The sequence below is a fragment of the Apteryx mantelli genome, unplaced genomic scaffold (assembly GCF_036417845.1).
Source record: "Apteryx mantelli isolate bAptMan1 unplaced genomic scaffold, bAptMan1.hap1 HAP1_SCAFFOLD_34, whole genome shotgun sequence".
Classification (NCBI taxonomy): Eukaryota; Metazoa; Chordata; class Aves; order Apterygiformes; family Apterygidae; genus Apteryx; species Apteryx mantelli.
The window spans coordinates 4,854,154-4,926,040 of NW_027118693.1; the positions used below are offsets into that span (position 1 = coordinate 4,854,154).

Here is a 71,887-nt window from a genome sequence, read left to right on the forward strand (position 1 = left end):
GCCAGACTTCAGGCACATCACAGAGGAGATCCCCTTTTATTATAGAAATGTTGCTCTGGAGACCAGCTCTGGCATAAAGGTGCCCAAAGCCTGCTCCTGCCTGTCTTCACAGGAATGCACAGGGAAGCACAATGCTACCACCACCACGTTAGGAGAGCGCTTAGCCCATATAGCCACACTAGAGCACAGCAGGACCAGGTGGAAATAGGGAGACTAGCCCTGGAAGGAGAAAGTCCTGCTGGCTTTGCTGGATGTGTCTCCAGGAAAGCTGCTGGTCCCATGCAAAGGCTGCAACCCAGAAATTCCTGCTGTGGCAGTGGGGGGATGGTTGTGAGGAGCACAGGCTCTGTCCCCACAAGCTGTGTCCGGACTCTCCTCCCCTCCCCTCCTCTCCGCTCCTGCTCTGCTTTGAGTGTTGGAGCAGTGTAGAGGCAAGGGACCAACCCACAGTGACAGCTGGCTGCCAGCCTTGCAGAAGAGGACGGTGGAATCACAGTGTGACTGTGGCCAGGGGAGCTGAGCTCTCCTAATGGACATGGGACCCATGGTCTCAGCCCACCTGTGCTCATCCGAGCCTGACTCTCTTCCCCTGAACTCCCTTGGTGTCAGTGCCAAAAGCGACACTGCAAAGGGAAACTCCCCTCATTGCACTGGGGGCATCTGAGGGAGCTCAGACTAGCGGCCTCCGAGGTTCCCCCATCTCTGCTGATGAAGGGGGAAGCCTGGCTTCCTGCTTCAACACGGTCTCTGCGTCAGATTCAGATGAGAGTTTCCTGAGGAGAGGTGGCATGAAGCAAACAATTATTCTTTTAACAATGATGTAAAAGAGAAAAGTAGGAAAGAAAGACCAGAACACAGAGCCTTGATGTCAGATACCCTGCGAATGATGAGTGGATGCATGTGGGACAGTTATGGGTGCTGACATTGTCCCGGTTGAATCAGTTTCTTCAGTGCCTCCTTGAGCTCCTTGTTCCTCAAGCTGTAGATGAGAGGGTTCAGTGTTGGAGGCAGCACCACGTACAGAACTACAACCACCAGATCATGAGTTGGGGATAACATGGAAGGGGGCTTCAGATGGGCAAACACAACAGTGCTGACAAACAGGGAGATGACAGCCAGGTGAGGGAGGCACATGGAAAAGGCTTTGTGCCGTCCCTGCTCAGAGGGGATCCTCAGCACAACTGTGAGGATCTGCAGATAGGACAGAAGAATGAAAACAAAACATCCAAAGGTTAAACAAACACTAAACACAAGAAGTCCAATTTCCCTGAGGTAGGAGTCTGAGCAGGAGAGCTTGAGGATCTGGGGAATTTCACAGAAGAACTGCTCCACGACATTGCCTTGGCAGAGTGGTATGGAAAATGTGTTCCCAGTGTGTAGAACAGCAATGAGAAAACCACTGGCCCAGACAACTGCTATCATTTTGACACAAGCTCTGCTGCCCATGAGGGTCTCATAGTGCAGGGGTTTGCAGATGGCGACAAAGTGATCATAGGCCATGACTGTGAGAAGATAATTTTCTGCTGAGAACAAAAAGAGAAGCAGAAAGACCTGGGCAGCACATCCCAAGTAGGAAATGGCCCTGGTGTTCCTCAGGGAATTGGCCATGGATTTGGGGACAGTGGTGGAGATGGAGCAAAGGTCCAGAACAGAGAGGTTGAGGAGGAAGAAGTACATAGGGGTGTGGAGGTGGTGGTCACAGGCGACAGCAGTGATGATGAGTCTGTTGCCCATGAGGGCAGCCAGGTAGATGCCCAGGAAGAGCGAGAAGTGCAAGAGCTGCAGCTCCCATGTGTCCGCAAACGCCCGGAGCAGGAACTCAGTGGGGGAGCTGCTGTTGGGCATTTGCTCCCTCAGGGCCCATGGGGACTATTCAAGGAAGAGGAGACAGTGAGAAGACAGGAGACAGTTTTGTATGAGCAATAGTTTTGCACAGAACCCCCCAAACATACACATTATCTCTCCTCATCTTGCCAGGACCATCACTGAGCTCCATGGCTTGAGCTTCCCTTTGTGCTGCCTGAGTTTGCCATGAGGAGCAGGGGCCTCTTCCCATGGGCTCCAGAGGGGGCAGTCCTGACCCACAGCACTGGGGACATGGGAGCACGGGTGACTAAACTTTCAAAGTCACAGTTTTAGTCAGATTTCATCCACTCACAATGTTGAAGGGCTTTCCAGCATCTTCACTCTCCGTTCTAGACAATGTGTGCTCTTCAATAGCTTTAAGGATTCTTTTGTTTTCTTTTAGATTCCCCTGTCATCCCTGAGGAGGATTCTTGGAGACAGAGATCCTCAGCACTGCAGCTGCACTTAGAGTGAATAGCTGTGATTCCTGAGAGGCCAAAGGATTCACTCTGTCTTTAGTGCAGAGCGAGGAGAGCTGGCGTGTCCATCAGTCTTCTTCCCAGCTGCCCTGTGCTTGCACCTCTGAGGCGGAGGACTTCTGAACTCATGTTACCATAAAAAGAAAAGACTCTGCTGAGAGCAGAGGAATCTGGTTTCAAAATGCAGATCACCAAGCCCAGGAGCCTTTCTCAGAGTATCTGAGGAAGGTCTCAGTACTCCCCTTTTAGCCAGGAAGACATCGGGGTCATGCTAGTTGCCCACATGCAGCATTTTCACGGCCTTAGCATCTAGGTGGCTTCTGCATGGGGCACCTAGATAACACCCAGATGCAATGGGAGATCTGTGCCCTTCTGCAGGGCAGCTTGCAGGCCAGCTGGACACCCCCCACAAAACTGTCAGACATCCTAAAGATGGGATGTCCTGAGGAGAGAGTTGGCTCCTTCCCAGCCCCCAAACTGCATTGCCCAGAGCCCCACAGTTTAGAGGGGCACTTGGGCACTTCAATGCCAAGGACATGTCTGCATGGCAGCACCTGCAGGATTGGTGTCTGAATTGCGTCTGAAATGCCCCTGCCCAGAGAGCCCAAGGGGAAGGACAAGGGCAGCATGGACAGGTGGGGAAACACACAGCAATAGCATGATATTTCTTCTAAAGGAAGAAGGGACATGGAGAGACAGGGGACACTCAGGAGTTTCTCCTCTCCAGATGTCCATCTGCGAGGAAACAGCCCATGCCCTGGACCCCACAGCCTTGAGGGCTGTGCTGGGAGAGGAGATGAGACATTGGAGCTTGTAGTTTCCTCTCACTCTTTGACCGTGACTCTGCTGCCTGGAGCTGTGCCTGCAGGGAGCTCTTTCTCTGTCCCACATGGCATGTCAGTGCTCACAGACCCCATCCCACCCACTGGGTGCTCAGCTCTGCCCTGCAGACACCTCCCGGGGGCAGGGCACTGCCCAGGGGCACCTCGGTGTTTGCAGGGGCTAAGGAGCAGCTGAGAGAAACCTTGATGAAGCTGCAAAGGTGATGCTGGTTCTGTCTGTAGGCTGAGGGGTGCATGAAGGGATTTCTTGAGTTCCTCCCAGAACTGTTCCTCTCTCACTGTCACTATTTTGGAATCTCAAGCCCCTATTTAAACCTGACAGCTCCACTAACATTTCATCCCAACAAAGAGAATAACACTGAAAGCAGAGACTCATGACAGCTCCTTCCCTTTCAGGTATGCCTGTCTTGACCTTCCTTTTGGAAAGCCACCTCCAGAAATGTTCTCAGGGTGAGCCAGAGCTGAGAGCAGCCCTGACCCGTGCAGCACCCTCTCAACAGGAGAATGAACATGTCCTGCTGGCAGTCAATCATCCCACCCAGAGCTTCTCCCCACAGCACTGTGGGGAGTTCCCTGGGCAGGCTGAGTACTGACCTTCACAGGCGGCAGAGTCACTGTCCTGGACACACAGCACCCTGGGATGCAGAGACACTGCTCTGAGTTACAGCCCTGAGCAGACCTGTGTGCACACCCCTGCTTCACACCCCTGCAGCGTCCCTGGGAGAAGGTAGCAGGATGCCGTTTCCCTCTGACGGAGTGGCTGGGAATCCCTGCTCTAAAGCACCTCCTGCCCCACACAGGAGGGACTGGGATACCCATCCTGACAGACCCTATCAGCCATGGGATGTGCTAGCTTTAGAGAAAACCTCAGGATGCCTCAGCTGCATTGCCCTGCAGCCAGAGACTTACTGTGTTAGGGGCTGTGAAGATTTCTCCTCCAGTGAGCTCTCAGCCGTCTACCCACTCCTGATTGCCTTGAACTTCTGTCTCACTCATCTTGCTCATCTTCTTCATCTCATCTTGGCACTTGCAGGTAGTGCCTGGAGCCCTGCTGCCCTGCTGCCCAACTCCCTCCTCCGGGGAAATATTCACTGAGGTAGACTAAAATAATCTTCTTTTGTCTCTCTCTAAATGCTGAAGAGAGACCCATTCCAGCATTGCAATTTGTCACATCAGAGGGTGCTTTTCTAAGAGAGGTGGCAATGTCTCACTCTGGAAGACCCTATTCCCATCTCTTAACTAGGCAGGACACCTAGACAGGGACAAGAAGGCAGTTCATTTTCCCATGGTTCAAGTACTCTTCAGATGAGTCAATCCAGGCATCTCATGCTGGTTTAGAAGCCCCTGGCCTGCAGGGGGATTCAGATCCCTCCCGTGAACTCCACAACTCACAGGACGTGGGATTCCCCTTGCCCAAGCTGAAGTGTGAACAACAGAGATGTCTGCACGCGAGCTCCATGTCTAAGCTCCCATTATTATCAGTGGAGATGGAGGGTGGGAGTCAGTTGCTCACACACAAACACCTTGTGCTATTTGAAGAGACAGAGGTGGTCTGAGGCATGTGCCAGTGTCTGCTTGCTCTGATGGAGCAGCTGGGAGACCAGCATCCTTCTAGAGCATCAGGTGGAGGCCAGCTGGGGAATTTCCTTGGTCATCTGAAATGGCACTAGGTGCCTGCTATGAGGAGAGCTCCACTCACTAGGAAGCTGAGACACATGCAGATCCCTACGCTGTAGCCCACTGATATAATTCAGTGCAGACCCTTGATTTAATGACATAAAAATAGGCCATAGGCAGGGCCATGGCAGGTGCCTGGGGTGTGCAACACAACCACATGTCTCCAGGAGATACAGCATGGGACCTACAGGAAAACCACGCCCTTTTGGAGAGGTTGCTGGGCAAATGCCCCAGGGCATCTTAGCTTTCCTACCTGTGCCCAAAAAGCTAAATCCTACCACTGCCTTCAGGCAAAGTCCATCCAACCTACATCCAAGAGTGCTGCATAAATGGGAGGCACATCACACCAAGGTCTCCACTGTAAACCTACACTCTTGAACCCTGCTAATTCTCCTCTCCTGAAACGTCTTCTCACCCCCCAGATGATATGAACAGGGACTGTGCTATTGATGTCCAAGGGTGGCTGGATCACAGGCTCTGCAGGCCCAGGAACTTCTCAAAGCACCTTGTCCTTCCTGGACATTGGCTCACCTCTGTCAAAGGCTCCAAGATGCTGCAGAGTCAGCTCAGGCAGCAAACTTCTCTCCTCCCATTCCTGCACGGACCAGCTCTGTTTCTCCCTGGCTTAGGGTACTGCAGGGTTTGCTCCTTTAGTGGGAACCTTGTTTCACCATTACTACCTATGGCTACCTATGCCAGCATGTCTCTGCTCTGAATCAAAGTCTTTGCATACATGAGGTAACAGGTTTCCCCATGATAAATCTTGGGGCCTTGAGAAACTTGGAGATTTGGCCAACAAAAGCCTCATAAAGTTGTACAAGGAGAAGTGGCAAGTCCCGTATCGGGGGGCAGAACAACCCGCGCATCAGGCTGGGACCTGACCAGCAGAGGAGTGACCCTGAGGAGAAGGGCCTGGATGTTATGAGATATGCCATATGACCCAGTGGTGAGGACTCACCACAAATGGGACCAGCTGCATATGGGGCTGCATTAGGAAGAGAGTGGCCACCCACTTTTTCTTCTTTTTTTTTTTGGCTTACAGAATAATTGATATCAACATTCTCCAATTGATATTGATCTACAGGGTCTCTTAATGAAGTCTGGACATGTAGGAGAAACACTATTCTTCAAGTCAGACATGCATGGGCAATCTTCCTCCCCAGCTGCCCAACCCCATCTTTTCCCATCAGCCACCTGGCACTTAAATCATTCTTAGCTTTTTCCACTGAAGTCTGCAGCTGAATATTACAACTCATAGGCACCAATTCCCACCTGCTTTCCTTAGACAACTAGCTGCAAAGAGACATGGAAGGATTTCTCTTAATGACAATCAAACAAAAGTAGAATGTGATACAGCTGAAAAAAATAACAAAAAACACACTCCTCAACTCTATGTTAAGTCCAAGCTTCCTCCCGTGAAGTCTGCTTTCCATAAGGGATAACCTCCCTAGAAATGCTTTAGACAGAGGGATAGGAAAGGCTAGATGGAAACATAATTAAGCAGTTGGCTAAAAAGACAATTATACAGACTACTGGAAGACAGGGTAAGTTTTCAACTCCCTGAAGCTCAAAGCACAAATAAGGTAGCTGACAGGTATCTGAATGAACAAATAGTGACAGGTGGAGGAAAACTCTGCCAAGTGAATATGTCCAAATGGTGTGCTGAAAAGGCTACTTTGGAAAAGTACAAGTTAAGAAGGAGACGTGTAAATTTGTGAAATATTAATGAAATGAAATACACAATAGTACAGACCTCTGTAGCAGTGGTAATGCAAGTCCGGGGGAATATTTCTTCTCCTGAGATTCATACCCTTCCTGAAAACTTCTGGCATCACAGGAAAACACTCACATTTTATAGAAAGTATCCAATTATTGCAGCTGATGCAAATGTGCTCTTATGTTTTAAATGTTGAAAAAAGTTCTTTGGCTTTCCAGGCTCAGGTGTCTAAGCACAAGCATGCAGTGGCACTTGGAGAGGCCCCAGTGTATCATGTGAGGTACCTGCCAGGGCCTGGCAGCTCTCACAGGGGACCTGCGGGAGACCAGAGCCCCTCGGAGCTGCAGATGGAGGCTGGGCAGAGAGGACCGGGGCACCTGCAATGGCACCAGATGCCTGTGACCCTGTCACTGCATGACACCCCAATTCTAAACGTCACTTTCCTTTTCCAAAAAAAAAAAAAAAAAACAGATCGTACAAATTCCCCCCAAAAGACCAGTATATAAAAAGGAAACATAACCCAGAAGGGCAAAAAGATGTCAAAGTACTGAAAAAGTTGAAAAATACAACAAACAATTTTCTTTGCATGAGATCATGTTCTTAATTTCTTTCTTTTTCCTTTTGTATTGACATTTTCTAAAAATGTCTGTTATAATCAGGACTCCACCATTACACAGCTGTTCTGTCTCTCATTGTGACCGACCAATAACCCCTGCGATGGGAGAAGGCTCAGAGGGTGAGGTGCCCATGAAGTTCAGCAACAGTGTAGGATGCGGCTCGTTAATCCTTGCTGTTGCGCAGAGAACTGACTTTATCTCAACACAGAGGGGACCAGAGGGTGACCTTTGTTTTAGGTAAGTAGCCATAGCCATTAATTGGACCAGATGTAACTGTTTCTTCCTGAGCTGATCAAAAGCATGTGAACGTCTCCCTGAATTAGCCAGACCAGCATGGAGGAAGTGTATACGTGGCTCAGCCCAACATCGAGTATAAAACCTCAACAACTAACAAAGGAATTTCAAAGAGAGCAACGGGCTTGAGCTGGCTTCAATCCACGTATTCCTTCCCGGCAACTGGGGACACCCAGCGTCGTGACAGTGAGCATATTATAGAGACCGGTAATGGGAATCACATTGGTATTGTGATTGAACTGCATGAGTGTACTGTGATTTCAGTATATTGCTGGATCATTCTGCTAAATCAGGAATCCCGTGTAACATCAAATATCTTCAAAGGAAACTTTTAGATTAAACATTGCACTCCCCGTGTGGGGGGGATATCTAAAAGAACCTGGTCAGAGAGTACTGGACTCTGACACTCCTGCAAAGCCCGGTGCCTCTGCAAATACCCCCTGCCCAGGGCTGTCCACGCCACTCCTAACTCTTTGCACAGAGCAAGTCTCATCCTGGGCTGTCGAGCTTTCTCGACTGACAGAGGAAAGCAGGGTGACCAGCTTCAGTGAAACGCTCTCTTTTGGGATGGCCAAATTTGCACAAGTCTCAACAGACCCGTCTTGTTGTGATATCTTAAAGGTGTCCCAATAAATCTAGCCACACTCCCCTTTCAATCCCTGCATGGTAACTGAAGTGCGACGCCAGTTTAGACGACAACAGCGATGAGACTGATCTCACCCAGTGCCAGACCCCTTCAGTGCAGAGGCCTCTGTCCAGTCCAGCTGTCCAGACTTCCCTTTCTAGTCAAGGGAGAGAAAGAAGGTGTCTCCCTGAGAGGTCTTGAGAGACTTCTGGTGACAAGCTAATGCTCCTGAAAGCCTCCCATAACTCCTAGGTCACATTTCCCAGCACCATATGGGAACCACAGGGCACCTCGAGAAGCAATAGCCTCTATATGTTGGCAAATGAATGAAGGCCTAAATGCAAACATTTAGATATAAGGTGAAAGCTATTTTAAAGTAACTCTATGCAAGAACAGAAAAATATCCACATTTCCACAATTTCAATAATTTTTTATCAATCTATCTGAATTACTTTGTTCTTTCTTTTTTAGTGCCAAGCACTATGTGATGCACTGCAGCAATTACTTGCCCTATGTGAGTATACAGAGGCAGAAAGATAGAGAGACATGGATCTGTATATACAGTTTGTCATCAGAATGCATTTCCTACCGACACTCCAAATGGAGAAGATCTGAGAAACTGCTATGTCTATATAGGCAGATTTCCCATCTCTTCTTCTGCCTCTTCTTCCCTTACAGAGCTCTCCAGGGGCAGATTCATTGAATCACAGCACTTAGGGCTTTTTACATTCATGTAAAAGACAACATGAGGGCCTCTGTCCTCAAATTCACTGCCATGCCGTCATCATTGTACATGTGGTGCTATTCTGACTGCAGCTTTCAAGGTGTCCCTGAAAAGAACAGGATGTAGGAGGAAAAAGTGAGATGGAAGGGTCTAGAAGGGAGCGCTAGAGGCACCAGACGATTGCAGTAGGTCCATGAAAGTGCAAAGAAAGCTTTTACATGTCCTAAACCATAATCGCTTTCATTCTAATGAAGAAGAAAGTTGCAATATGTCATTGGCTATGTCCTTCTAAGACAAGACCTCAGGAGGCAATGGTGGCCAGGATTAAAATTCCCATTGGCTTCAACAGCATGGGGATTTTACTAATTCACAAGAGAGATGTAGTTTGTGGAAAAGGAAACTAAGCACAACAGAAAATGACGTGACTCTAGTGAAAGTCAGCTAGAAGGGATTCCTAGCCATGTCGGAAGAACAGAGGAAGAAGTATCTCCCTTTTACACCAGGGCACTCCTCTTAAATGTGTCTTAATTGGAAATGATGGCAAGAAGAAACCTCTCTGCAAAAAAGAGAGTCCATCTGGCATCAAGAGACACAGATACAAGTTTAATTTGTCCAGAGAAAACCCTCTGACTATTTTCTTCTTTCTGATCTCAGGATACCAGAAAAATAGTCTAACAATCATTGGAAACCATTGCGCACACTGGTAAAAACATGGCTTGCTTTTCTCTTGTGTATTGATTCCTCTCTAGCGTTTGGAAAACATGCACAGAAAAGCACTGGATAGAGCTGATAAAGATGAAAACCAAGAAGAACTATTTTCTTTCTTAAAAAAGAGAAATTATTTTGATCAGACAACTGCAAGGCGTTCAGTTTCAGTCTGTCTTTTTTGACTTGTTTTGATACCAGGAATGAAACACTGCACTCCCCAAATGGCCCCCAGTGTTTCTCATTGGCGGTTGTTAGTATTTTGTTTACTCTATTTTCTGTATTTTCCTCACACAGAAAGACCCAGAAGCAACTGAAGCACCCAAAGACTATAACGAGGTTGTACTACTTTGCCAGTGGGAAACTGTGATTGTCTGAACTCCAGTTTTTCAACTCTAGGTTAAAAGCTGTCATTGCATCTTTACATGTCTGTCAATAGACTTCCCTGTCTATAATAGACTTACCCTGGCCAAGAAGCACAGAAACAACTCCTCTGCTCTTACGAGGAAATGAAATGTGAGTTCTGGTTAAGTGGCAGTGTGCTGAACAAGTGGTATGCTGTTCAGTGACTTTCAGCTCTTCATGTTGTATGTATTGAACTACCTCCATGACTCTGGGCTTTGGGTCTATTCCAAAAGCTGTTAAGAAGCAGAATATTCCTTCACTCCTTCTAATTTTCCAAATATCCTTCAGAAAGGAAACAGAGAGGAAGAACGAGGTCTTTTCCAAAGTATTCATAAATGCACTATATAATATTGAGTACACCCTCTGTGATGAAAAGAAATGAAAAACGGAGAAGTCAGGTCTGTGATTACTGTGGTGTACTGAACCACAGTTAATGTAAGTCTGTCCTACTTTTAGAATGACAGTGTGTGAAGCAAAAAAACCCATACCTTTTTCTTTCATGGTAACTCCTTTATACAACTAAGGATTGGAGAACATAAAAGCAATAGCACTCAGAAGTACCATCTTGTCCAGTTGAAATATAGGCTATTCAAGAAGGAAAACACAAGAAAGGTGTATTTGCTAATATTAAATATAATTGACAGGTGCTGGGAAATGCAAAGAGTAGTGAAAGGAATTTCAATGCCTGCTGAACGTTTTGTCTTTTTGCTGTTGCTGTTGTTGTTGTTGTTGTTGTTGTTGTTCTCCTTAGTTTCCATTCCTTATTTGACTTTCCTGCCTCATGAACTGATATTTAACCAGAGTGCCAAACTCTGCTGATAAGAACTCTGCCCAAATGAGGCAGTTACAGAGTTTACATATCTTTGGGTTATATGTCTTGTCCTTCACAGAACTACAGCTATGTGGATAAGCAGGATGTGACACCAGGGACGGAATTACTTCAGAAAAGGAATCTCTAACAGTAAAGATAGCGCATTCTTTTACAAACAATATATTCCTTCAATAACTGGGTCACACTGACTTCAGCAAGGCTGTTGCAGATGTTTTGTGCTAGACAGGCCTGCTTCCACACAGCTGTGCCTAAAAGTACCTGGGGGAGGATTTGCAGAAACATAGAATGGTTGAGGGTGGAAAGAGACCTCTGGAGACTGACCAGTTCAACCACCCTGCTCAAAGCAGGGTCAGCTAGAGCAGCTTGCTCAGGACCATTCCCAGTTGGGTTTTGAATATCTCCTGAGATGGAGACTCCACAACCTCTCTGGGCAGCCTGTTCCAGTGTTCAATCACCCTTACCGCAAAAAAGTTTTTTTTTTCTCAAGTTTAAATGGAATTTCTTGTACTTTGGTCTGTGCCTATTGCCTCTTTTTCTGCCCCTGGATACCACTGAGAAGAGCCTGGCTCCATCTTCTTTACTGCCCCCCATTAGGTATTTATACACTTTGGTGAGATCCCCCCGGAGCCTTCTGTTCTGCAGGATGAAGAGTCCCAGCTCTCTCAGCCTCTCCTCCTGTGACAGATGCTCCAGTCCCCTCATGATCTTTGTGGCTCTTACCTGGACTTGCTCCAGTATGTGCGTGTCTCTCTTACCCTGGGGAGCCCAGGACTGGACACAGCACTCCAGATGCGGTCTCACCAGTGCTGAGTAGAGGGGAAAGATCACCTCCTCTGTCCTGCTGGCAGCACTCTTCCTAATGCAGTCCAAGATGCGGTGCTTTGCTTTGCTGCAAGGGCACATTCCTGGCTCCTGTTGAACTTGTATTGGGTCCAGAATCCACCCCTGGGGTACGTTGCTGGTGCCTGGCCTCCAGCTGCCCTCCATGAGGCTGATCACAACTCTCTGAGCTTGGCAGTTCGGTGAGAGTGACCATTGTCATGAGCCCTCCCTGAATCCTCCTTCTGCAAGCTTAAGTGTGGGAATGTGAAACAGGCCCTGAGAGTCGAGTGCTGCCTGAGCACTGCCGGACTTTTCCCCCCATAGTGACTCAGTTCGATACAAATGAGCATGCAAGAAGCAAGGAAAACATTAGAGTAATGCAATATCACTTGCATATAGATAGACAGATACAACATCACTTTGTTTTAGAGGCTAGAGATGGTTTTTGAGGCTTCAGTGTAATTAACTACATCTTTGTAGTTACGCCTTCCCCCTCCACCCTGGTAAACTATCTTGCACTGAACTCCAGCCTAACCATTTTTGTGAACTTGTTCCCCTCCTCCATTGTAACCCTCCCTCCATTTCCCTTAACCCCAGTCAGCTGGGCATGTGTCATCCCCACCATCCTGAGGATTCCTTCCACCCTTGGGAGACAAAAGGCTTCCCACCTGCTCCTCTTACTTCTTGGTGGCAACAATTTTCTATGGCTCCTAGAAAGGCTGCAGGACCATTCAAGGAGGGGTGTGTCCTCCCCATCCCAGGCTGTGAGTCATCAGGTGTTGTGGGGGAGCTGAGCCTCACGCCTGCATCAGAGGGGACCCCCCCTCTGCCCCTGAGGCCCACCCCCGTAGCATCCCATGAGTAGCTCCGAGGGGTGCTGAGGCCTCCAGCTGCCCTGGAGAGCCCAGGGTGTGGGGAGAGCCACAGGCTCTCGCACCAGCCCACCGACCCTGCATGATGCCAGGCCAGCACAGTGAAAGGCCCTGGATGTGCCTCAGGACATCTGCACAGTGGGACGGCAGACAGTGCAGCATGCAGGGACTTGTGTATTTCTCAAGGTGCTGCTGAAGGCCAGGCTGGAGACCTGTCCCTGGACAAGGTGGCCTGGCACGAGGTGCCTGCCCCAAAGCCTCTTCAGGATCTGCTCTAGAAGAATCCCAAGCAGTACAGTCCTGGAGGGAAGAGGGATCACCTCCCCCAAGCTCAGGAATGAACTATCCTGACAAACTGAAAATCAAGAAGAAGCATCAGGAGGCCTGCAGGTATGAACCAGGAGCTGCTGACAAAACTCAGACGTAAAAAGGAAGTCTACAAGAGGTGAAAGCAGATACAAGTGACCTAGGAGGAATAGAGAGACACTGTCCAAGCATGGAGGGATGGGGTCAGGAAAGCCAGAGCCCACCTGGAGTTGAATCTGGTGAGGGAAGTGAAGGGCAACAAGGAAGGCTTCTACAGATCCATCAGCAGCAAGAGGAAGGCTAGGGAAAATGTGGCCCTGCTGCTAATTGGGGTAGGGGCCTTGGTGACAAAGCAGAGGGGAAAGGTGGAGGTATCTCCCTTCTGTGTTGTCCCTCTGGCAGATCTCGGGGTAGGTCAAGCCTGCCTGAGCACCAGGGCCTGTGAACAGGAAGCTTCTGCTGGTTGTCCGAGGAAGGCCTCATCTACTCCTTCCTGACCAGGCGGTCTAGAGCAGACACCCACACAAACATTGCCCATGATCTGCCCATTAATCCTAACCCATCAGGTCTCAACCAGCTTATCCTCCATCCCCAGGCAGAGCTCCATGCCTTCCCGCTGCTCTCTCACATAAAGGACAACTGCCCCTCCTTGCCATCCCAGCCTGTGCCTCCTAAAGAGCCTCTGTCCATCCCTCCCAGCATTACAGTTGTGTGAGCTCTCTCACCACGTCTCCATGATCCCAATGAGATTGCAGCCCTGTAAATGCACACAGATTTCTGACTCCTCCTGTTTGTTCCCCCACTTCCTGGCAGGGTCTACCAGCAGCTCTCAGGTGAACCCCCGCTCCCCTCCCAAAGTGGGCACACAGCACTTAGGTGTTGTCTCTCCCTGCAGGAGTGAGTATCTGTGACACTGTGTTGGGGCTTTTTCACCAATGGGTCAAGTCCCTCCGTGGTGTCCCTGACCCAGCATGGCTCACCTGTGGGCTGCTGTTCCTCAGGGTGTCCCTGCTCTGGCGCAGGTTGCCTTTAGACCACAGTATCTCAGAGGTGTACCCTCTGGGAATGGAGCACCTCCTTCCAAGGGCCTCTCGTCCTGCCAAGGGCACCACGGAGAAGATTCTGGCTCCACCTTCTTTACTCCCTCCCATCAGATGCTTATAAACCTTGATAAGAGCCTTTTCTGAGCCTTTTCTTCTCCAGGCTAAACAGTTCCAGGTCTCACAGACTTTCCATGTATGAGATGCTCCAGAACCTTAATCATCTTTGTGGCCCTTTGCTGGACTTGCTCCAATATGTCCACATGTCTCCTGTACTGGGGAGCCCTGAACTAGACACACCAGTCCAGAAGTGGTCTCACCAGTGCTGAGTAGAGGGGGAGGATCACCTCCCTCGACCTGCTGCCAACGTTCTTCCTAAGGTAGCCCAGGATACCATTGGCTTTTGCTGCAAGGGCACATTGCTGGCTCACGGTCAACTTGGTGTTCACCAGGACCCCCAGGTCCTTCTCTGCAGAGCTGCTCTCCAGCTGAGCAGCACCCAGCCTGTACTGGTGCATGGGGTCATTCTTCCCTAGGTGAAGGACTTGGCATTTTCCTTTCCTGAACTCCATGAGGTTCCTCTCTGCCCTTTTCTCCAGCCTGTCAAGATCACTGAATGGCAGGGCAGCCATCTGGTGTATCAGCCACTCCTCCCAGTGCTGTATCATCAGCAAACTTGCTGAGGGTACACTCCTGAAGCCAAGGGCATGGGACAGAGCTTTGTAAGCTCCTGATACGGTTATCCTCCTCCGGGAAATGGTCTTCTGGTTGGGCAGCAAAGTCCTCTTGGCAGGCCAGTGTCTCTGTAGTTTCCTTCTCCCAAGCAGGACCAGGGAGATGCCATGACTTTCTCTGGGTCAAGCCCCAGCCCCTGCTGCAGAGACACATGGCCTGGAAGACCTTAGAGCCAGCCTCCGGGTACACAGAGCAGCAGGAAGTCAAGCTTCCAGCTTCTGCTTGAAAGCCAGTTCATGCTCAAAGCTAACAGGCGTGTTTCCAGGAACCATTTGAAGCACAAGGACAGCAGTTGCCTCAGTGATGAAGGCTTCACACTTGCTCTACAGGCAGCGAAAGCAATGAAGAAAACCCTAGCTGATCAGTTCAGTACTGAGCTCCACCTCTTGGTCACTTCCTTGGGTGTCACGGGCCCTCCTCCCGCTCCTCACCCACTTCTGTCTACCAAAAGCTCTCCCAAGCCTCCTCCACTCTTTCTGTCTCCCCATCACGTTCCCTAGAGCCCTTTGGACCCCTTGTCCCCCTGGTTTGGTCCCATGGGGAAGGAGGGGTCCCAGCATCACTTGTGTGCACCCCTGTGCACCCAGAGCTGCGAGCTGCGGTGGATGGTGCTTCCCCCCACCCAGCAGCACCAGCCATGACCCCAGGGGATGGCTGTGGTGGTGCCAAATGCTCCCACAACTGGGGTCACATCTGGAGCATTACTCCAGCTGTGATTGGAGACTGGCCCAGCAGAGATCCCCACCAGGAACAGCTGCTCTCTGTTCAACCTTGCAATTATAGAAGAATGCTGAATGTGGATAAAATGCCACCCTGACTGGTGTACATGACCACACTCACTAGAGACAGGTGGATATAGTTCATATGGACAATCACTCATAGCACACATTCTTCAGAATTCCTTCACGCAAACCCTTTGCAAGCAAATGCTGTGGTCAAAATGGACCCCAAGATGCAGGAAGATTGGCCAAATGTCTCTGTGCATCAACCCCACACGAGGTGATACATCAGCTGGAAGCACAATGACATGGGGACATGCTTCCTGAAAGACTGGTGAGGAAATTGAGGGGACACTGGGCTACTCCAGCCACTCCTCTGCACCCCCTGGATGTATTGGAAAACGAAGAAATGGGTTGAAACAAGAAGAGATCCAGAGCCCAGCTTAGACAAAGACAGGGTCCAATAGTCCCCTGGGAACACTGGAGTTCAGTAACAAGCCTATGGGCAGAGGCTTGTGCTCTGCTGGGGCTGTCCACACTGAGTACAAAGGAAGTGGACTAAGAACCTGCCTATACTCAGGGAAAGGGAAAGCCTTGCTCAGTGCCACCACGGATGAGATTGCTCTCATTGAACTTTAGGTGAACAATTCAGAGGTCAGAACAGAGGTGCCTAGTCCTAACTTAGATGCATTAAGATGGTAAGAGAGGTCTGCATTATGTTGGCAGTTATAACTCTGAACCCTCAGGTTCACACTTCCTTTTGGAGGGGTAGAAGATAGTCAGGTGGCCCTTAGGAACCAATGTCTCACTGCTGAAGAGCTCCCAGAGGTCTGCAATGAAGATGCCTACATGTCAGTCTGTCACTCCAGCCTCCCTCTGCCCTTAGAGAGGAGGAATCTGTTCCTCTCATCTTCTTTAGAAATCCATTCTGCGAAAAGTTGAATCATGTCCTAAACTCCACTGACTAACCTAAGGCAACCTAAGGTGTCTACCTCTTGAACATTTAAAATCTATCCTTTCAATGTCCAACATTAGAAAGATAAGGCAGGGAGTGTGACAGTAGCTCCACAGAAGCTGCTTTCACAAATTACATTTCTTGATAGCACTTTTAAAGATTTGGTGTTTCTCTCTCTTAGACTGCTTCACAAAATGGATCTACAGTTCTGCAGGGATTAGGTCACCTGGGTACCAGCTATCATTTTAATTAATGTCCTGTCACCCTCTCAGACCGACTCTGCTGAGGAGCATCTCAGGAAAGCACAGGGGACCGTGATTCTTCAGGGAATACCAAAGGGCTTTGGGTGGTTTTACTTGAAAGGAAAAAAAATTCAGAGCTTACTTCTGTCTGGCAGCACAGTGCATCAGAACAAACGGCATTAGCAGCTGACTCAAAGAGGCTCTGCAAGAACCTTGAAATGAGACATGCCAGATTGTTCTCTCAAGGTTGTGGGAGGAGAGGGAAGGAGATGATGGTCTGCAGAAATTCTGCTGGCCTTCTATTTCCCCTTGACAGTGTTTCCTGCACATAGATTAATGTAAGTAACTGCTTTGCTGCATTTCACCTCATTTTTCTTTGATTCTTATTGTTGTTGTTGTTGTTGTTGTTGTTGTTGAGTTCCTAGACTGCCTGCCTGCCTGTGACTGTCCTCCTTTGCCTGTGATATTTCTCAGGCAATGAGACCTTGCTGAACAGTTTGTGTCTATGTGCCTGAGTCTCTGCCCCTTCCTCTGCTTTAGCTTGTTGGCCAGGTCCAGCTAAGCTGCACAGAGTAGTATTGTTCTCTCTTTTGGGCTTATACAAGTTTTGTGAGCAAAAGCAGCAGGATGGAAAGGAGATGGTCTACATAGGGGTAGATTGTCCTGAGAGGACTGCATAGAGAATTCAACATCTTCAAGACCTCAGGTAATGAATTCAGGACCGACTCCATATCAAACCAAGCTTCATCTTTCCAGTGTTCACACACACACACACAAAAAAAGTCTTCTGCAGTTCTGTTTGTTTGCTTGTTTATTTGTTTTGTAAGGTAGGGCTTTTTTTGTCTTATCCCCAACTGATGAATTTCTCTACATATCATTTTGTCTCCTAGGATTTTCTTTTTTTTCTCTCTCCTTTCTATTGCTTGTACTCATTTTTATTTTTCCTTCTGGTGGCCAGCATGTTTTATCAAAACCATTTCTCAGCAAGAAAGATTGCTGCAACTGAAGAAAAATCTGGTTACAAAGATTTCTGCTCTATAGGGAATAGTTCAAGCTTGGAGGGAAAGACCACAGTTTTAATCATAGAATATATGTCTTCCCTCTTTTTGGCTTTGTCCCTCCTATTACCTTTATTTCCCAGTGGCCTCCTCCTTTATCACCATCCTCTTTCTGCTTTCTCTCCATTCCTTACCTAAACAAAAAGTTAATGTCGCTTTAAAGAGATGCTTTTATCTTTCTCCAGGATGGATTTTCTCTCATCCGAAAATACAGATTTAAGATAGACTAGAGAAAGAATGACTGAGAAATGTCTATTTTTTTCTCCATTGGCTATAAAAGGACACTTGAGTGAGGAGCTCAAATGCAAAAACTTACAAGTTGTTAATAGTGGATTCCTACTCTAACCTAGAAACCAAGTTTGCTGTTACTGTTTGAAATGGTGTCTCCTTGCTCTGTGTTGTTTCTCCTTGCCTCTCCTCTCTTCTCTGTTTCCTTAGACTTTTTGTGAGTAACCGCATGCATCTCTTTCATTACACTACATTTCTCTACCTGTCTCCGCTCTCTCTAATCTTCTGAGGAATCGTTTCCTCCACTCACCATCTTCTCTTACTCACCGCAGCTCAGTTGCAGATATGTTGAACCATACGACTGTCACAGAGTTCCTTCTCTTGGGCTTCCCCTCCCTCCACCATCAGGAGTACCTAATAGCAATCACTTTCCTGGCTTCCTGCCTGGTGATCTTAGTTGGAAACCTGCTGATCATTGCCCTCATTCTTTCTGACCGAGACCTCCACAGACCCATGTACTTTTTCCTCTGCAACCTCTCCTCTTTGGAGATCTTCATCACTACATCCATCATACCCAAAACAGTAGCAAGCTTGTTGATGGGCAACAAAACCATCTCCTACCCATTTTGCTTAACTCAGTGCTACTTCTACTCCCTCTTGGGCAACATTGAGTTTGTCCTTCTGGCTGTCATGTCCTACGACCGTTATGTGGCCATATGCTACCCTCTTCGGTACCCCATGCTCATGAACAGCCAGTTTTGTGTTCAGCTCCTGTCGGGGTCATGGACTGCAGGCTTCCTGGCCACCATTGTCCCCACTATCCTAGTTGTCAGGCTGCCCTTCTGCAATGCCAATCGTATTGACCACTTCTTCTGTGACATCGTGCTTTTGATCAAGTTGTCCTGTGCAGACACACGGACTGTGGAGCTGGTAAGTTTCATGAACGCTTCACTCATCCTCTTTGGATCACTGATCATGTCAGCAATGTCCTACATATACATCATTAACACCATCCTTAGGTTACCCTCAGCTTCCTCGCAGAACAAGGCATTCTCCACCTGCTCCTCTCATTTCACCTTTGTCATCTTGGCCTATGGTAGCTGCATCTTCCTGTATGTGCAGCCTTCAACTCACAAAATTTCCTATAACAAAATAGTGTCCCTGCTCAACACAATGGTAACTCCTCTGATGAGCCCCTTCATTTTCAGCCTGAGGAACGAGCAGATGAAGAAAGCTCTCAAGGTGGGCTTGAAGAGAAATGTGATAATCTCCAGAAAATGTTTTTCCTTCTGAGGAAAGATTTTGTAAGTGGAAGGGAAAGGGAGGGGGATGGTACAAATGATTAGGAATCATTTGCTGAAATTCCATCTTTCTTTCTTAGCAGTGTGAAGTTTCATGAAATCACACCAGTTTCTCTCCTGAACCATATCACCATGATAAGACCTAATCCTCAGATAGGGATGCCTTTCAAATGGTCTAAAAGCACTTTACAAACCCTGGTGAATACCCTGGTGATGGTGTTTTCTAAGAGTGGAAACTGAGACAGAAAGCAGCAAGCTGAGGACTTCCTCCTTCCTTGGCACACCAAATTCTCAAGAATAATGCAATTATTCTCAGATCAAGCCAATAAAATAAATGCCCAGCGTTTATAATACAATACTGTTAGAGTCAATACTTCATCTGATAGAACAGATTCACGCAGTAGAATTAGTTTGTCCACTTATAAACATTTGTAACTTAAATGCCCTAAGCTGGGTGCATTGCCTGCCCTCCTTTGATCATGGGGAAGAATCAGCAGTCTAGAGGATTATACCACCTCCTCTTGCGTTAATTTTCCATAGCACTTCAGAGGAACTATACTGAGCATAGAATTGGAAGCTCAACTTTTTCATAGGAAATGCCAGGTGCGCTGAACCACACGCTGGGCAATGTGTTATAATTTGCACAGGTGAGGGACTCTAGCTCAGTGAGGTGCATCCTCTGCAGCCACAAGGATTAGATCTAGGCCTTAAGTTCTCTCCAACCCCTTCACCAAACAAAAGCAAACAAAAAATTCCTTTTCTCTAATCCTTGTCATGGTATTGCCATTTTGTAATTTTCATGGATTCATTTTCATTCATGATTTGCAAGAGAAATATGTTGTTTTGGAATGAGAATCAAAAGCAGTATTTGTTTATCCATTTTAAATAAAAATATGACATTATCATTCTGAGAGACTTTTTTATTATTTAAATCACTCACTCCCAATAGTACAGAAACACAAGATGGATGAGTTTAGTCTTAAATGCCTAGCATGGAAATTTTGAAGGTAATTAGTTGGATGACTCCCATCCCCTTTAAGTTGGCAAAGAATCCCACCAAGACATCTTCAGTGAAGAGACTTTGGAATCACAAGCAGTGCTTTAACTTAGCTATCTTAGACATCTTATTGTGAAAAATCCTCCCCAAAGTCATTGTGGCACTAATGTCTCTGATCTTTCTGGATAGAAAGCTACAGTTTGACTATCTGTGGGAGCGCCACACCTCTGGTTACAGCATAGAAATAACAGAACCTCACTGTTTGTCCACTGCTGCCTCTACACCAATATCTTAGGTGCTTGCTTTGCTCTGACGGCATGGCCTCCAGACTGTTCGCCTTATTTACACCAGGGAAAAGTCCAGGTGCAGTTGTGGGGACAGTTCATTCAGGAATTTGCTTCTTCCATTGAAGGAACAGGTCACTGCAAGAGCTGCCCCTTGCAAGGGGTACAAACAAGACCGTGCTGGGTGTTGCTTCCTCTGCTCTGTGCAGACGTCAAACTGTATTTTATGCCCTAAGGCATGCAGCACATATCCTCACTGCCACACTACAAAACAAAACAAAGCACGCATTTTGTCAGCGGTGATCAACAGCCCTCACTTGATTTCATGTACCTTGAATGGAGGAAGCACACACAAAACGACATGCCTGTGTCTCTGGGCTGCAGGGGTACTACGTGGGCCAGCAGACACCCAGGAGGCCCAGAAGTTAAGCAATATGAGCAGCATTTCCTGACAACAGGGTCTGCTTCCTGTAATAAATGTGCACAGTAAATAACAGACTTTCTTCTGTGGATAAAGGTCCCCTAAATAGCTACCCACTTCCTTGATACCTGAGCTGGATAAATAGTGGATTGGTTTTTTTAATAGGTGAATTGAAAATAAAATAAGTAAATTAAAAAAAAAAAGGTGGACTCTGAGGACTTTGCTAAATGAACACAGAAATATTCTAGTCCACTGCAAACCCTTTCTTAGATCTAAAATGTTATGTTCCTTCTGAAAGTACTGACAACAGAAATTGCATTCACCCCAGCCAGCGAGAGGGTGGCCCTGAAGCTCTTGTGTTGCCTACTCCTGTAAAGGCATCAGTACCACGCTCCATGAATGTGACAGGAGAAAGTAAGTGCCCAAAGTAAGTTTCTAAGATCTGCATGAGAGAACGTAGGCCAGAAATCATTTACATTCCAATACTTTCTTCCCAAAAGACTCTGCCCATGCTGCCATCCAACAGAGTAGGTCTTCTTTCTGCACAAAACTTTCAAACATTTTTGCTTCCTTCTAACAGAAATATGATGATATTCCTCTTCAGTTTCATCCTAAATTAAAAACCAGCTCAAGTGAGATAAATAATTTTCTACAGCTGCCTATTTCTGTTCCCAAGTATGAAGGGAGGCCAAATGATTAACACAAACTAAGACAGCTCAACTCTATGTGTGCAAAGGCCACCCTACCAGACTTCTGCTAAGTCACTGTTTTCACAGAGGGACTCCCTATGATCTTTTGATAATGCACCCTACAAGCTTGGGAAGAGAGTTTCCCCTGTGTCAATATGATTCCAGCCCCCCCCCCAGTTTGTTGTGTGATAAGCACAAAAGAACAATCTACGGATAAGCAGCTTGTAGCTGCATGGGTGCCCTCTTCCCTTTCTGCTCCCTGGAAGATATGGACCTGGCTGCATATTTCAAGCACTACGCAAGTTCAAGACGGAAGTGTCTTCTGGAAAAGGAACGAAGGGGTGGAAAGGGAATGGTCATGAAGGGACAACTGTTGAAAGAGGAAGATAGAATTAAAATTTTCAAAACTACCTCTTCATGCCATGATAGCGACTTCGTTAATCCCATAAACATTACTACACATCTGGCACTGATTTTTTTTTGCCATAATTGTGAATATAATTCATGTACCTGCTTCCCAGCTATCCTAAACACAGGAGTTGTTCCAAAGCTATATTAGAACAGGAAAGTATTAAAACTCAGTTTGTTCTTTCTCGGATCAGGTGACAACAGTCTGCTCAGTTTTGGAATCTATCTCCTGAATACGTCTACTTCATGCAGATCACTTAATCATCTCTCTTGGGCTGAAGGCGCACATTCAGAGAGATGCAGGCATGCATGGTTAAATGCATCTTTTCTGTCATGATATGAAAGATAAAAAGAACTGGTTGGGGATGGGATTATCAATGGCAACCTGAGCATCTTGATTAGAAGAGTGAGGGCTGTGTAAAAGACAGAAAACCCTTTGCTAGGGGTTGGCAGGGTGTTGGGTTTTGGTAAGAGATACACAATGATTAGGGTGCTGTAGAAATTTTTACTACAGGGAGGTGGAAGGAGATGGCTGAGAAAGCCCTCTGTCTGTCTCTGGTAGAAGGGGTTCCCAAAATAGTGAATAGGGTACTAACACATCCCATGCCTGGCAGAATTGAAAGGCATGGGAATGCTGCTCAGCAATCACCAGCATAACAAAGTGGATATTCCCAAGGAGAGTCGTAATGCAGATAACTAGAACCAGTGGGAAGAGGAAGGTCTGAAATTCTGGGACATTAGTGCACCCTAGAAGGCTGCTTTTGGTAACAGATGTCCCACCGTCCCACATCTATTCCATGGGATAGCACTAGATGGCCACTGGAAATGGACATTCATGAAGTTCATTTGAAACACGCTAGTGTAACTTTGTTAGGCTTAAACATGAGAAACAGATGAAACCAGAATACATCATGTGCTCATTCAAAACTTTTGTGCTTAACAAAACTCTTAATTTCTCCTACTAGCCACCCTGTGGATTAGAGGCAGTGACAAGCTCATTAGGGTTCCCACAGTCTTACAAACTCCCAGGGGAAAGTCTCCCAGCATGAAGTGAAATCACAGGACTAAAGTGCCTTGGAGGTTTAATGGGGCTTGCTGAGGGCTGTTAGAGATAGAGCTGCTGCCAGAAGTCCATGTCTTTCACCAGGCACTGATTAGACCAGACCATCAGAGGCACCACTTGCAGGAAGACAAAGGAAAGGGACAGAGGTTCTTCCCTCAAGTAGCACCTTTGATGTGGGGTGCCTCTTCCATTTTTGACACACGTGCACTCACAGAGTTTTAATGCTTTGCTTCAATGCAGTCTGCACATCCCTGCAGCCCCAGCCCTGCGTAACTCTCCCCACATCATCCTCCGTCCTCAAGCAGTGCCTCTCAGGGATGAAATGTAATCCTTGCAACTTCAATCTTCCTGATATTCCTCAGTCCTAGACTGCAGGTCCCCTGCAATATGACCCCATCTGTTGGTACCCAATGTCTTCACAAGGAACCTCATGGTATCCGAAAACTGCTCCGCATCCCCCAGATCCCACTGTTTGAGTGGTGCCTCTCAATCAGAAATCACAAGCCACACTATGTAACACCTGCCCTTTTTATCCCTGAACTTCCACTCACCACCAGAAGTTTTAGTCTTCAGCTCCTTCTTCTCCCAGCTCATAAGGTGGGCACTTGGGATGCTCTGTAGTGTGTAAAGGGCTGGTAAATGAAACCAGGGCATGCAAGAGACTGGCAGCCACCTGCTGCAACAGCTAGATAACAGGCTGGATATCCTAGGACATGTAAAATGGCACTAGACAGCTGCTTAAGCAATTGAAGGCTGGTCGGTGGAGTTACTCCCCAGCCCTATGAACTGAGTACATTTCCATGTGAGATCAACTACGCAGCTCAAGTGGAGGTACCTGCGCAAGAACACCCACAGTCAGGTGTCTAACTCTCTGAACTGAATCTCCTCCGAGGCATCTTCCTTAGGATGATTTGCATCCCATTGGAAAATCAACTTGTTCTCTTCATTGATGGCAAGGGTACATCAAGCTGTGGCTGTCTGCACTTAAAATATCTCCGTTTAGCCAAGGCAGAATCTCTTCCTGGAGGTCTTCATTTCTCAAGGATAGAGAACACTTTTTACATCCAAACCCTCTCCCCACCCCACCCTACCCCACACCTCCCTCCCTAAAGAAGCAAAGCAAAAGAAACAAGACTTGAGAGCTGGAGAAAATGCTTTGCTGTGAGGGTTTCAGATTCTGCCATAGGCACAGGAACTTCCTCCCACGGAGCCCCCTCCCCAGCTAGCAGGGAAGGGCAGGGATGGGGTGCAGTAAGGAAACGTAGCTTGTGAGCTGTATGGCAGGAGCTGTGAGAAGGGGTCGGATAGCAGTGTACTGTTTAATAGACTACAGTCAGGAAGCAATCAAGGGGACATTTTACCCTGAAGAACTTCAAAAATGAACCCTGAAGAGAACAAAATCTACAAAATTGAGACGATAATTGCTGTAAAGGAAGAAAGAAACAGCTGCTGGTAAAATGCTATGGCTGGTCCATAAATTGAACAGTTGCATAGAAGCCTCCCAAGTGTGCACACCTAATTTTGGGGAATGGATTGGGGGAAAAAAGAGGATAGAGGACAGTGCTTTTTACATCGGACTGCCTAGCAATGCCAGCACCCGGGTTTGCCACCAAACCCAACTCAGACTTTGCCATAGGGCAGGTGAGGACCCTGGAGCACTCAGGCAAGTGAGAGCTGGGGCTGGCAGAAGTGCAATACCTGCACAGCTGGAATAGCATCAAAGATAAACTACCTTTGGAACCGCGCTGCTGGGTATGGCATGGCACTATCCTTCACAGAGAGGCTGTTCACTGCCCCTCTCCATCCTGGTGGATAGTAGCAACAATCTTACTAGCCCCGCAGCAAAGCTTCAATGATTGACTTTCCAGCCATAATCCTGCTCTAGATGGCATGATGAAGAAAACAAAGCTTAAAATAGATGAAATCTTCAAAGCTTTTGTACAGCCGGGGGCTAGTGCAGGGCAATTAGCTGCCTGATTTAGAGTTTAGGTCTCAGCTCGGATCTTAGCTTAGCTTAAGCTCAGAGCTAAGATTTAGACCTGAGCTTGCACTAGATGCTCTGACAACTGAAATTAGGTGGAAAAAATTCACCTGCATATCTCCATATTCGTATTTCCTTATTCCTGGGGTAGTAGGACCTTAATATCCCACACCCAGATACTTGATACTCCCAGTCTTTTGCAGTGCAGCCATTTCAGGCCTTCTCTGAATGCCACACAGCTGACACCTGAGAGAGCACTGAGTTACTTGCCAAGGCTTACACTGTGGAGCAGGCAGAAGGCAGAGGCAGGACCTATCAGCCACTTCTGGAGTTGCATCCTGGTTCTTCAAGTGTCCTGTATGAACAGAGAGCAATATGGAGTTCTAACACGAGCACGGAAGTGCAATGAAATCAAACTCCCAATGACACACTGAGGAAGAGTACCAAACTGTCTCTTTTTGGTAGGCAGTTTGCACTATGTTAACCAGATATGGATCTAGAATAAGATGATGTCCAGGATGAGACGGGAGCTGGGGCATTTCTGAGCAAGAAAGGAACAATTTGGCAGAAGCTTTTGCTTTTGCAAAATTGAGTTCTTATGTATATTTCTTTGCTCTATCCAAGCACTGCGTGAAGGCAAACTGGACCTGATTTGTCCTGGGTGAATGCATGTTAAGCCCCATTTCTACAGCTAGAATGGCAGCTGTGATGGGGAATGAGAAACAGAAATGATAACTGCAAATAGCTAAAGAATGGAGGAGGTGCAATCAGTCTCAGACAATTGTATACACCTTGGAGAAAGCTGCAAAGTCTAAGCTGCTCTTCTGTACTTCCTCTGGGGTCCATGGAGAGAGCCTTCCTTAAGGAAATCCATTGCTTTCCCATTCATTTGTGCAGAGCGCTTCTGGGAAATCACTCTCTTCATAATGTTTCCTGCTGGCCAAGGGGACCATGTCTTCATCTGGAGGAAAGATGATGGTCCACAAAGGGAGCAGATACTGCTGGAGTGGTTTCAGCTGCCTACATGAAGTAGGATAAGTCATGCCTCCTAAATTCTACCTTTTCTTCCTGGGGAATCAGAAGAGAGGCTCGATGATAAGGTCAGATGTAGCTATTATATTAAAGACATCTATACTTGGGCAAGAGAGATCCTTCCGCAGACTTTCAGCTGGCAGAATTAGAAAGCAGTGAAGCCACTTCATTCTGACTGGACATAAAGGAAAAAATGACCACGAGGAGAGTCAGGTGCTGGAACACATTGCCCAGACAGGCTATGGAGTGTCCCCTCTTGGAGGTTTTCAAGACGCCACAGGACAAGCCCAGAGCCTCCTGGTCTGACTTCACTACACACCATGCTCTGAGCAGCTGCGCAGCCTGGATGACCTGCCAGGGTTCCTCTCTCCCTTTCACACTCAGTGGAGAGGCAGAGGAGTCTCCTTGTCATGAGGTGCAAGTCAAAGAGAGCTGGGAGGAATCATGCCCTCCTGCTCCCCTTGACCTAAAGCAGGGGCAGAGGAGAACGCTGTGCACCTCCTGTGTAGGAAAGAGGAATCCTGTGTGCGAGTCTGTAGCAGTAACTTGGCTTCCTCTGGCTCCCAGCAAGTCAGGTACCTTTGCCTCTGGGAAAGGTCTGGGTTTCCTCTCTCCTCAGAGGGCAGAGCCTGGCACCTCTGAGGGTGAGGCATGGCATCCCCCATTGCAAGTCTCCAAACGCCTGCTGACTCTGCTTTTCTGCCCACTGACCGCTCATGGAGTGTGCAAGGAGAAGCTGTGGCACCTGTCTCACTCTAGTTCTGCTCCATGAGTTTGAAGAGACCAGTGCTCATTCCCCTGGCTCGTGCTCACTCTTCCTAAGAGCATGCTGAAAGGCCATAGAGGTGTGGGCGAGGGCAGCTCAGAGCTTTCATCCCCACAGGGCTACAGTTACCCAGGGCTCACTTTCTGCAGCACAAAGAGAAGCTGAGCTGCAGCAAGGACCTTCAGGAGACTCACTTGTGCCATAAACACCAGAGACACTGCAGAGCAGGTGACATTCAGGTGCTGCTGAAGACTCACAGCAGGAGATGTGGAAAGACAGTTCGCAGCATCCTAGTCCAGATGCTTTTGCTCCTGGGGATCTGATCCGGTCTGATAAACTCAGAGGAATACATTCCGGACAGCATTGCTAATTGCCGCAGTTGGTTTATTCCTGCTGCGATAGCAGTCCACCTGGTGAGCCCGTCATCGATGTCCACAGCAGTTGGCTAGGTTAACCGTGCTGCACCCAGCACCCACTCCATTAGGGAGGGGGAAATGTTTCGGTTTTGCTGCTGCAGGGTGCGGAGGGTGTTGCGCAGCCTGGCAGCCTGGCACAAAGCCCCCGTCTTATCCAGTTCCCCTCTAGTAAAATAAACCACATCTGACCCAGCATCCCACAACCTTAACAGCCACTCTAGTAACCCTTCACGGGGCTGCTGCCTGTAGCGCCCCTGCTTATCCTGCAGCTCCGATGCTTTAAAATCACTAATAGTTGTGGTCCCTTCAAACTGACTGCATGCAGTCTGGTAAGCCGCTGCTCTGCCACCGGCCGGGCAGCTGCCTCCCCTTCATGCGCCGGGTCTGACTCCGAACCAGGGAGGTCGTCACAGTCCCAGATATTGCCATCCCAAATATTCATTCACCACTTCTAATTTTTCAAATATACTTCAGAAAGGAAACAGACGGGTCTTTTCCAAAGTAGTCGTAAATGCACTCTGTAGTACTGAATGCACCTTTTTGATGAAAAGAAATGAAAAAATGGAAAGGCTGCATCTCTGATTACTATGGTATACTGAACGAAAGTTAGTGTAAGTCTGTACTACTTTTAGAATGACAGCGTATGAAGCAAAAAAAAAAAACCCATGCATTTCTGTTTAATGGTAACTCCTTTATACAACTAAAACTGGAGAGCATAAAAACAAGCACTCAGAAGCACCATCTTCTGCATCTGAAATATAGTCTATCTAAGAAAGAAAACACATGGAAGCTAATATCAAAGGCAATTCACAGGTGGTGGGAAATACAAAGAGCAGTGAGATCAATTTTAGTGTTTACAGAATGCTTTGTCTTTATATATATATATATATTTATTTATTTATTTATTTATTTATTTTTATATATACTCTCCATGATTTCCATCCCGTATTTGATTTGGGCTTTCCTGTCCCATGAGCTGATGCTTAACTAAAGGTGTAAGATACTCCAGATCTTCAGCTTGAATGATTTAGATCATAATAGGTCACCTTTCAGGAAGGGTTCCTTGGAGGAGTTTAATGAAGATAACACTTCTGAGATCTGTCAAATCCCGTTTTCTCAGATGAGAGGCATAGCAGTTGCCTCTCTCTCCTGTTAATAAAGGCTTATTGGGGGGGTACTAGCAATAAACATGATTGGTGTGGACACTCCTTTCTTCTAATATGGCAGTATTCTAGAAACTCTTTGCTTCTAAAGCAGTAGTATCCCCCACTTAGCACTTAATTAACCATCCAAGTAACTCCCCAGTGCAGTGAAATAAGGGGCTGGGGGCGGGGGGGGGCGTGGTGGAAGGCAGAGTCCTGATCTCTCCCTGCCAAAGGGCTCGCTCCTTGGGCATCTCTGCTGCAATCTGCACGCTGCGCACTGCCCCGGGCACCAACACAAGACAGCCAGGGGCTGACATTCAGGTGGAGACCACAGAGAACAGTCTTGACACAGTGAGATATTTTCCTCTAACATAGTTAACAAGGAAATGTTCTTGTCATGACGGAGTGCTCAGAGGAACTCTTGTGAGCGGCGATGCCACAGTTGTTATCTTTCCAAATGGGTAAATAAGGAAAACTCAGAGCAGGAATGGCTCTGTCCAAAGAGTGAGGAGTTGCAGGGACTGTCCCGGGCAGACAGTGGTTTGGGCCACTAAGCTCTGTGCGAGACATAAAAGTATTTCTTTTTAATGGTGTGGGCCTGATTATAGCAAAAATGTTTAGAAAATGTCAATAAAAATGAAACAAGAAAGAAATTTTTAAAAGGATGTAAACAAGGAAGTGTTTAGTCACACTTTTCAGTTTTTAACATTCTTTGTTCTTATAGCCCTCCTTTATTATGTTTTTGTTGTTGTTGTTGTTGTTGTTGTTGCTGGTGGTGTATTTTTTTTTTTTAATATACTGGTCTTCAGAGAGGATTTTGTGTGTGGTCTTTGTTAAGGAAAGTGATTTTCAGAATTGGGGTGGGATGCCGTCACAGGGTCATGGATGTCTGGTGCCATTGTAGGTGCCCTGGTCCCCCCTGCCCAGCCTCCTTCTGCAGCCCTGAGGGGCTCTGGTGTCCCACAGGTCCCCTGTGAGAGTTGTCAGGCCCAGGCAGGTACCTCAGAGACACCGGGGCCTCTCCAAGTGCTGCTGGGTGTTTTTTGGGTAGACACCTGAGCCAGGCCTGGAAAGGTGAAGAACTGTTTTCAACATTCCAAAAATATGAACACACTTTCATCAGCAAAAATGATTGACTAATGTCAATGTCAATGTTTTCCCATGATGAAATAGTGGAAATTTTCAGGAAGAGTATTAATCTCAGGAGAAGAAATGTTGATCTGTCCCCCTCAGCCTGCGTTACCACTGCTCTGTCCGTTATGCTGTGGATGTGGTCTCAGTAATCTCTCACATATTTGCACATGTCCTGATTCAACTGATCATTTCTAAAGGCATCTTTGCATCAGACTGTCTGGACTTAGGCACTTTCCATAGCTGCCCAGTTTTCCTCCTCCCTTTACTCTTTAGCCATTCAGATACCTCTCAACTCTCTGGTTGCTGCTCTGAGCTTCAGAGGGTCTGAAGCTTGCCTCGTCTTTCAGGAGTCGTATTGTCTCTTTAGCCAACTCCTTAGCTGTGTTTCCGTCTCTCCTTTCCTATCTATCATCTGTCAAAAACATCTCAGGGAAAGTTTTTCTTGTGGAAAGTTGACCTCACTGGAGGCAGCTTGGCCTTAACATATAGTTGGGGAGTGTATTTTGTATTTTATTAAATTCTATCACCTGTTGTATTTGTTTATTTGCAGTTAAGAAAAATCCTCCTGTATCTGCAACTAGTTCTCTAAGGAAAGTAGGTGGGAATCAGTACATAGGAGCTGTAGCATTCAGCTACAGACTTGGGTGGAAAAGGTGTGCTCTAAGCCGCCAGTGTCTGATGAGGGAAATGGCAGGGCTGGGGAGGTGAGGAGGAAGGCTGTCCGTAAACATCTCACATGAAGGATGCTGCTTTTCCTACATGTCCAGACTTCCTTAGGGAAAATGAATTCCCTTCTTGTCCCTGGCCACGTGTCCTGCCCAGTTAAGAGATGGGAATAGGGGCTTCCAGAGTGAGACACTGCGACCTCTTGCAGATAAACGTCCTCTGATGAGACAAACTGAAATGCTGGAATTGGTCTGTCTTCAGTGTTTAGAGAGATCATCAGTGCTTATTTTAGTCTTCCTCAAAGAACATTTCCCAGGAGGAGGGAGTACAAAGGACAAATTAAGTCACATCTTCAGCTGGGCCGCTGTTCCCAAGGGGGGCCAGGCTCCTGGGACAGAGGGAGCTCCTGGCAACCTGGCAGCACTGCTGAGAGACAGCTGCGTGCAGGAGCAGCTCTTCTGCAAAGAGCAGCAGGGCTCCAGGCACTACCTGCAAGTGCCAAGATGAGATGAAGAAGATGAGCAAGATGAGTGAGACAGAAGTTCAAGGCAATCAGGAGTGGGTAGACGGCTGAGAGCTCACTGGAGGAGAAATCTTCACAGCCCCTAACACAGTAAGTCTCTGGCTGCAGGGCAATGCAGCTGAGGCATCCTGAGGTTTTCTCTAAAGCTAGCACATCCCATGGCTGATAGGGTCTGTCAGGATGGGTATCCCAGTCCCTCCTGTGTGGGGCAGGAGATGCTTTAGAGCAGGGATTCCCAGCCACTTCTTCAGAGGGGAAACGGCGTCCTGTTGCCTTCTCCCAGGGACGCTGCAAGGGTGTGAAGCAGGGGTGTGCACACAGGTCTGCTCAGGGCTGTAACTCAGAGCAGTGTCCCTGTGCCCCAGGGTGCTGTGTGTCCGGGACAGTGACTCTGCCGCCTGTGAAGGTCAGCACTCAGCCTGCCCAGGGAACTCCCCACGGTGCTGTGGGGAGAAGCTCTGGGTGGGATGATTGACTGCCAGCAGGACATGTTCATTCTCCTGTTGAGAGGGTGCTGCATGGGTCAGGGCTGCTCTCAGCTCTGGCTCACCCTGAGAACATTTCTGGAGGTGGCTTTCCAAAAGGAAGGTCAAGACAGGCATATCTGAAAGGGAATCAGGAGTCTCTGCTTTCAGTTTTATTCTCTTTGTTGGGATCTGTCAGGTTTAAACAGGGGATTGAGACTGCAAAATAGTGACAGTGAGAGAGGAACAAATGCCTTCATGCACCCCCTCAGCCTACAGACAAAACCAGCATCACCTTTACAGCTTCATCAAGGTTTCTCTCAGCTGCTCCTTAGCCCCTGCAAACACCGAGGTGCCCCTGGGCAGTGCCCTGCCCCCAGGAGGTGTCTGCAGGGCAGAGCTGAGCAACCAGTGGGTGGGATGGGGTCTGTGAGCACTGACATGCCATGTGGGACAGAGAAAGAGCTGCCTGCAGGCACAGCTCCAGGCAGCAGAGTCACGGTCAAAGAGTGAGAGGAAACTACAAGCTCCAATGTCTCATCTCCTCTCCCAGCACAGCCCTCAAGGCTGTGGGGTCCAGGGCATGGGCTGTTTCCTCGCAGATGGACATCCAGAGAGGAGAAACTCCTGAGTGTCCCCTGTCTCTCCATGTCCCTTCTTCCTTTAGAAGAAATATCATGCTATTGCTGTGTGTTTCCCACCTGTCCATGCTGCCCTTGTCCTTCCCCTTGGACTCTCTGGGCAGGGGCATTTCAGAGGCAATTCAGACACCAATCCTGCAGGTGCTGCCTTGCAGACATGTCCTTGGCATTGAAGTGCCCAAGTGCCCCTCTAAACTGTGGGGCTCTGGGCAATGCCGTTTGGGGGCTGGGAAGGAGCCAACTCTCTCTTCAGGACACCCCATCTTTAGGATGTCTGACTGTTTCTCGGGGGTGTCTGGCTGAGCTTCAAGCTGCCCTCCAGAAGGGCACAGTTCTCCCATTGCATCTGGGTGTTATCTAGGTGCCCCATGCAGAAACCACCTAGATGCTAAGGCCGTGAAAATACTGCATGTGGGCAACTGGCAATACTCCGATGTCTTCCTGGCTAAAAGGGGAGTGCTGAGACCTTCCTCAGATACTCTGAGAAAGGCTCCCGGGCTTGGTGATCTGCATTTTGAAACTCGATTCCTCTGCTCTCAGCAGAGTCTTTTCTTTTTATGGTAACATGAGTTCAGAAGTCCTCCGCCTCAGAGGTGCAAGCACAGGGCAGCTGGGAACAAGACTGATGGACACGCCAGCTCTCCTTGCTCTGCACTAAAGACAGAGTGAAGCCTTTGGCCTCTCAGGAATCACAGCTATTCACTCTAAGTGCAGCTGCAGTGCTGAGGATCTCTGTCTCCAAGAATCCTCCTCAGGGGTGACAGGGGAATCTAAAAGAAAACAAAAGAATCCTTAAAGCTATTGAAGAACACACATTGTCTAGAACGGAGAGTGAAGATGCTGGAAAGCCCTTCAACATTGTGAATGGATGAAATCAGACTAAAACTGTGACTTTGAAAGTTTAGTCACCTGTGCTCCCATGTTCCCACTGCTGTGGGTCAGGACTGCCTCCTCCGGAGCCCATGGGAAGAGGCCCCTGCTCCTCATGGCAAACTCAGGCAGCACAAAGGGGAGCTCAAGCCATGGAGCTCAGTGACGGTCCTGGCAAGATGAGGAGAGATAATGTGTATGTTTGGGGGGGTTCTATGCAAAACTATTGCTCATACAAAACTGTCTCCTGTCTTCTCACTGTCTCCTCTTCCTTGGATAGTCACAGTGGGCCCTGAGGGAGCAAATGCCCAACAGCAGCTCCCCCACTGAGTTCCTCCTTCTGGCATTTGCGGACACACGGGAGCTGCAGCTCTTGCACTTCTCGCTCTTCCTGGGCATCTACCTGGCTGCCCTCATGGGCAATGGCCTCATCATCACTGCTGTAGCCTGCGACCGTCGCCTCCACACCCCCATGTACTTCTTCCTCCTCAACCTCTCTGTTCTGGACCTTTGCTCCATCTCCACCACTGTGCCCAAATCCATGGCCAATTCCCTGAGCAACACCAGGGCCATTTCCTACTCAGGATGTGCTGCTCAGATCTTTCTGCTTGTCTTTTTGGTCTCAGCACAATATTCTGTTCTCACAGTCATGGCCTATGATCGCTTTGTTGCTATCTGCAAACCCCTGCACTACGAGACCCTCATGGGCAGCAGAGCTTGTGTCAAAATGGCAGCAGCTGCCTGGGCCAGTGGTTTTCTCCATGCTGTGCTGCACACTGGAAACACATTTTCACTACCACTCTGCCAAGGCAACGTCGTGGAGCAGTTCTTCTGTGAAATTCCCCAGATCCTCAAGCTCTCCTGCTCAGACTCCTACCTCAGGGAAGCTGGGCTTATTGTCATTACTGCCTGTCTATTCTTTGGGTGTTTTGTTTTCATTCTTCTGTCCTATGTGCAGATCCTCACAGTCGTGCTGAGGATCCCCTCCGAGCAGGGTCGACAAAAAGCCTTTTCCATGTGCCTCCCTCACCTTGCTGTCGTCTCCGTGTTTGTCAGCACTATCATGTTTTCCCATCTGAAGACCCCCTTCCATGTCTTCCCCAACTCATGATCTGGTGGTTGGAGTTCTGTACGTGGTGGTGCCTCCAACACTGAACCCTCTCATCTACAGCTTGAGGAACAAGGAGCTCAAGGAGGCACTGAAGAAATTGATTCCACTGGGACAATGTCAGCACCCATAACTGTCCCACATGCATCCACTCATCGTTCACAGGGTATCTGGCATCAAGACTTTATGTTCTGGTCTTTCTTTCCTACTTTTTTACATCATTGTTAAAAGAACAATTGTTTTGCTTCATACCACTTTCCTCAGGAAACTCTCATTTGAATCTGACGCAGAGACCGTGTTGAAGCAGGAAGCCAGGCTTCCCCCTTCATCAGCAGAGATGGGGGAACCTCGGAGCCCGCTAGTCTGAGCTCCCTCAGATGCCCCCAGTGCAATGAGGGGAGTTTCCCTTTGTAGTGTCGCTTTCAGCACTGACACTGAGGGAGTTAAGGGGAACAGAGTCAGGCTTGGATGAGCACAGGTGGACTGAGACCATGGGTCCTGTGTCCATTAGGAGAGCAACACTCAAAGCAGAGCAGGAGCAGAGAGGAGGGGAGGGGAGGAGAGTCCGGACACAGCTTGTGGGGACAGAGCCTGTGCTCCTCACAACCATCCCCCCACTGCCACAGCAGGAATTTCTGGGTTGCAGCCTTTGCATGGGACCAGCAGCTTTCCTGGAGACACATCCAGCAAAGCCAGCAGGACTTTCTCCTTCCAGGGCTAGTCTCCCTATTTCCACCTGGTCCTGCTGTGCTCTAGTGTGGCTATATGGGCTAAGCGCTCTCCTAACGTGGTGGTGGTAGCATTGTGCTTCCCTGTGCATTCCTGTGAAGACAGGCAGGAGCAGGCTTTGGGCACCTTTATGCCTGAGCTGGCCTCCAGAACAACATTTCTATAATAAAAGGGGATCTCCTCTGTGATGTGCCTGAAGTCTGGCCTTTCTTCAGAAGGGGGAGTCAAGAATACTCCCAAGGGATTGCACCACAAAAGGGCTTGCTGTTCTGCTTGTGAACTCCGTGGGCTCTGGAGGACAAGCTCAGAGTCTCCAAGTGATCTGTTAGGAACCACAGATTGGATTTGGGGCTCATTTCTCAGTGACCAGTGCCAGTGGAGATGGAGAACAGTCTCTGAGTTGCCTACCCAGGGCTATCGCACAGGTGACAGTGCTGATGGCAGATGGCCACTCTTCTGGAGGGGAATCTGAGCCCCCAGGAGAGCTCAGGGGATCTCCAGGGACAATGTGTGCCTGGGGGTAGGCAGTGAGTGGAGCCTCACAAAGTGAGAGACAGTCCATGGTGGAGTAAGCAGAATGTACAGCACTAAATCCAGGTATGCCCAGGGAAAGGAAGGCTCTGCAACCCGCGGAGAGGCAGTGGGGAGCCAGGAGGACCGGGAAGGGGGCCTGGAGAGGGATTCGTGCACTCTCCGTGAAACACCACAGGCTACAGTTAGTGCCCACCCAAACACATCTCCTGCCATTGCAGACACCTGGGGGTCACTCTGAACACTGTCCATGAGCACAGGCACATGCCAGCAGTGTCAGTGGTGGTGATGCCTGTGTGGCTGGGCCCTCTTGCCACCTGAGCAGCATGGCCAGTGCCGAGTCAGGAGTTCCCCTGTGGCCCCACAGTTCGCTCACGCTGCAGAGCAGCAGTGTCAGCGTGGGGCCCTGCGGGGAGCACCAGGGAAGGGTGCAGGCAGGGCTGGACAGGCCAGCATGGACATTCGCACGTGGGGAAAAGCTCTGTGGGGAGCAGGGATGTCCCAGGAGAAAAGCAGGGCAGCATTCAGCGATGGAAAATGAGAACGAGAAACAGGTTTCTCTGTGGCGCAGCTCGGGGCAGGCTGCTCTGTCCCTGCGGCAGCAGGAGGTGCCGGAGGGGCTGCAGGGCCAGGGCTCTCGTGCTGTGCTGGTCAGCGCGGTGGGCATGGAGGGTCTGCAGGCAGACAGGGAGGGGGATCTGCTGGACACAAGAGCAGGGGAGACAGAGAGTGATGGGTGTCATTGCGGGGCCTCCTCCCCCTTGCCGGGGAGCTGCTGCCCTTGTCCTTGGGCCTGGCCTGAGTTACGCTGTGGACATGCCTGTGCCTGGCCCTGCCCCTCTCAGGCCCTCACCCAACACAGTCCCCGTCCTGCTGACCTGACTCCCCATCTCTACCTCGGACATACCTGTGCACTGCAGTCAAAAAAGCGTTGGCAAAGAAAGGTGGATGCAAGCAGATCCCAGAGAAGGCTGTGGGCACAAAAGGTCCCCATACAGCCCCACAGCAACTCTTGCCTGACAGCCAGATTAAATATGGAAGGAATGATTTGGGTTTGGACCCGCTATGCAGCAACCACTGCACAGAGTGTTATCTGGATGAAAAAGTGAAGGCAGCCCCTTGGGTCTGGTTTTACGATGGGCAGTTAGGAGAGCAGGGCTTTCTGTATCACAGCTCAAGTGTTTATGCACCATTTGTGACTGGGTTGCTGCTACAAAGAGTATGCTGTCAGGAGCAGCAAGAGCGGAGCTGCTGCATATGGGAAGGGGATCTGGGAGCCGAGGATGGCGGCAAGGCAGGCAGGGCAGTGACCCACTGGCGAGAGGTGCCATCCTGCAGTGCCCGGCCAAGAGGAGCAGAGCAGGTTTGGGGATGGTAACCGGCATCAGGCACAGCCCAGTGATCACCAGGCAAGACCGTAGGGCTCCAGCCAGCCCTGCTTGGCATGGGAGGTTGCACTAGAGACCTCCAGAGGTCCCTTCCCACCAAAACTCCTCTGCCACTCCATGAATGGAAAGACCATGGGCACAGAGACAGGCTCTGCCCGTCCCCCAGGATGCTCTGCCAGTGGGTGAGAGGCAGAGCCCTTGGCCATCCCCACGCTTCCTCGTCCTCCTCTGCCTCTGAGTGGGACATCGCCTGGGTCCAGATAGGGCCCCGCTCATGGCCCCAGCGCAGGTTGCTCCCTGCAAAGGGTGAAACCCTGACATTCCCAACACGGAGCTGACGCCAAAGCAGCATCCAGAGCCCAGCCAGCCCCAGAGCCATCAGCCCTCCCTGGCCCAGCCACAGGGCCCTGAGAAGGACTGCTCACCCTGCCCCACTGTTCCCCTTTCCCCTGTGGTCAGCAGCAGCTCTGCCTGGCCAATGTGGGGACTGTGGACCCCACAGGACTGGTGTCCAGAGGTGCCGGGGCACTGGGCAGCCCTGTAGGCGTGTGGGGTGTTCCCCGCTGTGCAGGCACAGACGTGTGCAGGTGAGCTGTGCTGCCCCAAGGCAGGCAGGCAGTGTGGCCAGCAGCATGGCATTGGGGGGCTGTTGGGGACCGCCAGCTCTTCCCCCACCAGGGCCTCTATCAAGCACTTCGTGGAGGGGTCGGAAGGAGAAGGCTCCCTCCCGATGCTGCTGGCTGTCTGGCGAGAGCTCAAGTGGGCTCTGCCAGATGGGGATGCCGGCAGGGCCTGGGACGCTCTGTTTCCACCCTGCCCCACTCCCAGAGTCCAATACTCTATGACCAGGGTCTCTTACTTTTCCCATGCAGAGAGGAGGTAATGCTTAATATCAAATGTACGTATCTGAAGACATTTGACATTACATGTGATTTGAATTTAGCAGAATGATACAGCTATATACTGAAATCACAACACACGTCTAACTTAAACTTAGCAGAACATTGCAATTGCAATATACAGTTGGGACACAGTGCAAATGTGATTCCCGTTACTGGTCCCTGTAACATGCTGGAAGCCATGGAGGCTCATGGGCATCTCCCAAACACAAGAGATGGACACAAACCGGGGGGGACATATCCATAGCTCCGCTCCATTCAGCCCCCAACCTGCCAGGCCCCTGCATCTCAGGGCGCAGAGCCTGGCACCCAAGGGAAGGGGGGGGGCTCATCCTGTCCCACAGCACAAGTCTGCATGCCTGGGAGGAAGTGCCTGTGACTCGGCCTCTCCCTTCCCACTGACCATCATGGGAGGCTGGGGGACCAGCTCAGGCCATCAGGGCTCTCGAAACCTGAGAGAGTCAGTGAACAGACAGTCATCTGCAGGGAGGTGAGGGGAAGCCCATGCATGGGATCTCTCCTCCTGACTTTTCCTCAGGAGTTTGGAGGAGTCCTGATGATTTCTCTGCCTCAGTTTCCTTTTCAAAGGGGCATGTCCCAGGTTTAGAGCGAATGAGAGTTATGGGGAGAGCCACATGCCAGAGGAGTTTTCAAAGTTTCCAGGAGCTCAGAGGTTTCATTCTCCTGCCAATTAAGCACTGTTCTTTCTCTGCAGTCCCTGGGGAGAGATGAGCTGCAGCTTTATCCTTCAGAGACTCCTTAGTGCTATTAACCCCAGGACAGTGTGGAGAGCAGGGGGCATTCATGTGCTGCTGGACACATGCCAAGGAGCTGCTAGAAGAAGATGGCAAGGGCAGAGCAATGCCTGAGCCCTGGGACAAGGTTTGCAGAGAGCTCAAGGAAGAGAAGGACATGGTGGGGAAGAGACAGGAGCTGAGACCTCAGCTTGATCGTCCTTCCCAGGAACAATCAGCACAGAGGTCGTCACATCATCCTGAGGATTGCAGCTTTGTGTTGTGTCTTCTGAGTCAGGTCTGTTCCTCTGGAGCTGGTGAGGCTTTGCATGGTGGCACCTCTGGGCAAGAATGGTACGGGCATGTCCTTTTTTGCATGTCTTTCCCCCACCATCTCCCTCTTCCCTCTACGCATTTCCTCGATTCCCTTGTTTGATGAGCAGAGTGCTGGTGAGCTTGCCAGTGGGTGCAGAGTTAGACTTTATGCCTTTGCTGCTCCTGGGCCACCCCAGGGCCCTGCCGGGGGCACCCACACCTCAGCTGGGAGGTGGGATCCAGGTAGAGGGCTGTGTTTCTCCAGCAGGGAATTCCCTGGCCATGCACACGGGCATATCGCAGAATCACGGAATCGCTGAGGTTGGAAGGGACCTCTGGAGATCATCTAGTCCAACCCCCCTGCTCAAGCAGGGTCACCTAGAGCACATTGCACAGGATTGTGTCCAGGCGGGTTTGGAATATCTCCAGAGAAGGAGACTCCACCACCTCTCGGGGCAACCTCTTCCAGTGCTCTGTCACCCTCACAGTGAAAAAGTATTTCCTCATGTTCAGATGGAATTGTCTGTGTTTCAGTTTGTGCCCGTTGCCTCGCATCCTGTCGCTCGGCACCACTGAAAAGAGTCTGGTCCCATCCTCTCGACACCCTCCCTTCAGATACTTGTACACGTTGATAAGATCTCCTCTCAGCCTTCTCTTCTCTAGGCTAAACAGGCCCAGCTCTCTCAGCCTTTCCTCATAAGAGAGATGCTCCAATCCCCTAATCATCTTTGTAGCCCTTGGGCATATCTTGGGCATCTGCCTTTAACAGGAGGGGAACAATGCTTCTTCCCAATCTCACCCAGCACTCACCATGGAGACACCCACCCCTGCTCCCAGCAAAGCTGCTCAGGGAGCCTCGCGAGTACAGCTGTCAGGGCTGAGGTCCAGCTGCTGGGCTGCACCGCGAGGCAGCCCCAAAGCCCTCAGAAACCATTGCTGAGGGGGGAACTACACAAAGCGAATGATCTTCCCTGTGCTCTTCTCTTCCACCCTGCTCAAAATCTCTCTTGCCCATATTGGCTGATCAGCTCAGGTGTCCATCTTCTCTCACATCTATCTCACTTGTCTCTCTCAAGCCTGTGGGGGGGGGGGGGGCTCTCTGAGAGCCTTCTCACGCAGTCATGCTGCACGGTGCCATTGATGTCAACTCCTGATCCACACACTGTCAAAGGAAGCATGCAGCCTGTCCCTTCCAAGACAAGTGTTTCAGAGAGCTGAAATCAGCTGCTTGGTGCAGTGCCCCTCCTCCTCCTTTGGGGAGAAAGGGCTTCTGGCATGATGTGCTCACATAAAGGGATTTTCTTGCCTGGTAGGGACTGTGGTTGCTCTTCAGAATAACTTCAGGTGTAGGAGAGACCCTGTCACAGGCTGAGTGAATGCTTTCTCTCCTCTAACCCCCCCCGCAAGCAGGAAATGAGCACCTCCGTGGAGCAGCTCACCTCTGTGGTTCCCCTAGAAGGGGCTTCTCTTTAGATACACGGCTTAAGTCTCCGGGAGAACCATATTCTCTCCTTTCCCTAGTCCTGGAGGCCATAAAGCGGACACAAACACAGTCAGAGAAGGGCCAAAGTCCGTGTTTTCTCTGACAGAAACTTCCTCCACAATTCTTTTATACAAGAACAAAAGAAAGAAATGAATCCTCTTTCTTGTAGGTTGCCTTGCTGGCAAAAGAGGAATGAGGGACCTGCGGTGATTCATGGAGAAAGGGGAATGGGACAACCACACATCACCAGTAGAGTTTCTCCTGTTGGGAATGGAGAGTGTCCCCTCACTCCAGACACCACTCTTCCTCCTCTTGCTTATGATCTACTTGGTCATCGTGTCTGGGAACATCCTCACTGTTGTGCTCGTGGTGGCAGACCAGCATCTGCACGCTCCCATGTACTTACTTCTTCCTGGGCAATCTGTCCTCCTTGGAGACTTGCTACAGCTCCACCATCCTGCCCCGGCTGCTGGCCAGCTTCCTGACTGGGGACAGGACCATCTCTGCTCATGACTATATGGCTCAGCTCTATTTCTTTTTGGTTCTTTTGCAGCTACTGAGTGTTTCCTGCTCACGGCCATGGCCTGCAATTGGTACTTGGCCATATGCCAGCCCCTGCTCTATGCAAGCCTCATGACCTGGAAGGTCTCTCTATGGCTGGCAGCAGCATCGTGGCTACTGGGATTCCTTCTCACTACAATAGCCACTTTTTTCTTATCCCGCTTAAGGTTCTGTGGCCCCAAGGCAATGGACCACTTCTTCTGTGATTTTATCCCTTTGCTGGAGCTTGCCTGCAGTGACACCAGTGTTGTCAAACTACTAGGTTTCACACCGTCTCTCTTGGATGTAGTCTCCCCCTTCCTATTCACACTGGCATCCTATGTGTGCATCATAGCTGCTGTCCTGAAGATCCCATCTAGTGTGGGCAGGCAGAAGGCCTTCTCCACCTGCTCCTCTCACCTCACCGTTGTCACGGTTTTCTATGGCACCCTCACTGTTGTCTACCTGATAGCCAGAACAGCCCCTCTGAGGCAGCTCAACAAAGTCTTCTCCTTTTTCTACACCGTCCTCACGCCCCTGCTCAACCCTCTCATCTACAGCTTGCGGAACAGGGAGGTCAGGGAGGCCCTCAGAAAAGTGGTCAGGAATGCTCTGGCTTGTACCCAGAGCTCATAGCAGTTTTGCACTCCTCTGTACAACACACTGCTGGTTCTGCAAAGTAGTAAGGTCAATATGGGAAATAGTAGGCTGCACATTAGGTATCCCCTGAGAGGAACACAGCAATGAGAATATTGGTGGAAAGCAGAAGGGAAGAGAGGATATTAAATCGATTAAATTGCATGGTTTAGAAGGGAAGGGAAATAATGTCCCATTCTTGTTGCTTCCTTGACAGACAATAAAGTGGTGTTGCTGTGCATGGGAAATTTTACAATGTTGTCTTTTTTTCTTTTTTCTTTCTTCCTCCTGTGTTGAGAGGGAATTCATCTGGGGTGAAATGTGAGCGGACAGGGAGGGAGATGGGGAGTGGCAGTACTTTCCTGACTGCAGGTTCCTTGGATGAGAGCCATTCCCTTCTGCTGTGACCACTTCCAGGGTAGAGGTTGGTGCCTCAGCCCGTAGCTCTCATTACACTACTGTCCAACGGAAATGCATATACTGCCCAAACACATGTTGGTGTCTCCTGTCATTTGTGACGGCCTTGAGTCTCCCAGACATTTGTGGGTTCCTGGCAGATAGCGAGGGGAAATAGTTGTTAAAGAATATTGGACTGAAGCTGTCTAGAGTTGATCGCGTAGCATAACTTGCTTAGCATTAGTAGCTGAATTTGCTGAAGTCTTAGGCCGCAAACTGTGAACTTTCTCCTAGATATTACCTAGTTATGGGAAAGAGGGCCCCAGAGCTGGTTCAAGGCGGGAAGATAAAGAAGTTAAAACCAAGAGCAGAAGCTGCAACCTTGAAAATAGGATAAAAAGCAGCCTGCCTAGAGACAATGAAGGAACCCAATGAAGAAGGGGAAAACCCCAGGTCTAAATATTAATATTGGTCCAAACTATCGCATGAGGGTGGGAATTTAGATTGTAAGGGTATAATTGCCCAGGGATTTCTTTGTTCGGGGTCTCTCTTCAGAGACACCCAGCTCGAGCTGTAATTACTGTACGTGCATCATTAAAACTTGTTTTGCTCCATTCTGACTTTGAACTTTTGCCTCAGCGGGAACCTAGGGTCAGACCCTGTTATAGTGGCCAGCGAGCCTAACTGTCCATAACACCAGGCATATGGCTGCAGTTTGTGGTTGCGAGGTCACTTGGGCCACAGGGCCTGATAGGCCAGTGCTGGTCCTGTGGCAGCAGTTTGTGGTTGTGAGGTCACTCGTGTTAAAATCATCTTTTTTCTTTTGTGCGTTCACGGGCAGCGGTAATGAGCAGCAGGAGTCAGATTTCTAAATTTTAAAGTTTTACTGCGAGCAATAAGGTGCCTCTTAGAGCAGAAGAAGGGACCCAAGCAGCTTTCTGTTACCACTTTTAAGCAGTAGTAAGTTGTTACATATTCAACACTTTAGTTTACATAACTAACCAGATCTAGCCACGATTCTCAGTTCTACCAATCCCCTTGCCATGATACAGTAAGAAGTAGTTCCATTCCAGCCTTATTTGATCCATCTTATAATTATTCATTTGCTAATTTACACCTCCTTTGGTGTTACCTTTGAAGAACTTTTTGTGCTGCTGGCTGGGTTAAACTGGCTTCTTCGCAGTTCTTCAACTTTGTACGAAAAACAGGGCTAAGGCAAGGTCAGAGAAGATGTTCTGCTTGCAGGGCACTGTGACCTTGCATGTTCTTTCTCTGCAAAACTAGAGTATAGTGGAAATTTTCTTAACATTCCCTCCTTTTATTTCATGCATGCCTGCTTCCAATGTTATGCTGGTCTATACTTTTATCCCCTTACACATGAGAGGCGTATTTGACCCATGCATGAGATACAACAGAAAAGCACAGTTCCTACTGCCAGAATTAACATTAAAATTATTAAAACACATCTGGTCCACCCTCCCAGATCTGGTAGCCATGACCACAACCACGACCACTCTGCTGCTAGGCTATTGGACAGGGACTGCTCTTTGGCTATCTGATGGAAGGTACGAACATGTCGTTGAATGACATTTACATCATATTCAGTTTGTTTTGATTTGTTTGCATAAAAACAACAGGCGGTGTTTACCAGCATACACACTCCTCCCTGTGTGGCCAACAGGTAAACTAAAGCCCATCGATTTTGGATGGCTAATTGAGAGAGAGAGCTCACTTCCTATTTGTAGATTTTTTAAGGCATGTTGACATGCCATGGAGCTTTATCATAGGAATGTGCCTTAAAGGGTTGCTGCCAAAAATCTGGCACCCTAGGGTGTAAATATGTCAAACTGGACTGATAGCAGCCCAAACCAGAAACAGGCTCTGCTAGACAACCAAAATTGGTGTCCAGGGATTGAGGCTGGTATAGGCAGTACCAACATTCTGACACATTCCCTACTTGTGAGACCTTAGTCATAAATTGTACAGTGCGATTATTTTCCCAGCCTAGGGTTAAACTTGTAATAGCTATAAAAGACAGAAATGACCCAGAAATCACATTTAAACACAGAGCACAAAATAATTACAGAGTGTGACAAATCTATACAGTTTTCCTTGAAGAGGTTTTCCTGCTGTTGCACAGGTATTCTCTCTTCTGCAGCAGATGCTCAAGAAACTGGAATGGCCTCTGAGGAGGTCGCAGTGCTGGGGGCCGCCTTTACTTGGGAGTGATGAATCCAGGTTTCTTTACCTGCAACCTTAAGAGCAGAATAAGGGCACAATAACACCTGTACAGGGCCCTCCCAGTTTGGTTGTAACATGGTTTTGGCTTTATGAGTTTTTACAATACCATAATCTCCCAGTCAGTATGGATGGAGGTAATCTCCTAAAGGCAGAGGTTGGGTAATTACAGCTGTATATCTCTTATTCTTGAAACTATTCTGCAGACACATAACGTATTGGGTAACAGCTTCATCTCCTGCCAAAAGGCAGGTATGTGCTGGCACAAAAGTTCCTGGCATCCTACCTGGTCTGCCAAACAAAATTTCAAAGGGGTCAACCCATGGCTTGGGCCCAGGCATCGCCTTAATTCCCGTAACGCTAATGGCAATGCTTCTGTCCCCTTCCACTGAGTCTCCCTGCAAATTTTGGCTAACTTCATTTTTAGTATACTATTCATCCTTTCTACCTGCCCTGAGGATTGAGGATGATAAGGTGTACATAGTCTTCTCTGAATTTCCAGTGTTTCATATATTGCTTTTAGTATTTCAGCAGTAAAATGAGCTCCTTTATCAGAATCTATTTTCTCCAGTACCCCAACGTGTGGTATGATACCTTTCAGTAAGGCTTCTACTACCGCTTGGGCTGTAGCCTTCCTGACTGGGAATGCTTCCACCCAACGGGATAATTGTTCAACTATGACTAACAGATGTTTCTGTCCTTCTTTCAGGGTCATGTCTGCAAAATCTGTTTGTAATTTTTGAAACGGCATCCAAGCCTAACGACGCCCTCCTTTTATTTTAGCTTCTAGCTTTGATTTAGTGTTGTATTCCATGCATACTAAACACTTTTTCGTTATTTGTAAAATTGTTTGAGTCAAACCTGGTGCTGCCCATGACTGGGAAATGTAGTTGTCTAAATACAACATCCCCCCATGCATCTGTCCATGGAGTTCTCTTACTAGTGTTGTCAACATGATCTTAGGGAGCAACGGTTTTCCCTGCAAAAAACATATCCCCTTTTTTTGTTCTGCTCCCAAACGCTTCCATCCTTCTACCTCTTCCTTAGGTGTTGCTTGGTGTTCTTCCTCCAGTTCTTCTATAGTTTCAGTCATTACCATTTCTTCTCGTGGCCCGAGTTTGGTAGGCAGTGGTTGTAGGGCAGCTGCTTTTGCTGTGGCATCAGCAAGGTTATTTCCCTTAGTTATATCCAAGTGTCTCGTTGGTGAGCCCTCTGATACAGGATTACTAACTGCAGAGATTTTTCCAAAGCCCTTAATAACTCTACAATCTGATCTTGGAGGGCTACTTGATGTCCTGCCACGGTCAAAACCCCTTTTTCTCTCCAAATTATTCCCGTTGCAAATATCACTCCCAAAGCGTATTTGGAGTCCGTATAGATATTAGCAGTCTTACTCATGGCTATAATACATGCTCGGGTTAAGGCTATCAATTCCGCCACCTGAGCCCCAAAATGTCCTGGAAGGGATCCCGCTTCCAGCACTATATATACATTGCGTAGTTACTGCATACCCAGCAACCCTTCGACCCTTTTCATAGTATGATGATCCATCACAGAACAATATTAAATCCGGATTGTGCAGGGGCTCTTCTTCCACAGTAGGCAGAACAGTCAGCCTCAAATCTATTGTTTCCAAGCAATTGTGAAATAATTTTTCCTTAGCTTGCAGTATTTCTGGTAACAGAGTAGCTATGTTTAGCGTATCACACTGTTCTAACATTACATTTGGTTCAGTGAGCAAAACTAGCTCATACTGATAAGCTATCGCATGCCAGCGCCGGGCAGTTTTGTGAACTAGCACACTGCTTGTGATTCCCTTTCGTTCATTCAGATATAACACAAAGGGCTTACCAGAGTCCGGTAAAGCTAGAGCGGGAGCTTCCATAACTTCCTGCTTTAACTCTTAAATGCTTTTTCCACCTCTGGAGTCCACACCATTAAATCTGGTTCACTATCCTTAGTTAACTGTGTTAATACCTTTGCTTTTTCACCAAATCCGGGTATCCAATACCTATTAAATCCTATTGCACCTAAAAAGGCCCTAACCTGCCTTTTCATCTGAAGGACTAGTATTTCCTGGCTTGCTTCTATTCACTCCAATGAGATCAATTTCTCTCCTGACCGAATTATCATTCCCAAATAATTAACTTGTTGCTGGCACAACTGCCTTTTGGCAAGGGAGACTTTATGCACCTTTTCCGCTGGGGCACACAACAGTGTTTTACTATCTGGCTAACAAACATCACAATCAGTACTCACAATCAACAAGTCATCTATATATTGTATCAGTTTAGGGATGGTTTTTGACAGCATAATCGTTTGTAAATCTCTTTTCAATATTCTCGAAAACAGTGTGGAAGAATCCATGAATCTTTGTGGCAGTCTGGTCCATGCACACTGCTGTGCTTTCCAAGTAAAGGCAAAGAGGAACTGTGACTCTTCATGGACTGGTATAGTAAAGAAAGCTGCCGTTAGATCCACAACAGTAAAACAGTTTGCATCTGAGGGAATTTCCGTAAGGACTTGGATCAGATCAGGGACCACAGGGTGTGGTAGATCCACTATTTTATTAATTGCTTGCAAATCTTGTACAAAGCGGTATACCAGTTCCCCATTTGGGTCCAGTTTTGGTTTCTTCACAGGCAATACAGGGGTATTACAAGGGGAAGTACATTGTACTATAATTCCATTCTTAATCAAATCAGCAATCACAGGCTCAAATCCCTGTTCAGCCTCCCAGGAAAGGCGGGTGCTGTTTTACACCCATTCCTGCTCTTCTGGTCCCTCTTCCTCTTTGACCTCATCCACTCACATTTATTCCCTTTCCTTTCATCTTTGGAATTCCTCCCAGCGCTGCTGCCAACATACTCACTTCCTCCCGCTTTCGCCTTTCCTTCTCCTTCCTTTCTTTTGCTGATCTTCCATCATATATGAAAGTTGCTAACGATAGTATCGTCTGTAAATTCTCTCCCCGCCACCCGGGAGCATGTTTTCTGAAATACTCGTGGATATCTGGTGCTGCTTGCTGGACCAATACGCTCGCTGCCAGCTTTTCATTAACATTTTCCACAGACATCCCTCCATAGCATAAGAGCATAGTTTGCTGCAAGCAGACTGTTTCAAAAATTGAGTGTTCCTCAGACTTTTGCTAACGCTAGTACCTTTTCTGAGATAACACCCATTTGCCCGGCAGTTCTTATAGCTAAAACCAGATTTTGGCATGCCATTTCACATGCTGCCCAATCATTTGTATTATTATAATCCCAATTCAGATCTACTCGTCAAGGTTGTCGGTTTCTATCTCAGTCTGCCAATTCCCTATCCTTTTCCCAATATCCGTTCTCTATCCCCTGGCTAAAATATCTGTTGTAACAATACTTGAACACCCCCCTAACAAAGGTAATGTCCCTTTACTATTGCAGAAAAAGGTCGAGCTGCCTTCTCTGGGTCCTCCTACACCCAGGGCATTTGCTGTGCCCATTGAAGTAGACCTCCGGGAGCCCGCAGCCGATAAACATAGGCATGCAAGACCAGTGCCAGTGCTCACCAGATGGGAACCTCGCTGTGTTCTGTCTGGGGAGCCAAACAGATAAAATAATCTGTTCTGTTTTGTTTGCTCTTGGGTACTGGTAATGAGCAGCAGGAGTCATATTTCTAAGTTTTTAAGTATTATTGCTGGCAATAAGATCCTTCTTGTGCTCTCAGCCAGGTACTGAGCAAAAGTGATTTCCAACGAAGCTGTAAAACCTTCTGCCTGCTACGGGCCTATCAGACGCGGAGGCAAAAGTGAACTCACATCTGCATGGAAACCATGTGCTTCCTGCTGGCCTATAAGGTACAGGGGCACAATGACCTCAAATCGACAAAGAGGACACATGAACATACTGTGGGACTAAGTGGTGCTGAGGCAGAAGTAAACTGACAGGTAAATCCAGCAACAACGTGCCCAGCACTGGCCTATCAGGAACTGAGGCAAAAGTGACCTCACAACCACAAACACCAGCCATGTGCTTAGGACTGGCCTATCAGGCACTCAGCCACAAGTGACATCACAACCACAAACTGCACACACGTGACCAGCACTGGCCTATCAGGCACTGAGACACAAGGGACATCACAAACACAAACTGCAAACACATCATCAGCATTGGCCTATCAGGCACTGAGCCACAAGGAACATCACAACCACAAACTGAAGCCATGTGACCAGCACTGGCCTATCAGGCACTGAGGCAAAAGTGACCTCACAACCACAAACTACCGCCACATCACCAGCACTGGCCTATCAGGCACTCAGCCACAAGTGACCTCACAACCACAAACTGCAGCCATGTGACCAAAACTGGCCTATCAGGCACTGAGCCACAAGTGACATCACAACCACAAACCCCACCCACAGGACCAGCACTGGCCTATCAGGCACTCAGCCACAAGTGACATCACAAACAAAAACTGCACCCACATCACTACCGCTGGCCTATCAGGCACTGAGCCACAAGTGACCTCACAACCACAAACTGCACACACACCACCAGCACTGGCCTATCAGGCACTCAGCCACAAGTGACATGACAACCACAGACTGCACCCACATCACCAGCACTGGCCTATCAGCCACTGAGCCACAACTGACCTCACAACCACAAACTGCACACACAGGACCAGCACTGGCCTATCAGGCACTGAGCCACAAGTGACATCACAAACACAAACTACAGCCACTTGACTAATACTGGCCTATCAGACACTGAGCCACAAGTGACATCACAACCACAAACTGCACCCACATCACCAGCACTGGCCTATCAGGCACTCAGCCACAAGTGACATCACAAACACAAACTGCAGCCATGTGACCAAAACTGGCCTATCAGGCACTCAGCCACAAGTGACGTCACAGCCACAAAGGGCAACCACAATACGAGCACTGGCCTATCAGGCACTCAGCCACAAGTGACATCACAGCCACAAACTGCACACACACCACCAGCACTGGCCTATCAGGCACTCAGCCACAAGTGACATCACAACCACAAACTCCACCCACATCACCAGCACTGGCCTATCAGGCACTGAGCCACAAGGGACATCACAAACACAAACTGCACCCACAGCACCAGCACTGGCCTATCAGGCACTGAGACACAAGTGACATCACAACCACAAACTGCACCCACACCACCAGCACTGGTCTCTCAGGCACTGAGCCACAAGTGACATCACAACCACAGACTGCACCCACAGCACCAGCACTGGCCTATCAGGCACTCAGCCACAAGTGACATCACAATCACAAACTCCACCCACATCACCAGCACTGGCCTATCAACCACTGAGCCACAACTGACCTCACAAGCACAAACCCCACCCACAGGACCAGCACTGGACTATCAGGCACTCAGCCACAAGAGACCTCACAATCACAAACTGCACCCACAGGACCAGCACTGGCCTATCAGGCACTCAGCCACAAGTGATATCACAAACACAAACTGCACCCACATCACCAGCACTGGCCTCTCAGGCACTGAGCCACAATTGACCTCACAACCACAAACTGCACCCACATTACCAGCGCTGCCCTATCAGGCACTCAGCCACAAGTGACATCACAACCAGAAACTCCACCCACATCACCAGCACTGGCCTATCAGGCACTGAGCCACAAGTGACATCAAAACCAAAGACTGCACTCACAGAATCAGCACTAGCCTATCAGGCACTGAGCCACAAATGACATCACAACTACAAAATGCACCCACACCACCAGCACTGGCCTATCAGGCACTGAGCCACAACTGACCTCACAACCACAAACTGCACCCACAGCACCAGCACTGGCCTATCAGGCACTGAGCCACAACTGACCTCACAACCACAAACCCCACCCACAGCACCAGCACTGGCCTATCAGGCACTCAGCCACAACTGACCTCACAACCACAAACTGCACCCACACCACCAGCACTGGCCTATAAAGTCACTGAGCCACAAGTGACATCACAACTACAAACTGCACGCACATCACCAGCACTGGCCTTTCAGGCACTCAGCCACAAGTGACATCACAACCACAAACTCCACCCACATCACCAGCACTGGCCTATCAGGCACTGAGCCACAAGTGACATCACAAACACAAACTGCACCCACACCACCAGCACTGGTCTCTCAGGCACTGAGCCACAAGTGACATCACAACCACAGACTGCACCCACAGCACCAGCACTGGACTATCAGGCACTGAGCCACAAGGGACATCACAACCACAGACTGCACCCACAGCACCAGCACTGGCCTATCAGGCACTCAGCCACAACTGACCTCACAACCACAAACTGCACCCACACCACCAGCACTGGCCTATAAAGTCACTGAGCCACAAGTGACATCACAACTACAAACTGCACGCACATCACCAGCACTGGCCTTTCAGGCACTCAGCCACAAGTGACATCACAACCACAAACTCCACCCACATCACCAGCACTGGCCTATCAGGCACTGAGCCACAAGTGACATCACAAACACAAACTGCACCCACACCACCAGCACTGGTCTCTCAGGCACTGAGCCACAAGTGACATCACAACCACAGACTGCACCCACAGCACCAGCACTGGACTATCAGGCACTGAGCCACAAGGGACATCACAACCACAGACTGCACCCACAGCACCAGCACTGGCCTATCAGGCACTCAGCCACAACTGACCTCACAACCACAAACTGCACCCACACCACCAGCACTGGCCTATCAGGCACTGAGCCACAAGTGACATCACAAACACAAACTGCACCCACACCACCAGCACTGGCCTATCAGCCACTGAGCCACAAGTGACATCACAAACAAAAACTGCACCCACAGCACCAGCACTGGACTATCAGGCACTCAGCCACAAGTGACATCACAATCACAAACTGCACCCACGTAAACCAGCACTGGCCTATCAGGCACTGAGCCACAAGTGACATTACAAACACAAACTGCAGCCAGAGCACCAGCACTGGCCTATCAGGCACTGAGCCACAAGTGACATCAAAACCAGAAACTGCACCCACAGCACCAGCACTGGCCTATCAGGCAGAGAGCCACAAGTGACATCACAACCAAAAACTGCACCCAGAGGACCAGCACTGGCCTATCAGGCACAGAGCCACAAGTGACATCACAACCACAAACTCCACCCACATCACCATTACTGGCCTATCAGGCACTCAACAGAAGTCACCTCACAAATACAAAAAAGGAGCATTTGGGCTCCTAGTGGCTTAGCAGATACTGAGGCTGAATGACTCCACAAACACAAGCAGCAGCAATATGCAGCAAGCTGGAATGTCAGGTCCTCAGGCTCAAGTGACCTCACAGGCAGCCATGAAGCCAGATATCTGCGCCTGGCCTCTTTGGGACTAAGGCACATTTGACCTCAACAAGCACAAACAGCAGCAATGTGCATGCTGATCGCCAATCACATACCGATGCACAACTGACCACAAAAGCACCAACAGCAGCAATGGGCCTGCTCCCCCTTTAGGAAGCATGGAGACACAAGAGACCTCACCATCATCACCAAAGCTATGGGCATGCTGTTGGCCTACCAGCTTCAGACGCACAACTCACCTCACAAGCATAAAAGGCATCAACCTGCCTGATGCTGCCCTATCTGGGACTGAGTCACAAGGGAGCTGAAAAGTGCAAACCTTCACAGAAGAAAAGCTCACCTGGGCCATTCTCACGTCCTTCGATTACGCTGTGATCACTCCACACAGAACAGTCTTCTGCAAAAGGCTTTCATCTCCTGGCAAGACTCTCTCCAGATCATGCGACAGCTCCACTCTTCACCCTGGCGACAAATCACAAAAGGGAACGATTGGTCTCGCTTTTCCTTTAGTACCATCAAGTCCCAGCTGGGAGCCTTTGCACTGCAGCACCTGCACAATGACAGCAGCATGCCACTTCCATTTCTAGTGCATTTCTAGGGACAGAGATCAGCTGAGGCAGCAGCTGCACTGCAAAGGGTTTCTGACACTCTCAGATCAGATCAGCGCTGCACCAGGCATCAACCTGATGCCAGACCTCTGCTCTGACACCTACTCTACAAACATATTGCCTCTGCCCCACACTGCTGCCTCTTCTGCTAGACACAACCAAGTGCCAGCAAGAACAGATGCATGCAGGACACTCGCCACTTGCACACTCCACAGCCACTGCTCTGCTCGCTGCCTTCCCTTGGCTCCTCAGCCCAGACACTCAGGGAAGCTCTTGCAGTTACACCACAAGGTGGCCAAGGCACTCTAGGCTCACAAGGCCTGTGCAAATGAGCAGCACAAGATCAGGCACAGAGCTGCCTCCTTGGGTGATGCTGCTCTTTTCAGAGGGAAGGATCCTGCTTGCTTTGGGCACAGCAGGCTGCTGCTTTCCACCCCCATCCCCTCAGGAAGCTCCAGCTAGGGATGCGGGCATGGCGATTTTCTTTAGTAATATAAAAGTTACAGATACAATGCAGAAACAGTTGAGAGTCCTGAAGGCCTCCTCAACCCACAGTAACCTCCGTTCCTTTCCTTAGTTACTTGCACAAGGAGCCCCAGGGAAGGGAAAAAGGGTGCAGAGCCTTTGAAATGAGGCCCAAGGAATGAGGCAGCCCCACACTGGATGGCTGCTGAAATGCCAGCTCTCCTGCTTGCGCAGCCTCTGCAGCAGCAGTCCGGGCTCCACAGCTGCCTTCACAGAGCACGGAGGGCTGGGTGCCACGGGCAACCTGGCCCTGGGCACATCTTCACCCCTCCCAGAGCCAGCAGCCCAAGAGCTCTGAGACTTCCTCAGGTCAAGCTATGGACGCTTTGGGGCACTCACAAAAGGCACTCAAGACATGCGGGCATCTATTATAAGGCACTTGGACTCATCCTGTATGGCACCACAACCTCCTAGGAAAAGGAGGGGGCACAATAGCATTTCCTGAGCGGGCTGGCAGTAACAGCAGTTGTGGGATGTAGAATTTGCAGCACAGGAGGTTAACCCACACCCCAAGTCACCCAGGGAAGACAGGCGCATTTATGGAAGCCTTCGCATCCATACGTAGCCTCTTCTCAGTCACTTGCAGCTGCTTTCACAGAGGGCTCACGATGCTGGCCAAGATGTTGACAGGTACAGGGACACAGCCTGGCATCCTGCCTCCATCCTCAGGGGCTCTAGCACTGCACTGGGAACCTCATGAGTGGAGCAACCTAGAAAGAAAGAAAGAATCCGAGTGTAACTGTCAGTTCTGCTGGCCTTACAGATTCGCAACAGGCAGGGGCAAATGTCTCCCCTCTGTGCTGAGCTCTACTGGTGAGAACACAGCCAGCAGGGCCACCAAGACGTTCTGCCCCTCTTTTTGGCAAACGTGAGACCATGTCTGTATACCAGCTCCCATTTGGGCTCTCCAGTTCTGCAAAGGCACTAACACACTGCAGGCAGTCCAGCACAGGGCCACCAAGACATTCTACCCCTCTTTTTGGCACAGGTGACACCATGTCTGTATACCAGGTCCCATTTGGGCTCTCCAATTCTGCACAGGCACTAACACACTGCAGGCAGTCCAGCACAGGGACACCAAGATGGTCAGGGGCTGCAGCGTGGGGCATAAAAGGAGAGGCTGCGAGAGCTGGCTTTGTTCAGCCTAGACAAGAGAAGGCCAACGGAGATCTTCATGCTGTGCACAGCTACCTTATGGAGGGCACAGAGAAGACGGAGCCGGATTTTCTTGGAGGTGCACACTAGTAGCATGAGAGGCAACAGGGACAAATCGGACAACGGGAAATGCTTCTGAGACATTATGAAGAAACCTTTTTCTCCGTGATGGTGGCCAAACTGCGGCACACAGATCCAGAGAGGTTCCCAGATCTCCATCCTTGGAGAGAATCAAAACTTCACCGGAAAAGGCCCCAAGATACCTCCTCTACTGGCACCTGCCTGGAGCAGGGCGTTGGAGCCCTGCTACCTCCACATGGCTCCCCCATTGCAGCCTCAAGGAATATGCTATTGTGAGACTCTTGCCAAAGGCACCAGAGGCTTTGCAGATGCCGCCTCCACCACTGAACAAGGACAGGTGTCTCAGAGCCACCCATCGCCCTCACAGGCCTGACTTCTTGTGAGGGGGCATCTCCCCTCTCTGCAAGGCTCTGCGTAGGCACAACGTGCAGAAATGCCTCTGACTGCTTTCATTAACTACCCATCTCGCTGAGGGACTGCAATGGATTAGCGTCTGAGATGGGAAGATGCAATGAGGGTCCAGATTCAACAGAAAGCCTTTAAGGAGGGAGAAGAGAACTCTCTCCAGCAGTCACTAAAATCCCAAAGACTCACGGAAGCATCAAACCCTTCCGAAACCGCAAGCCTGAACCTCAGCTGACAGAAACCACCAAACTGGGAGCAGCCCTGCCTCGCACCACGATGCTCCAAGGAGGCAACACGGTCACCAACAGTCCTCACCCAGCTCTCCCAGAAGGACACTGTGACGGCAGGCTGGGCCTTGGGAGCAAAGCACTGCTCTCTCCAGACACCTCCTCCCACGCTGAGCAGCAAAACACTGGCGCCACCACCCGGCTCCACCACAGGGCATCTCGCACTGTAACACGCCGTTACCTCCACACCTCACAGAGGGTTGGCAACCAACACACGCCTCTGCATCAGCGACACACAGCCCACAGCACCACACATGGCAGCACACAGGCCACCCCAAGCACCCCACAACACACAAAACCCAACTCTCCAGACCTTCCATTCCCTTCTAGTCCTCCAAGGCCTTGCAACAGGCTCTGCCTCTGAACAGCCACTCACAGCCCGGGGCCTGCTCACTTCCCACCTCCAGGAAGCAGAGATCAAGCGCTCTCACAGTGGCTGATCAGGCCAGCTCTTGCCTCTCGCTTGTGCCTCAACTTCTCTGAACAAGAAATCTCTTTCAAAATGTGGCCCATACCCTTTCTGGGGGGGTGACATTCCTTCTGTCTCCTCCAACTGCCTTTGCACCCATTCTCCAATGACTGCATACGTGCACAGAAAATCAGAGACCCCTAAAGTGTTACAGTTCCCAACGTGTCATAAAAGCAGCTGGACACCTCAAAGACAGACACAGCATTCAGACCTTGCAGGAAAATCTCACAAGCTCCCTGCTCTTTTGACAGGGGCAACTTCTAAAGCACACACACCCTGGCAAGAAGAGATTATTCACACCACTGCTCACACCAGCACTACATTCACTTAGCAGCCTCAAAAGTCTAGCTGCACTCCCTAGCTGACTGCGAGGATGCTGCAAGCTTCTACTTAGCAACAAGTGGAAAGGCAAACTCCATGGCCATGCTCACCACAGAACATCATCTGCATTTGAAATGTAGCAGTATTAACTCAGGATGACGGAGTGGAATAAAATTTGTGTCAGATAATGTGGAACATCCACTTCTGCTTGATTAATGAGTTGCATTTCTGTATTGCTCTAGAGCTCTGCAGGGGTCAATCCCTTCTCTGAGCACACGCAACAAACCCAGAAGTGACCTCACCACCAGCATCCAAGCCATGCGTCTTCTCCTCACCTCTCAGCTGCTCACATAGAGGTGTCATCACATCACAGATTCACATCAAGGCCTCATAATACTCACAATGCTCTGAAACACCCATTGCCTACCAGTTACTACACCAAAAGATTAGCTTCTGCTACGCATTATCAACACCTAGCCTATGAAACTTAAGAATTGCAGAACAGCCTGCAAGTAATTCTTGGCAACATTTTCTAATGGGAGGATTGCATGGGAACAGCAATCATGAAACTGAAGACAGCAGGGCCTCATGTCCCAGGCACAGGGAGAAGCCTTCCCACAACTCGGAACTCTGGTTCCTTCCCCAATGCTGAACAAAACCAGAAAATCCTCTACACATCCAGGACAACAAGCATTCTCCTATTTTAGGCCCTCACAATTGGAGACACGTGGAAGGACTCAGGCCAGGGCATATCAGTTGGCGAAACCAGCAGAGACACAATTCAGCAACTCTTCACCCTGACCTAGGAGCATGGAAAGAACAACGGCAAGTGCAAGCACTGGCCGTTCATCAACTTTCAAGGCCCCTGACAAGCAAAACAGCTCACACTTACAGAGCTCTTCTGCAAACACCCTTCACCCTGCTGCCAGGCTCACAGGTCTCGGCGCAAAGCAAGAGGCAGGGAGCAAAAACAACGGCTAAGGCACGGCATGACATGCGGGCACAGCCTCTCTCAGAGACACTCGGAAATGCCGTTTTCACAACAGAAGACACCATTGGGAAGGGCCCCTTGTGAGGACACCAGCAGCCTGCTCACACTTTGCCCAGCACCTCCCAAACGCAGCTCCGAGCAGCACCTGGGGCTGCGCTGGCAGCAGCACCTCAGGGAAACGCTTTAACAGGGATCCCAGAGCCACCACAGGGCCAAAGCTTCCTGCCCCCAAACCCCACCGAGCCGCCCCGGCCCAGCTGCTCGCGGCAGGCCGCCACGTCTGGCTGCAGGGCAGCTCCCCGCTCTGGCCCACGTCGCTCTGGCCCCTGCTCACGGCCCCACCAGCCCCTGCTGCAGCTCCTGCAGCAAAGCAGCCTCATCGCCAGCACCGCTGCCCCCGCCCCGGCGGGAGGGCACCTGCCGCCATTTGAACGCGCCCGCTGCCCTCACCAAACCCTCTCACTCGCTCGCTTCTCGCCTGCTTTGCTCCCGCTCCTCTTCCACGTCTTTGACGCCTTATTTTTTTCCACATGTTGGACTGCAATTGGCTGACAGAGCCATCAGTGAAATCGATGCCCGCCCTCCTCCTCCTGACAGCCAATAGAAAGGCTGCACTGAGGCGATGCCATGGCAACGTTGGGCCCTCCTGCCCTGGCAGCCAGCTCTGCCTCCTCCCCCGCAGTCGGGCGCCATGTTGTGGGGGGCAGCGCGGGGCGCAGCAGGGCCTGGGGGCAGCGCGGCGCCGTGTGGGCGGGCAGTGCGGGGCCCCGGGGCATGGCCGCTGCCCCGGCGGGTCTGGGCTGTGCGGAAGGGGCCCCGCGGGGCTGCTGGCTGCCCTGCACCCTGGGGGCTGTGCGGGGCGTGGGGGGGCAGCGCTGGGGCGTGTGCTGGTGGCAGCCATGGCGCCGGTGTGGGGGCCCTGGGGCTGGCCGGGGCGCTGGAGCCCGCAGGCAGCGTCCTGCTGCCCCCAGGGTAGGGCAGGGCAGGGCAGGGCAGTGTCCTCTCGCCCCTCCTGCCCTGGCCCCCTGCCCACAGCAGCCCTAGGGCTCGGCTAGGGAGCGGTGGTGTGGGGTCGTGAGGGGGCTGGGGGAGATGGCTGTGTTGGGCTCACCCCAGCACTGCCCACCCCAGCTCAGAGAAAAAACCTTGGGGTCAGCCAGGACCTATTGAATGGGGATTGCACCTCCGCTTGTTTCCAATCTGCTCTCTCCAATGTATGTTCTTTTGGGTGCAGAGGTTTGAGCCCAATTTGCAGGAGGACAGGCAGTGGCCATCTGAAGATGGCATCTCTGAGCCCAAAACATGCTGCGCCAAGTTGGAAGGATCCAGGGGGAAGGAACAGAGATTTTCCCAAACACGCAGAGGACTTGGGGTTATTACAAGGTGAAGGTTTTATTATCATATATGGACATTTCTAGCAGGGTCTTGAGAGCCCCATGGAGCTGCAGGCCACCTCAGCGTCTGGGATGCAGGACCCCTTTCCTCTCAGAGCCAGACCCCAAAGGGGGACCCACTCCCAGGGAAACCTGCCATGGATTCCCATGCCCCCCCCCCCACCCTAAGAGGTGATGGAGCTGGCCGCACAGAAGCCTTGGGGCTCAGGACAGCCCCAGCCCCAGGACCCAGCAGTCCTGGCTGTCACATTGTCCCCCGAGCCAGAGGGGACCCTCAGGCAGGGCTCTCGCAGCAGCCCCCAGCCCTGTCCAGGCACCCCAACAGCCCGGGATCCACAGCGGTTTTGGCAGTTAACAGTCTCTGCGACACCTCGGGAAGGATCTCCCAAAGCCCTTACCCTCAGTGGAGAGCTGCAGGAGTGTTGGGAACAAGGAGCTGTGGTCCTGGCTGATGGTGTCCGTCCAGCAGTCCTCCATCTCGCTTGCCCTCTTGCTCTCGTTTCACCTCTCCAGCCAGAGAAACAGGATGCTCTTCCCATCTCATTACCCAAAACTCCTTTCCAACATGCCCCTGCTCCTCCGCCTGTTGGTGAGGGGCCCCAACGTGGTCCCACTGCCTCCTGTCCCCTCTCCTTGCCATGGAGCCACTATGAAGGGCAGCCGTGGGGAGGGTGTGAGCAGTGCCCAGGAGTGCCTGGGTCTCACAGGGAAGTGAGGGACCCTGCCCATGACACCGGGGAGACATCCCTGTGATGGGGCATGTCCCATTGGGACCTCAGCTCGTGTCATCTGGGGCTCAGTAGGTCACTGCCATGGAGATGGCACAGGCAGGGAGAGAGCAGAGAGATTTCCCCTCATGTGCTGGAAAGCAGCCACCTGCCTTCACTGCAGTTATTTTCCATAATTTTCTGATAAATCCTTTAGGAACGTCTCCAGACACTGTCAAAGACTGTGAAATATCTCAAATGGGGCACTGGAGACGTCACTTCTGCGCCCCTGCACTGACAGGTCACTGCACTGGGCAGACCTGTGCAGGAATCTGGGGTTTGAGGGCTGGCATTTTTACGGGATCCAAGGCATGTGGGAAAAAACTGCACAAAGCATGGCCACAGGCTGAGAAATGCTTTGGTGAGCCTCAAAACTGGTTTCTGCTGTGGGCCACTCTTTTTGTGGAAGCAGGATGTAGGACAATGTGGGACAGGACGTAGCTTTCCTCCTTTAGGCACCAAGGCCGGCTCTTTGCTTTTAAAAGTGCTCGGCAAGGTTTCTCAGTCGGCAGTGCTTGAGCTAGAGATGCTATGCCAGAAAAGAGCAAACATACCCTTGACACACATCATCCCGAGGCCCTTATCCAGGACCCTGGAGCCTGCCAGGCTCCAAAGCCATGGGCGAGGCCAGGTAGCAAATGTGGGGAAGTTTTCCCATTTCCCATGAAATTTGCCCATCTTTCCTTCTGGCTGAGCCTGAGGAAAGCCATTTCTCATCCCTGGGCCTCATTTGGTCCTTGTGCTTTTCAGTGTCACCTTGGGGCTGTGCTTCTCCCCTGGGTACACTCCTCAGCCCCCTGCCCTCCTCCCCGAAGGCACCCTTGCTCTCCCGGGCTCTGTACAGCACTGACATCCTGGATCTCCCACGTCTTATGTCTCTGTGTTTCTCAGGACATGCCCACACACTGCAGTGCTGCTGTCCAGGCTCCAGTGCAGAGCCTATGAGGCAGTGCGATGCCTCAGGACCTGCATTTTGACTCACTCCGAAGTGTGTGAGATGACCAGCACCCAGCTCTGCAGCTGCTGAAGCTTGAGAGCATCCCTGCAACCGACCTTCCTGCTCTTCCTAGTCTCTGCACAGCCCTGGGACAAATCTTGCAGAAGGGAGACTCCATCCCCCTTGAATACTGTGAGAGATGTGGCTTTTCAAGTCACTGCAAAAGGAAGGACTCCTTTACTTGTTTGGGTTGCTTCTTGAGCCTGTGGCACCCCCTCTGTGATACTGGGAGCCCCACCTCTGCAGCCTGGTGTCTCTGCCCTTTCTCTCCCCTGTCTCCTGCTTGTCTACCCAAAGTCTTCTCTACGCACCAAGGGCATGGAAAGTGCTGCTCTAGAGAGCTCATTTGAAGCTGTGACACGTTGTGAAGCTGAAGGCCTGAAGGAGGCTAGTCTGGGATGTGGCCATGCCCACAGACCACCTCCTGCTGCCAGCCCAAGAATGCAGGAAGGTCTCCAGGGAGAGCAGTGGCTTTGGTGTGGGTGGGATGGGTTTCCCTCAACATCCCTGGGTCCTGCATGGCTTTCTCTAAGCGTCCAGGAAAATCCCTCTTCTCTAGTGCCTTGCATCAAGGCTTTTCCAGACTTTTGTACAGAAACACAGCCTGGTCTGGGATCCCCAAGAGCAGCACAGCCCCCAGCATCGCCCGGGACCCCCAGGAGCTGTCTGGCTCTCTCTTCTGTTCCCACATTCCCCGATTAAATGGACAGTTTGTAACCTCACCTTTACAACACATCGTTTGGACGCTGCAACATTGTGACTCCTCCCCTAGCTCATTCCCATAGGCAGCTGCTGATTTGTGACCCGCCTATTGGCTGGCAGGAGGAGGGGGGTGGGTCTGGATTTCACTGACGGCTCTGTCAGCCAATCGGAGTCCACCATGTGGAAGAAAAACAGACGTGAAAGAGAGAGGTGAAGAGGAGAGGGAGCGAAGCAGGGGAGGCTTTGGATGGAAAGCGGGACTGGGCTTGGGCAGCTTGTTTCTCACAAGACCGTGAGAAACGCTCTGCCCCCCCTGCCCAGTAGAACTGCTCTGCCTGGCACTGAGGCACAGGAGGACTCAGGGTGGAGATCGGGCTCTGCAGAGAAGAGCCCCAGGGGCAGAGTTAGGAAACAAGAAAAGACCTCGAATGTGAAAAGCCAGCATCTTTAAGTACACCAGAAACCAGAAGGGGCTGGAAAATGCCCCAAGCTGTAGTAAAAGTTTCTGAGCATAAAGAAAAATCAATGGAAAAAAAAACCCTGTTCAAATGTGAATAATAGATGGATGTAACTGAGTAACCTTAAAAGAAGTAGCTTCAGCAGTTACAGTTAAAACCAAACTATAACAACCGAATGGCCTTGGTAGGGTTTAGTTTTTGTTTGGGTTTTGCAGAGTGACCCTCTGAAGAGCAAGAACTTGAAAAGAAGCAGCCATAAAGAGTGGTAGAATTGTTAGGCTAAGTAATGTGTTTTTTAAAAGTATCTAAATAATAGAATGAATCTAGGAGCCAGAAGAGAAGTAACACCAAAGGAAGATGGCAGACCTAAGAATGAGAGGATACTCATACCAGGCTGATAACGAAACTCAACAGCTGTATTCTAGTGTCTGTAAAAATTGATGCTCCTAAGTAAGGGGCTAACACCTTCCCTTGATGAAAGGAAAGGAAAGAAAGAGAAAAAGATGGTAAAATCTAAGCATAAGGGTAACAGCTGTTGATCTGAAGTTAAAGTTGTCTGTTTACTATAGAGAAGACAGGGAAATATGGAAAAAATAATAAAAAAAAAGGTGACCAAATCTATTTGAAGCTCCTCTAAAGGGAACTATTCCAGCTTGGGGAACAAACTGATCTTTCGGTGCAGGAAAGAAATGCTTGCAATTAAAGGAAATAAGATTTCTGTGTCAACATATTGAACTGGAACAACACTCAGATTCACCGAATTTGGGTCAATAGGCCAGACCAATCATGTTGCTATTAGGATTAAGACTGTTATTTTTAATAGTTGTTTACGTGTTACTACAAACGGGCATGCTTTGCTTTTGGCGTCTATTAATAGCAGTGCGCATTTCCCCAGTACACTATGCTTACCAAAAAGCTGCCCACTGCACACCAAGGGGAATTTGCTGACTTCTGAATAAATGCGTGTGTCTGACAGTGTCAAGGGGTGGAGTGACAGGCGCCACACAGGCAAGCGTGGGACTCTGGATGGTGCAGCCCACAGAAGAGGGGTTTGCTCTGGGGTGCTCCCAGGAGTTAAGGAACCCCGGGTACATCACAGCTGGAGCCACCACACTGTGGGGTTGCTGCAGCCTGGGGGCAACCGTCTAATGACCCCACGACTGACAAGTCCAGACAGAGGAGAAGTGACACCGCAGACTCACCCCATAAACATCTAGGTGCTGTGGAACCATTCCCCACAGAACGACCTGTTCATGGGTGCTGTTGCCAACTGAGCAGTGCTGTGGGCTGAGCACTAGGTTACCTGTTGATGTGCACGCTGTTATTGACTGAGGCCATACAGCCTTTGTGTAACTGCGGGCTGGCGTTGTTTGGACTGGCTATAAAAGATGGTAAGACACTTAAATTGATGTGGACTCTGACCGACCATCAGCTGGCCTGTGGATTTCAATGGCATGATGAGGAGAATCCAGGCAAAACTGTACCGAAAGGGTGGCCAATAAAGGGCGAGAGCAGTCACTGTATCGTGCATCTATGATTTAACTGTAGAGCTCTGATATGTGTATATATTTTTTCAGTTCTGTTATATTTCTAGCTTTTTTTGTTATAACTTCTTATCTCTAATAAATTCTCATACTTGACAAATGATGATCTCTCGGAGTTCAGTGCAAATAACCCCCGAATCCGATAGAATCCCAGAGGCCCCTCTATTGGCATGTCACAGGTAACACTCACAAGGGGCATCAAATCTCTTGAATGGGATGGTTGGTTACTGTCCAGATGGTGGTGGCAGTCTCCTTTGCCAGGGTCCTTCCAACAGTGGTTTCCACTGGATCAGATGAGACTGCCCAAACTGTTCTTCTGGGGAATTTTTATAGTCCAGCTGGCTTGTGGTCCTGTGTGACCTCTCCAGCATATGCATGACCCATTGCTACTGATTACCTCAAACTACATACCAAAGCATCTCCTAACTCTCCTAAGAATGCACAGAAGACTGTCCTACATGGCCGCTTCTTCATTTGCAGGAGCAGTTTCCACTGCCAATTTTCAAGGGCCTTAAGTATTTACAGTTTAATCAGTTCTGCAGCAGGAGCTGCTGCAGAGATTCTGAAACAGCCAGATACTCCACCTGTGATGGTATTCACCACATTTAAGCACAGGAACTGGTCCAGGCACAGCAGGATCTGCCCCTAGAAATCTCTAGAACTGTCTGAAATACCCACTTGGAGAGGTTCTGCACCAGTCAGTCCAACACTTAATTTGGAAAGTGGTAGGAGTTCAGTCAATCTGCTAGTTTCAAGTCTGAAACTGCCTGTCTCAAACCTGGCCATCAGCTCACCTGTGTGGATTACTGGATGGGGGAGTTCCTGGGCCACCCAGGGGATTAATGACTTGAGTGCTCTGAGTGTGCACACAGGCACAGGCCTGATAGCCTGGTGCCCACCCACGCCACAATTCTAACTGTAAGAGAAACCTGAATTTCATACCTGGAACTTGATTTCCAGAGCTTTTGCCACAAGTACTGGCTCTTAGCTAGCACTCTGGCCTACCTCTGCAAGCAAGTGAGGCAGGAGAGTTGTTTCCTGTGTCTAAAGACAGGTGGGATGAATCAACCTTTATTTCATGGCATTGGATATAAACAAAGAGAAAATGAGAATCCCTTGTGCAGTTCTGGTCTCCCAACTCAAGAAAGAAAAGTAGGACTAGGAAAAGGGAAGGGAAAGTTGATGAAGGCAGCAAGACGAATTTCACCACACATGACATTAGCTACTCTTGTCACACCTTCAACTGACTGGATTCTGAAATGGATCCTCCCAACCATACCATAGTGGGAAAATTCTTCCTCAAGGCCTTTTCAGTCACTCCTCAAATGTAAATCCTCTTCTTCACACTGCCGTGGGTGATTTATCTGCTCACTGCCATGGGGCATATGGTCATGATAGCCATCATTTGACTCAACCACCAGTTCCACCCCTAGTGTATCACTTCCCCAGCAGCTTCCCCTTCTCAGATATTTGGTTCCCTTTGCCACTAAAAGGTTTGTCAGCCTCATCTTGGAGATTAAGACCATCCTGTGGCTACTTGCCAATCCCAGACCTTCCTTTCCATCTTCCTGGGCACAAGTGAATTCAATCTGCTTGTTGTGATGTCTTGCAGTTGCTGTGGGGCCATTTGCAACCCGTTGCACTGCACCATCTTTATGAAGCCCTGGTTGGGCTCCACGCTCATCTTTACCCATTGGGTGACGGCATCTCTGTCCTTGCTCAGCCCCACCATCTTATATACCAAGGTACCCTCTGCTCCATTTTTGGCTACATGGGGCCTGAATACAGCAAATTCTTTGAACCAACCAAAGCCAGATAAAAGGCTTCAACAGAGGGTTACCCCCATTTTGAGCAGAGAAGCTGCTTTGCTGTAAGCTCTCAGCAGCTTTGCAGGTTCCTCTAAGAAGGTACATTCAGGAGAAGCATGATGTTAGCTGACATCCAGCAGACTAAGAAGACACAACCCTTTGAGCATTGGAACTTACCCAGAAAATGGGGAGCTGAGACTGTCGCCTCTGATTCACTGAGGCTACAGTGATATTGCTGTAGGTGACCGGGCTTGAGTTTTTGCTCAAATAATTACAGCCACTGGTTCAATTTCAGCATATCTTCCAGATGAACCCCGTCCAGAGATTCCCTTATGCCAGACTAGAAGCAGAGAGCAAGACAGAGCATTTGGGATCTAGGACTAACCTGAGCTCCAGGTTAAAACACCAATGCAAACATGGGGTATTGCCCACTACTGAGCTTCCCGTTTTACTCTCTGTATAAAAGCCACCCACTATGCTCTGAGACAGGGTCTGGGGGGACAAAAGAGTCTGTGGAGAACCTCTGGTTCACTCCTTGAAACCCATCATCTCCTTCTCCCCTCCGCCCCTGCATCTTTGAAGCATCCTATTTGTGGAGTGTCTAAAACCAAATGCAAAGGTGGAGGGAAAAATGTCAGTATTTATTGCCTATGTTTTCCTTGGACTTCCTTCTGTTAGACATGTTCTTTGGTTTGAAAAAGAAATTAGCTACTTAGTAAATTAAGAAGTTTGAGACAGAAGTATTGAGTTTCATCAGCTTCATTAGAGGTGTCTGTGCGCAGCTGGTGTCTGCACTTGTTTTCCCTTGTTCCCTATGTTGTTAATGGGGGCAAAGAGAGAGCTCTAGAGAGAGGCTGGCTCCTCCCAGATTATAACTGGCATGTGAAAGAAGTGTTACCAGTCTCTTCCAGACACTCTTCTCCCTCTCTGCACTGACAAGATGGGAGGAAGCTAACTTGCTCAAACTGAAGTGCCTGACTTTTAGACATCTAAAACATCACCCTGCTTAGTATTATTTTGTTCCAGATGCTTCCTATGTCAAATAATCAAAAGGACAGCCTTTAAGTTCTTTAAGATGAGACGATTTCCCCCCTCCCCTAAAGGGAAAGCAAGGCATTTAGGTCAGGACATTTAATAACAATGTTTCCTCAATGTTTCTGGAGAAACAGAGAGGAAGAAGATGTGGAAGAAAGCAGGGGATTACAAAAGAGATCCTCGATATTGGCTTGTTTTGAAACCACAGATGTTCCAAGTCAAAAAAGGCAAGTACTGAAAAGTAGAAGGAATAACTTTCAAAATACTTATCTAAATGGATGGGCTGGCATCTGTAGATACTAGTAAGTATTTTTGCCAGGAGATTAGGTTGGCTTTTGAAGCACAGATGTGATGGATGCTTGCAATAGGTCGAAGTGAACAGGGAATTTCCCAGGCATGGCATGAACTAGTTCTCAACCTCTTTACAATACTGTGCTTGCGAGAAAGAATCCTTTGTGAGTGGCTGGAAAAGGTAGAAAGAAGACAGTAAAATCTCTGAGGACTGTAAATGTGAAGCGGAGAAATCAGGGTGCGATGAATGGCTGAGAGGAATATTTCTGTCTGTGCTACCTAGGAAGCAAGCAAGGGAGCAAAGAAGGAAGGATCTACCCTCCCGTTGAGACTGTGAAATTCTCACACTTGTTTCTTCGTGCTCCTGTCTCAGCAGGATGTACTGAAATTAGACATGGGAGCAGGAAATGAAACTATAGTTGCTGAGTTCATCCTGGAGGGTTTCTCAGGGCTTGATCAAAGACTACAGCCGTTTCTCTCCCTGCTCCTTCTACTCACATACCTGACAACAGTGACAGGGAACACAATGCTCATTTTCCTTGTATATGTGGATCACCACCTGCAAACTCCCATGTACTTTTTCATCAGCAATCTGGCATTCCTGGAAATCTGGTTCACATCCTCCACAACCATCACATTGTTGGCGATTCTGAGCTCTGGAAGGAGACCAATCTCATTAAGCAGCTGCTTTGCCCAATCCTATTTCTATTTTGCCCTGGGTTTTATAGAGTTCGCTCTCCTTGTTGTCATGTCCTTTGATCGCTACGTTGCCATCTGCCAACCTTTGCATTATGCTGCTGTCATGAAGCAGCAGCTCTGCACCCACCTGGTTGTTGCTGCGTGGGTCCTAGGCTTCACACTCTTCAGCTACCACCTGGTCTTGCTCTCAAAGCTGACTTTCTGTGGCCCCAACAAGATCCACCTTTTTTTTGGTGACAGCTCCCCCTTATTCACACTGTCCTGCTCTGACACCAGCCTGCTTTGGAAAGCAGACCCCATTTTGATATTGTTTCCATTGCTGGGTTCCTTATGTTTAATCCTGGTGTCCTACATGTGCATCTTCCACTGTATTCTGCACATGCCATCAGCATCTAGGAGGAAGAAAGCTTTTGCTACATGTTCTTCCCATCTCACCAACTTAGCCATCGCATATGGAAGCTGCATTGTTCTCTATGCACGGCCCTCAGAAGGGGTTTCCTTGGAGAACAACAGAATTGTAGCTTTGCTGAACACTGTCCTGTATCCTTTCTTAAACCCCTTCATCTACAGTCTCAGAAACAAGACTGTGAAGGTGGCCCTGAAGGAAGCCATTGGCTGTGCAAAGGTTCGGCTTTTCCCCCAGTCATGATGCTTTTCATGACAGCAGTTCTAATTATGTACCATATATTACATCACACACATATATATATATAGCTATTAAATACAGGTGCCTTGGGAGATTTATGTTCTCATTGGATTGTAGTGGTGAAAGGAAGGAACGTGAATTGTGTGTCTTGGTTATAGGGGGTTCTTATAAACAAATTCTAAAAAATATTAATAAAATGTTGAACACACACTTCTTAGGACTGGGGCATAGACTGCCAGTGCATGCTGACACAAGGAAGTTTTCATAAGTCATCTCAGGAAATTGAGCTGAAAACTCTGGGGACAATGTCCAAGGGTTGTTGAGAAAAGCTCAAAACACCTCTCCCTGAATAACAGAAGATGCTCAGCACGAAAATTAAGCTCAGACATTACAATGGGTTTAAATTCATTGGATTCAAATCCATAAAACACTTCTCAGTTTCATTACTGTGATGAAGACAGCCTCACTGATTTGCCAGTGATAGCATGCAGACAACAGCTTTTTTTACTCACTTTGTCTTATTTGGGGGGGGGGTACTACCAATAAGCATAATTGGTGCAGACTCTCTTTTCTTCTGATATAGCAGTATCCTAGAAACTCTTTGCTCTTAATTAACCATCCAAGTAACCTCCCAATCCAGTGAAATGGGGTGGGAGGGCAGGGTTCTGAGCTCTCCCTGCCAAAAGGCTCGCTGAGAGGAAAACAAAGAAAATCACAGCATTGCTTTTGGACCCTGAAAATCATCGCCTGCATGAATACCTGACTGGGTAGAAGCCAAATCATGCTGAGGTGATTTCCATAAGGCAAGGTAAAAGACCAGCAGCAGGCCCATTGGCTTGGTAGGTGATTAGGAGGTCAGTCGTGTCTGATAGGCCACCAGGAAGCTGATGGCTGGGGACATTTTTATGAGATTAGTTGTTTCTCAGAAGCTCATAGGAGAGTAGGAGGCCCACGATCATAAAGATGAAAGTGAGGTCACTTCTGCCTCTACAGGTGATGGACCAGGAGCAGACACATGGGTGGGAAAGTGGCTGTGAGGTGACTTCTATGGGTGAAGCTGATAGGCCAGCACTTGACTCCTGTCTGGGGTGAGAGGTTGCGAGGTCCTGCCTGCCTGAGTACCTGCTAGGCCACCAGCAGGCACAGTGCTAGGATGCGGGTTTAGTGGTCACTCCTGTCTCTGGTGGGTGCGACTTGGTCTGTGCAGAGGACAGTGAGGAGTGGCATGGACAGCCCTGGGCTGCAAGTGGTTTTGGGCCACTGGGCTCTCTCTGAGACACAGAAATATATTTTTTAATGGTGCAGGCCTGATAATACCAGAGATATTTAGAAAATGTCCATAAAAAATGAAACAAGAAAGAAAGAAAGAAAGAAAGAAAATGATCTAAAATGAAGAAATGTTTTGTTACACTTTCCAGCTTTTAAATTTTTTTGTGTTCTTGTTGTCTGTCTTTGCTTTATTGTCTTTTTTTTTTTAATAGACTGGTCTTTTTTTTTTTTTTTTTTTTTTTTTTTTTGGAAAAGGAAAGCGATTTCCAGAACTGGAGTGGGATGCAGTCACAGGGTCACTGGTGGCTGGTGCCATTGTAGGTGTCCTGGTCCACTCTACCCACCCTCTGTCTGCAGCTTCAAGGGGCTCCGGTCTTCCGCAGGTCCCCTGTGAGAGCTGCCAGGCCCAGGCAAGTACCTCTGATACACCAGGGCCTCTCCATGTGCCACTGGGTGCTTGTGGTTAGAACAGAGCTCTGCCTGAAAAGGTGAAGAACTGTTTTCAACTTGTAAAAAATATGAACACACTTTCATCAGCTAAAATGAATGACTAATTTTAATGTCTATTTTTCCCATGATAAAATAGTGGAAATGTTCAGGCAGGGTATGAATCTCAGGAGAAGAAATATTGATCTGCCCCTCAATTTGTTACCACTGCTCTGTCTATTATGCTGTGGATTTAACCTCAGTAATTCCTCACATATTTTCACATGTCCTGATTAAATTGAGGCATCTAACGGCATCTTTGCATCAGACTATCTGGACATATCTTACTCTTTATCCAGCAGGTACCTCTCAACTCTCCAGCTGCTGCTCTGAGCTTCAGGGCATCTGAAGCCTGCCTCGTTGTCAGGAGTCTAATTATCTCTTTAGCCAGCTCCTTAGTTCTGTTTCTATCTATCCTTTCCTATCTATCTGTCAAAATCATTTCAAGGAGGGTTATTCCTTGTGGAAAGTGGACCACTTTCAAAAGCCAACATAATCTCCCAGCAAAAGTACTTACTATTATCTGCAGATGCCAGTCCATCCATTTAGATAAGTATTTGGAAAGTTATTCCTTCTACTTTTCGGTGCTTGCCTTTTTTGACTTGGAACTTCTGTGAGGCTGTTGCTTTCAAAACAAGCCAGTACTGAGCATCTCTTCTGTAATCCCCTGCTTTCTTCTACATCTTCTTCCTCTCTGTTTCTCCAGAAACATTGAGGAAACATTGTTATTAAATGTCCTGACCTAAATGCCTTGCTTTCCCTTTAGGGGAAGGGGGAAATCGTCTCATCTTAAAGAAAGAGGGTCGTGAGCTCTGTGGGCCGGGGAGCGAAGGCAGCCTGTCCCATTGCTGGGATGAAGCCAGGGCCCGGCTGTGCTGCATTGCTGCGGACAGCTCCTGCTGGCCCACCTGTGGGGAGAAGGACGCACATGCTGCAGGCGGTTGTGTTGGTACGAGCAGCTCCTGAAGCACGGAAACCCCAGCCCCTTGTCCAAGGGAAGCTCATGGCTGCACACAGCCTGGCTGAGCTTGGCCCACAGCTCCTCTCTGACCCTCAGTGCAGAGCTCATGGGCTCCGTGGGGGCCTTGGAGTATCCAGGTCACTGTGCTTTGTGCGAGAGAAAATCTCCAGGGCCAGGAATAAATGCCCCCTTCCCGGAGGAGCTCATGCCTGGCTGTCTTGTCCCAGCTCCCCTTCCAAACCATCCTTGTGCTCTCCGGGCACGTCCCATCCCTGCTGCCGGCCTCTCCCTCCAGCCCCATCACTCACCTCGCTCCTGCCTGCCTGGGAGCCTGTCTGTGGGCTGGGAGCAGGCGTTTGCCTGTTTGTCCTCCTGTTTGTCCCCCACGCTGCGTGCATTTCTCTACAGGCACTTCAGAGAGCTGCCTCCTTGTGCTGATTTCCCAGAAAAGGGGTGAGACTTTTCCCCATACGGTTGCCCTGCAACCTCTTCCTTATTTGCCTGCATACTCTGTGGTCAGCTCCTCTGGGGTTGCTTTTCTCCGCATCACCCTGCACCTTTTCCTTCCCATCCCACGCCATCACTTCCTCACTCTTTTTTGAGACATCTTCTCCCCTGAGTCATTCCCACTTTAAGGCTCTCCTCACCACCTTGCCCAGATGGTTGACCATCAGGTCAGCAGACGGGAACAGTCTCCGTCCAAAGGAAGCGTCACAACCCACAGCCTCACTCCCTCTCTGTGGGCTCAGCTTCAGGACCTCCTCCAGCTGCTCTAACCCCAGGCCAGCTGCGGAAGCAGGAGCTTCCCACTCCACAGGGCCACAGGGCTCATTTTCAGCCACAAATCCCTCTCACCACAAAATGGCAAGGACTGTCACGGGCTAAGAGCAGGACTGGAGCCGATGGACCGTGCGCTGCTGCAGCTTGGTTTTACGCCACCCTCAGCTCCATGTGTCACCAGACCCTAACCTGCACCATGAAAAGGGAAAAAAAAGCTGAACTCTAGTGCTGAGGTTCATGAGACGGGCTTGCTTCTCCCCACACTCATTTACCACCCACAAGCCCCCTGCCCTGTGGCTGCCCTGAAGAGCTGCGCCGTAGCCCCTTGACTCTGCCCTTTCCCATCGTGCCCCTGACACAGTCAGAATGAAAGGAAGCCCTTGAGTTGGAAGGGCAGGGGAATGGAGCCAATACCATTAATTAACTGCACTTGATATGCAACCTACTGACTTTTATTGAAGAAAAAAAGGTTCTTTTCTGTTCTTCCTCTCAATTTCCTGATTTTTCCCATAACAAGAAAGCAGAAAATCTGTATCTTTTAACAGGCTTCCCTAGTTTTCAATACCTCCCTTCTGCACCTTTTAAGCACCCCCTCTCTCCCCCACCTCCCCCCCCCCCCCACACACACACTAGTGCCTTTCCTTTGCTTCTGCAGCATGCTAAGATTGAGAAAGCAGAAGTGGGGAGGGAAAAAAAAGGAGAGTCAAGAATGAACAGCGGAGGGAAGACAAAAGAACATTGTGTATGACAATGCTTGCAAGCCCTGTCAGACACACAGAAGAAGCTCCTAAAAAGGGAACCAGTTCTGAACCCCTGTGGAATTTGGTACCTATGGTTATCCATGTTGCCAGGGACACATGGCTGTAATAATCACTCCTGAGATGACAAAGCCTTCCAAGAGGCAGCCTAGCCTGGAGCAGACCACTTCCAGGACCAGGACAGAGCAGGGGAGATATCTTGAGGGTGCTCCCCTTCTCGTCTTAGCCAGCCCTCACTTTTCATAAACATGTTTCTGATCAAGCTTTACAGCATGGGAACTACAGGGGGAGGAAAGCACAAATCATCACTTGTGCAATTCCAGATCAGCACACATGAGGGAAGGGGCAGTCATTAATAAACTGGTATCAAGGTACATGAAGGCAATATCAATTGTGGTATCTGAAATGCAGAATTAAAACATGAATGCTCAGGACATATTTCTTCTTCTTGCATCACTGCATGCTCAGATCTGCACGGTGGCTGCTGCCGCTGGAAGCATGTTCCGTGCATCACTGGGCCAGGGCCAAGGCCACCCCACGGGCACTGGCTGAAGCCACCAGTCCCTCTTGCACTGACTCTCTCGCGCTCCACGGTGAAGCGGCAGCTTTGTATCCCAGAATGTCCCCAGAACAAAGCTGATATCCTTAACTGCACCCTTCCTGTCATACAGAGAACATTGGCTACTAAAGTCGAACAGAAAGAATTGGAGGGGCTGATGTTAAATGCAAATCCATTCCTCTAAAAATACATTCTCCGTCAGCACATGCTGGTATTTCAGAAGGTAAAAACCAACGCAGCAAATAATGCCTGTGTCCTCCAGTTCAGCTTTTAGCCACAGACACATTTCATGCTGCTCCTTCAGTCACAACTCGCCAGCATCGCTCTCCCGGCAGACACAAAGCACAACCCAGCCTTCTCCAGGGATAACTACAAACAGGGTGAACATGGGCCGGGGAAGCTCCGGGGGAAGGAGCGGCCCTGGAAGCGCAGGGTCATTCCCCCATGCAGAGGGGGCAGCGTGGGGCAGGGCTGCTCACAGCTCCCGCTCGCCCCCACAACACTTCCCCAGGGGCTTCTCAGGAGGAAGCGCAAGGCAGGGACAACACCAAAGGCAAGGAGCTGCCCTGAGTCTCCGCTTTCAGGTCCCTGCTGCTGGCGTGGCGGGAAGGGAAAAGGAGCTGCCAAGCCTGGACAAGAGCCCCAGACTCCAAAGCCCACGCAGAGATCAGCAGGTCTGCGAGGAAGCTCAGAAAGTGCCTTCGCCCACTCCCTGCCCACGGACAGCACCAGCAGCACCTTGGCTGGCCCCAGCAGCCTCTGTCCCAGCTGCTCCCGAGCACCTGCAAACACGCAGATGCCCCTGCACACCGCCCCGCTGCCGCCAGCTGCCTGTCTGTGGGGCAGAGCTGAGCGCACAGGGGCTGACGGCGGCTGGGGGCCCGGACAGGGAAAACACGCAGCACACACAAACAGCTGCCAGCAGCAAAAGCTCCAGGCACTGCAGACACGGCCAGAGAAGGAGAGGAA

At 49.5% G+C, this 71,887-nt stretch overlaps 1 protein-coding gene and 2 pseudogenes across 1 annotated transcript; all 3 read left to right on the forward strand.

The window, feature by feature from the left end:
• Nucleotides 1-18,183: 18,183 nt before the first annotated feature.
• LOC136996354 (olfactory receptor 6J1-like) lies at nucleotides 18,184-19,032 on the forward strand (the record flags this gene model as incomplete). The annotated part of the gene is made up of 1 exon (XM_067317282.1): nucleotides 18,184-19,032. A coding segment is annotated over one exon (849 nt), but the record flags the coding sequence as incomplete, so codon positions are not given.
• Nucleotides 19,033-32,844: 13,812 nt separating this feature from the next.
• LOC136996355 (olfactory receptor 14C36-like) lies at nucleotides 32,845-33,781 on the forward strand (annotated as a pseudogene).
• A 6,159-nt stretch (nucleotides 33,782-39,940) lies between these two features.
• On the forward strand, nucleotides 39,941-40,903 carry LOC136996356 (olfactory receptor 8G50-like; annotated as a pseudogene).
• The last annotated feature ends 30,984 nt before the right edge of the window (nucleotides 40,904-71,887 follow it).